Genomic DNA, 56359 nt, shown 5'->3' with positions numbered 1-56359 from the left:
TCCCCACCATTCCAAATGAATGACAAAATCAGAGAATTAAGGGTTTACTTTATTCTCTGATTTTGTCATTCATTTGGAATAGCAAACACCCACACCCCAGCAGGGATTTTCTCCAGGGGCCCAACTTTATTGTAGGTATGACACAAACTTCGATATTACTACTGGGCAGTGAATATCCATTGCACTGGAAACATTTCCACCTTGAACCTTACCATCCTATCTGGGTAACAATGGAAACGGGATCATCTAACCCTATCTCCCTTCCTGCCCTTGTAGCTGCAGCGTACCCAATTTCTTGTGCCCCAAACCATGTAGTAATGCAGTAGTTCATCACTGTATGAATATGGATTAAATTCAGGAAGCACTCTGGAATTCAAACCACCTCGCTCCTCGACCCAACTGCAACCATTTGCAGCCAGTCACCTTGTTGCTCCACTGACCCATGATAACACATTCCAGATCTGGCATAGAAAGCGCTTGGAGTGTTTTAAAGACCTTTTCATGAATGATTGCTTTGCTTCCTTCTCTCAACTATCACTTTTTCAGATTGCGCCAAGACATTATGTGCAAATGCCAAAAACCCCAATTCCCTGCATTACCTCCTAGTACACCCCATAGACATATTCCTCTCTACTAACCCTACACTTAAAGGGGCAACATCTGATTTTTATTACCTAATCTCCAAATTAGACGGGTCATCTATGGCTACAATAAGAACAGCATGAAAACAAGACCTAGACCTAACCATCTCAGGTGAGACCTGGAGGAAATACATAGACGGATACAAACCTCAACTATGTGTGCCTGCCATGCACTTGTGCAGTTCAAAGTTATCCATCGTATCCATATCCCCAAAACCAAACTAGCTAAGATGTACCCTCAGGTGTACCCTACTTGTGATAAGTGTAAGTGTGCTTATGCATCACTCCTTCACATGTAGTGGTCTTGCCCCAGCTTAGCTGAGTTTTGGACCTCTGTCTTTAGAGCATTATCAGAAATTCTCAGCTGCCACATTGAGCCCAATCCTCTATGTTCCCTCTTTGGCCTGGCATCAGATGAACTACATCTGCCGCAAGCTAAACAAGACACCCTTTCCTCTCTTTTAGCACACTGAGTTATCTTACTCAAATGGATTAGGGACATGATGTCCTGTATGAAATCTGAGAAAATCTGTTATACCAATCAAGGATCTGAAAACAAATTCTAGAAAAGATGGAGCCCCTTCCTGACGCTCTTTCACTTCTACTGAAGTTGTAGTAGTTGTAGTTGTAGTAGTGTCTGCTGCCCCCTCCACCCTTCTTTTTTTTCTCCCCCATTGGAGCTGTGCCCTTTTAGAATGTTTTGTGTGTGCATGTGTGCCTGCATGTGTGTGTGTTTTGTGCTTATGCAAATGCTTGTGTGTAAATGTACGCTTGATGCGTGTTTGTGTGTACATGAGGGGCAATGTAATTAGTCCAAGACTATGGGTTGGTTGCAAAGGCACAAACTGCTTTTGTAAATGTTGCCTGATTTGTGTGATACTGACATTGAACAAAAAGACATTTTTAAAACATTTATTGTGATACTTTGGGTATAATTATCATGAACAATTATGGTGGAGAAGATTGGTAGCCTCTGTCACTCCAGTGGTATTACTATTGCTATTGTCTCTCCAAATTAAGACCACATTTCCCATAAACCCCGTTGTTTCCTATCCCCATTCTTCCTCCTTGCCATTTTGGCTTTACTGAATAGGCTAAACACACGGGAAGTGATTTTTCCATTGGCCTTTCACTCCTTCCACCATCTGCCATTGCCAGAAACTCTGAAAGCTTTAGCTCCATTTGCACTGGAAGAACAGTGCCCTCTTCCTGATTTGCGCCATAAAGCAATCTCACCTGTTAAGCAATTTCCCACCAAATCTGACATGGTAGCACAAAATGTAAAATACAGCGTAGAGGAGGCCAGTCTTCTTGTTTGTTTATGATAATTATACTAATGTCTCAAAATGAATGTGGTAATGGTTTATTGATGGTAAAAAAAAAAATCTTACTCAGGAGCCTGCCAACAGCCTGAAAAGTGAAATATTCAAATAGGAAAGGACAATCGTGCTGCTCACTGCTTTTTATTTGTTTAAGAATATAGAATGTAATCCGAGGTTAAAATATTTGTAAATGCTATCTCAGGTTACAGGGATACCTTAACATTTTCCATTTTATTTTTATTTATTTTTTTTTTTATCTTTTATTTTTCTTCACCAGACACGTCACGAGGTGAAAAAAAGGGTAATGCATTGGCTCATCAGCTGACAGCAAGCAGTACCCAGTGGTTTAAATGAGGAATGGGAAAAAATGCTAGCAGTTTCAAGGGTAACTGAAGGACAAATGGTAAAACGTTTTTCTCATTATTTGACAAGTGATTGGTGAAGAAGAAGTAACAAACAGGGGTGGCACGGTGGCCTAGAGGTAGGCAGACAGAAGTAGAAGTGTATTGGTTTGATACCTACTACTCAGAAATTTCATATGCTCTGATAAAAGCATCTGATTTGAAGCAGGTACATGTGCAGATGCGAGAATAACACCCATGGAATATTTTTTCTTCTGTCTTCTTTGAAGTTATATTATGTGTACAAGTTATGCTTGTGTGTACTTTAGAGGGATATGTGAAAAGACAAATTCTACTTGTGTAAACCAGGCAATGAAATCCTAATCATCATCATCATCATCATCATCATCATCTAAAATTCTAAATGTCATGGTACTCCTTAAACACATCAATAACATGAAATGGGGAAGATAAAGTATTTCAGTGGAAGTTTTTGTATGACGGTGTGATAGAGAAAGATTTTTTAGGCTTGATATCACTTTTTAAACAGTGTTTGTGTGTATGACAAATATATATTTTATATCTTTTTTTTGTTGTTTAATCTGTATAGTACAGAATACATGAATAATGTAGCATGCTTTAATATTTGAAGTTTTGTCTAATTTGTTTCATTCTAGTTCTGTGTTAATTAGTTAGTTAATTAGTTCTGTGTTAATGATGAATCAATAGGGAAATTCATTTTCAACAATTGATGAACACAAAATCTGAAAGAAAAAAGAGAAACTATATAATTTTTACTGTAGTCATTTAGAAATGAAAATTTTTGATTTTCTGTTAATTTATTACTTAAGTTTGTATCTTATATTTGAAGACAGTATTCAGTACTCACTTTAAAAAAAACATTTTAAATCATATTTTCACACATCTCTATATTCCATACTCAGTGTCTGAACTTTCTTGCTCCACCATCTCTGTTTTTGTAGTTTTTGTTTTGTGTCATATAATAAATTGTTTAAAGCAGGAAAATGATTTGTTGTTCCTGTTTTAGATTTAGTGCAGGTTGCAGGTGCAGCAAGAACCTTTTTGTGGAGATTTCACTATTAAGTGCTAATTCTAAGTCCTAGTTGAAATCAGTGCTGTCAGTGGCCAGAATTCACTGGGGGTCCGGGGGCATACTCCCCTGGCAGAATTGTTTTTGCAAAATGTTTCATTTTGACTCCTTCCCAATGCAGCCAACAAGTCCTCTGTTTTTGAAATGAGGTAGTTGTCCAACTGTAACACTGGATTTACTGTAGTTTTGTAGTCTCCGCATATTCTCGCTGTTTCATCTGGTTTCAGTATGGGAAAAATGGGGGCGGCCCACTCTGAAAATTTCATATGCTCAATGATGCCTTCCTTCTCCAATCTAGTCAACTCGGTCTCAACTTTCTCTTCGAGGGCATATGGTAGGGGCCTGTCTCTGAAATACTGTGGCTTGGCATCAGGGTCAGCATACGTATATCTTTGCTACAGCTCTCGCTAAAGTGCCCAGCTCGTTTTTGAACTCATCCCCATGTCGTGAGAGCAGAGCCTCCAATTCCTGTTGCTGTTCTATTCGCAGGCTGAAAATGGCCTTCCAGTCTAGCCGAATATCCTTGAGCCACTTTCTCCCCATCAGATTTGGGCCCTCTCCTTTACTACTAGCAGTGCAAACTGCTTGGTCTGCCCCTTGTAACTGACTTGTACGTCCATCTTTCCCAACACCCCTACTCTATCTCTGGTGTAGGTATATAGCTTTATTCTTGTTCGATGGATTGCCCCCCCTCCCATCTTCCTGAATGTGTTCTCATTCAGAATTGTCATACCTGCACCAGTGTCTATTTCAAAATCGATTTAATGTCCATTCACTGACATCTGCTCTCTATGGTGGTACTCTCTCATCTTCTTCCAGATTATACAACATGAGAGCGTACTCTTCCTCGTCCTCCAGCATGTGGGTGCATATTTTTCCTTAGTCCTGCCTAGCACTGCAGCATTTTCTGGCCAAATTACCCCATTTGCGGCAGTCATGACATACTGCATCCATGAACCAGCAATCATGTGCTTCCTGCCACATCTGAAACATGATCCTCAGCAGTATAAGTAGGCTGCCGTTTTGAGGCGCCAGACTGTACTTTATGAATGGGTCCATCACCCCTGTCTGCTGCAGCTCCCTAGCTGCTGTTTCCATTGATGTTGCTAGCTCAACCGCCCTGGTCAACGTTAGTTGGTCATCCATTTCCAACAACAAATGTGTCTGAATGTGGTCATTGTTAATGCCACACACCAGTCTCTCCCTAATGATGTCATCCAGTGCTGTCCCAAATTCACAATATTCAGTGAGCCTCCTCGGTTCAGCGTCAGTTCAACGATGTAACCGACTGTCCCTGCTGCCTCACGTTTGAATGGAATTTAAAATGCTGAACAATGACACCGGGCTTTGGTGTGAAGTGGCCACTCAAAATCCTCAGTAATTCGGTTACTCCTGGTTTACCCGGTTGACACAAATCACAAGCACGTAGACTTTTCCACCGCATGCACTCAGGAAGATGGCTTTCTGTTGTCCCACATCAGTGATTTTGTTAGCCACAATGTAAAACTCCAAATGTTCCACATACTGCATCCAGTCATCAGTGTCCGGGTCAAACTCGAGACTCGTGATTTTGCCGTACATCTACATTTTAGTCGAGACTACAATACAGACTCACTAGCTAACTCCAATGTCTCTTCAACAGCTCTTATCCATCTGATTACAGTCCAATATATCCTCGTTGCCAATGTAATAATGTGTATGGTGTATGAGAGAGAGAGAGAGATCTACCAAGCTAAATGCTGATATGTTGACCATGTATGTATTGCTGCCAGGCAGCTATATTGATATATATTTAGGGGTTCGAGCACATGTTTGTAGCTAATTGTTGGGATTCTTCTTCTGCTTCTTTTTTGCCGCTAAAAGCATCTGGACCTCAGAAACCGTAAGACCCACAGCAACAAAACTTGGCAGATGTTTGTTTGAATGAATGGTCTGCCGCTACTCAGGCAAAAAAATTTCAGCCAGATGGTAGCGCTATAGCAACCCACTTTACGTTTTGGCCTATAACTTTTGAACCGTTTGACTTGGGTCAAGCCAAGTCAGGTGAACACTGTGTAGTGAATTTCCGCCATATTGCATTTTCGCTATTACTTTATCACTTTTTGCCTCCAAAATTTGTACACAGCACTACCAGACTAGGCTACACAAAGAGTGCATGTTTTCCTCAATTGGTTTAACGAAATGGCACCAATTAACAAACAAACTTGACCAGGGATGTGGCTAAGCAGAAAAATGGCCATAATTCATTGACTGTGTGTCCAATCTTCACCAAACTTGACACTTCTGTTGAATAGTGTTCAACAACTACGTGTGCAAAAGCACTTTAAAATTGTCCAATAGAAACTTGTTCTTCTTATTTCTCATAATCGGATGTACCAAATCTGATTAAATTTGATACACATACTGAGTGGAACTAACCAAAATCCAAAATTTGGTCCAAATTACTTCTGGTGGGCACGGCCTATGACATTTTAGCTTACAACTTGGCTTGTGATTGGACGATTGCTATGAAACTTGCTGAGCTCCTCAGCTCCTCGGTGAAAGTAAGGCTGAATAGCAGCGATAATAACCAAGTCATTGTATCTTTAAGTAAGCCACTGAAAACAGTAGAAACTCCATTCAACTTTCTAAATACTCATTATGGCACATTGATCAACAGCATAATATTTCAAAATGTCAATTTTCATAGTTTATGAGTTATATAATACATTGATGTCGATGAGCTATATTCACTTCCATTGCATACTTAGGCATTGTTTACAGCAGAATCTTCTTTCAAGTTTTTAAGTGCTGATTAAAAGTTCTTCTAAAAGTCATCTTCAGTCATATTGGCGTGTTGTGCTCGAACCCCTCAATAAATTACAATATATAGAACTCTACGTCACATCTGCTGACATCCCCCTCACAAGGACCAAGCACCGAACCTGGGATGACAGGGCCTTCTCCATTGCCGCCCTTTCCCTCTGGAACTCCGTCCCAAAACACATCCGATACTCTACACTACCAGTCAAGTTTGGACACACCTGATTGAATGTACTATGTTTTTCATCATCTTAAAGCCATTTTGATCTAAAGTCTTATGCTTATGCTTGAAATTTGTTTTTTAGACAAATATAAATATTGAAGTTGATGCCTTTGTATGAATTTCTTTCCAAAGCCTTTCCAAAGGGGCTACTTTAAAGAATCTTAAACATAAGATCATTTTGATTTGTTTAACAATGCATAATTCCATTTGTGTTATTTCATAGATTTGATGTCTTTGCAATTATTCTAAAATGTGAAAAATAGTACAAATAAAGAAAAATGCATGTGTCCAAACTTTTGTACTTTCACTCTCCATTTTCAAAACATCCCTCAAAACCCACCTGTTCAAAATTGCTTTTAATATCTGACTCTCTTTCTTTCTCCTGCCCCATTTTTCTGTCTTTTCCTCCTCTGTTTGACTGCTTCTTTGTTACTGACCACTACTGCTTCTGTTTGTTCCATGTATTTTTTTTGTACCTTGCTTCATTGACCTCTCCCTTGTTTTTGTTTCTTTAATTTTACATAATTGGTTTTACTATCGTTTTTTGTTGTTGTTGTTGTTGTTGTTTTTTAATAAAATGTATTTATTATTTTTTATACTAGGAAGTGAAATAACACAGTGACTATGAAAATTATGGGCCTACTTTTAAGTTATTTTGAGCCATATCATAGAACTACAGTTATTCTTGTTCATATCCCTTCATTTCTGGGTACTGAGAACTATTAGATTAATTGATATTTTCTGTATAAAGTACAAATTTTTAGTAGATGAGCAAAAAAGTTTGAGAGATAGCCAGAAAGGTAGCAGTCCCCAGGACATTATGCTGGAAGTTGACTGCTCCTGAACTTCATGATGATGTGAGGCCAGTTTGATAATCCCAAAGAGTAATGTAGTAAACCATGTACTACACTACATTGTACTGTAACGCATCCAACAAACAAGCCCATGCTGGGCCACTGTGGGGTTTTTTGTCGGCAGTGTGGGCTAGGGCAGACCCATACTAAACCCACGAGGGTCCACTGTGGCCCCACACAAGCCCAAAAAGGGCTTGTTTTCTGGGTGGTACTTTTCATTCTGGTTCCAGTAATGTCAAGTTTCGAATGGGGATGTTTCCCTTTGTCTCAACAATCTGCATTGGCCACAAATGAGACAGTGCAGTATTAAACAGTATTAAAACTGTGTTTTATGTTTTCATGTTGACAAAATGCACTAATTGTCAGTCGCTTTGGACAAAAGCGTCTGCTAAACGTAATTTAATGTAAATGTAATGTGTTTTAGTCATTTTACTGTAGCCATAATAACAATTCCATAATTATCGGATTTTTTTTTATTTTTTATAAAACTGTGTTAGGTATCTTACTCCATCCAATGTCCATGGAAACATTACCACTGGTTGTTAGACATTTTATTGTAACCAATTTTCATGATAACAGTAGGCCTACCAAAACTGTGTATTAGTCATTTTTATGTACCCAGTAGGCCTATCTATGATAATAGTATTAACACAGTATATTAGACATCTTTCGGTACCTAGTGTTCATGATTGCATTAATAGAACTGTATATTGGACATATATCTGAACTAATATAATATAATTAACTTGTGCGCACAAGATAAAAAAAATATCACCTTTCGGGACTTTAGGGGCTCCGTAGAACCCAATGTTCATGACAACATTAATAAAACGTGTTTTAGGCATCAATAAGATTAATACAACTGTTTATTCCTCATATTTCTGTACCGGGGTGAAGCTGCTGCTCTTCCGTCGCAAACTAGGTCCGTCCTCAGTCAGCTGCTGCTGGGCGGAGTTCTCTACCAGGAACTGGACCTATACGACACTCAATCCATGTTGGAAGCTAGTGAATAATATGATATTTTTATAGATGTACGGTGTATTTTCGCCTCATCCACGTGTATTACTTAAGTAGGTAAGACTGTTTGTTTCGGCTTGTACCCCAAGCTTGTTTTACAGGCGGTGAAACTGTGGTCGTCGTAGGGCCTTTTCCCCGTTCATCCTCTGTCCGACTTGTTAGCTTAGCTTGTACTGTTAATTTTGGAATTGGAGGATTCAGTTTATTATGCTGATGTCAACGTTGTACAGTTTGATTTGTTAAAATGGTTAGACTGCTGTCAAGTATTAACCTAACTGCACTGAAAAAGTATGGAAGCGAAAAGGCGTTGCTAGCCAGTTTGCTAGCTACCTTATTTACATTTGTCACCAAGTCCCGAGTGCTTGCTATTCTCTCTTGCATAGAGAGAACGTACGCCAAACTCCATTCAAAATTGGCAGTTTATTTTTTACCTTACTAATCGGAAAACGCGCATGCATCCTAGAACGTGACTTAACATATTTTTCCGAATCGTGAGGGTCTACTGGTGAATTCGGCATATATTTGCATTAAGTAGCTCTTACTTCAATAAAATGTTAACTTTTGTAATAGGTTCACACTGCTTTGGCTACCGCCCACTAATTTACCGTGTATTTTGGGGGTCAATTGTGGGAATAACATGGGAACCAATTCTAAAGGTAAAGAAGACATGCATAGTGGATTGTGTTTTGACAGATTTACCAGTGGGATCTAGCTATCTATTCTTGTGCCGATAAACAAAGCGACATTAAACAGACATAATATTGAATGGAGATCGGTGCAGTTTCTCAATACAAGAAAGTCCGGCACGTATTGACTAATGGTTAGCCAACTAACCACATTAGCTGGTTAGCTTATTTACAGCCTCAACTCACCGCTTTTGAGTAAGTGAGCATAGGTTCTGTTTTTTGATCAAACAATATCCTCCTTTTGTGTAGAGCCCAATCTTTTCCTGCTACTACTGCTACAGAAATAACCCAGCACACACTGGACACGTAGCTCTGCTCGATGTATCTGTAAAGTGTGTTGTGATACTAATTGTAAATGTAAAATGTCCTTAAAATAAATTTCGATTTTTATTTGGAATCACTGGCAGAATCATCAGTTTACTATGGATCATGACTGTGCACATGGCTTTGAAAGGAAACTGCAGTAACAAAATTCTTCTAACCAATGGCTTTACCTACCTTGACTGCTAAATGCTCTATGAATTCACTCCTAGATTGCCATAGAGGTATCTACTGTAAGTCCCATTTTGCAATAGAGATATCCACCTTTCAGTTAGGACTGGTCCCAGAGCACTGGTGCCATTGATAGGCAGAATTTGACCATTGCTCTTTTATAGTGTCAACCATGTTGTCTTAGCAATCCTGATCCATGGCCTTTTCAAGTAAATGGTTATTTTATTCCACAATGGTGGTCACCTCACTATAGCAGTATTACAGTGGACATTGTAACCCGTCTTCAGCAAACACTTCTGAGTAGTAGAGATGAGACAGAAACAAGACGTATTTAAGGGTTTATATCTGTATTTTTGTCTTCTAACCCAGAGTGTTTGTGTGCATACTTTGGTTTAGAGTGGTATTTGATACTGCCCAGCGTTGCTATGGAGGAGACCAATCGGGAGGCAGTTGCAACGGCGGTGCAGCGTGTTGCAGGAATGCTGCAGCGATCAGACCAACTGGACAAGGTAGAGCAGTACCGCAGAAGAGAGGCCCGCAAGAAGGCATCTGTGGAAGCCAGACTGAAGGTGATGTGTTTGTTGGGCTGTTAACCCACAGACAAGTTCAGTATACACAACTTAATACCTTCCTTCCTTTCTTTCTTTCCTCCTTTCCTTCCTTCTTTCCTTCATTCACTCACTATGTTCTTTCTCGCAATGCAGTCCCAGCTATATGGTCTTGGCAAAAGGCTGACCTGTTAATTAATTTATTCACTCTCCCATTTGCTCATTCATTCATTCACTCTCTCACTTAATAAGTCACTCAATCTGTATCACCCAATCAAACTCACCAACTAACAAGCTGTCCACCTGTGTCCACCAACGACCTCTTGAGCTGGTGCTAGCTCTGGCGATGAGTGCTTGGGTAGCTGCAGGTGCTGAGACAGGTGGTGAGCACTGGGAGGAGATGTGCTTCTGCTAACAAAATGGGGCAGTTTATGGTCATTAAAGTTACTTGGTGATAGTAACCTACTCACCAGAGACTCCCAGAACAAGAGATGTTTCTCCAGGCTTCCATTTTCTTAACAATGTTGTGATAGTCTGCGCTCTTCATGTCATACAGACATGGATTTTCTATTATGAGCATAACAAGTTGCTCCATCTTTGTTGTTCTGTCTGTTGTTTTGTCGTCCTTTGATCCTGATGTGATCCTGCCCACCTTTCAACCTGATTGGTTGGTAGAACTCTAAGTGACATCGATGAGCTATGCACTTCAGCTAGAAGCGAGGCGCCCATAGTGCTGGCTGCTGAAAAGAGGTCAGGTCCATGTATTGGGTCGGGAGCGTTGAAAGCGCTGTCTTTTCATAGAAAACAACAATGAAAAAATGCCAGTGCTTAAAAGACAGGTCCTCCGGTGGATGTGGCCCCTAACTGTTTGCAGATCCAGCTCACCAGCACCCAGGTGGAGACACCGCCAACTAATCTTCTTACTATCTCTTCATCCCTTCATTCATTCACACTTCTCTTTCAACTCCAGGCTGTTATCAGTACCGTCTAGATGTTCATACATTCGCTCACTCCCACAGTACATCCTTCCTTGAAAACTAGCTAAGTGCTAGTTACATGCTTGCCAGCTGTGAGTGTCTTGGCAAATTATGTAATATAATCAAATCACCAATAATACCTCTCTGCTACAACGTAACAACTTATGTTACTTCTTGCATGCACTTAGCAAGGCCTACTAGGCTAACGTTACATCCTCAACAAAGGACTCACTTAACAGCAAAGTCCAAAAACAACATGCAAAACTTAAATGAAACAACCTAATGTTGTAAAATGACACGGCTTACGTTAAAAGGAATCCAGGGAATTTGAAATGAATCGTCTACTAGCTAGCCAGACTTTTCCACAACCAATTTGAATTTTAGAGAAATGTGAAATTTTCCAATATGACTGCAGAGAAAACTAGCGTCAGCAGGAGCCGTAACTTACTAGCCATCGGCTAGCGTAGAAAGGTTACTGCATTTCAGACATGGCAGTTCAACAAGAACCTAATGAAAATACTACAGGCTTTTAAACACATTAGCGCATGGAGATGCTGGCCCTTCTGGCAAGCATACAGTAATAATGCTATTAATAATGTTTCTCAATGTCATCTAGGCAGCTATCCAGTCCCAGCTTGATGGCGTTCGCACTGGACTGACCCAGCTGCACAATGCTCTGGTGGATGTTAAAGACATCCAGAGCTCACTGGCTGATGTCAGTAAAGACTGGAGGCAGAGCATCAACACCATTGAGAATCTGAAAGACGTCAAGGACGCTGTGGTCCAACACAGTCAGCTGGCCTCCGCTGTGGAAAACCTCAAAAACATTTTCTCAGGTAAGTGAAAGCAATGTATGCATAGCTATGATGGTAAGTTTGATTCAACCTGAAAAATGTCAAGGATGCTGTGTTCAAACACAGCTAGCTGGCCCCCATGGTGGAAGACCTCTAGAACATCATCTCAAATACTGCAGATCTGAAGAGACCTGGAAAATGGCAACAAAAAATGTACTTATATTTATTGATCCTTTAGGGGAAATTGGATCATTGCAACAGCATAGAATAGGATATAGATTGCAATACAAAAATTTAAAATTTTGATCACAGTTTTGTCCTCATCATGTGAATAGATTTCCAGGCTAGAAGGAATTCCTAATATGTCCTAATATACAGGTCGTGTAATGCAATGGCAGGAAGTATTGTATCATTGTGTCCATTGTGATTGTATAGCAATTAGTTTGTACTTAAGAATACAATAGTGTTGTTCCTAACATGTATAACTCTCTGAATTACAGACTCAGAGTGACATATTTTAATAAGGGTTTATTCTGCAAATGATAAATAGTTAGAGTTATGCGTTGGCTGTGCATCTGTTGGTAATAGCTGGAAATGATGTTAATGGGTCAACTGATTCAATAATATCTAATACAATATAATCAAGATCAATAAACATACAAAATAATTCAATATCAATACATGGCTAAATCACAATAATTTATTCATTCCATCTGAAAATGTATCATAGTAATCATTCTGATAATGCAATTCTACTACACACTGTTTACAACCTAGCTTTCATCCCCATTCACAAAAAACAATTCATTCATATTTACACCAAGCATCATACGGTTGCCATGGTGACCGGTCAAAACATTTACTACTACTAACAACTGACAACTTGAAATGATTAGCTAATTAGCTAAGTGAAAATATTAGCTAATAAAAACTCAACTAAACGGTTTGATGCACATCTGGAAAAATACATTTACATTAGTTACATCGGGTACATTACTATATACATGTGAGAGTGCATTAGTCTCACCTGCAAATGATAAATAATTAGTTATGAGTCGGCTGGGCGTCAGTTGGTAATAACTGGTAATGATGTTAACAGCCAACTGAAAAAGGAACACAGCTCGAGCTCATAGAATAGCAGTGGTGCTCGTGGAACTACTGAACTACATTCTACCAACTACAACTTCATGTATCATGTCTTTTGGGTACTGCACATAGAGATACAAAATAAGAAATGGGGGGGTATCTGCTGAAGCAGAGAGAAATGCAAAGCACAGAGACTTTCAACATGCCACAAGGACCTAAGCAACCTTGCAGTTCTGTAAGTGCTCAACAGCTCAGTTATGTAAACCGGAGCCAGGCCATGCAAAGCCTTATAAGTAATCAAGAGAATCTTAAAATAAATTCTATACTTCACTGGCAGCCAGTGCAAGATGGCAAGAATATGCTTTATGTGGGACCTTCTACTACACTTAGAATAGAATAGTATAGAATAGAATAGGATAGAATAGATGTTTATTGTCCTCAGAGAGGAAATTTGTTTCCACAGCTAGTACAGGTGAAACACATAGATACACTGAAACACCAACACAAAAAACATACATTTACGGCATAACACATCAGGCATACAGTTAGAGGGAGAGCCTGGCTACAGTATTCTGTACTAGCTGTAGCAGAGCCAAGGCAGTTTGGCTGAGGCAAATGAACAGGGCATTACAGTAGTCTAGTCTTGAGAAAATAAAAGCATGGATGATGCGCGTGTTGATACGTGTTGGTTCTAACATGTATAAGTCTCCATCGTGGTTGTATGACCATTGGTTGATACAGTAGAATATCATATGTGTTGTTTCTAACATGTATAAGTCTTCATCGTGGTTGTATGACCATTGGTTGATTCAGTAGAATATCATATGTGTTGTTTCTAACATGTAGCCTATAAGTCTCCACCGTGGTTGTATGACCATTAGTTGCTACATTAGAATATCACCAAGTACATTTCTTTGTTTTTGTCTTCACATGAAAGCATGAAATATGACCAATATTATCAGACACTAACAAACAATAACAACTTGCGCTATACTAATCAGTTCCTGAAAGACTCTATTTACTTCTGTTTTTCTAGTGTCGGTCGGTCGCTCTGTTCACCACTTTTGGTCATGTGTGTGAAAGTGTGCCGCAGGGGGTTACGGCCGAAATACATGGGACACGGACGTGGTGCGACACGTCTGCCGCAGAATGCCCGCAGCTGAGTGCGTCCAGCATAATCAACTGAAGCTGCTACACGGACCACGGAAGCCGCGCGCACCCGCGCGGGCATCGCGCGGCTCATCTCTAGTTTTGCGCGTCTGGTCTATTTTTCCCCCTCTACGCGCCGGCCGTTAGATTGCTTCCACAAAATTCAGTGTCGCGGGGCTGTGAGACTCTTACGGCCGAAATACATGGGACACGGACGCGACGCGTCACGTAGGCGGGGCGGAGCGGGGTTTTTTACCTGCTACACAGACTCCGTCTTTGTAGCGTGCTGTTGCGTGCCAGCCGTGATTTTCTGAGGAGATATCAAGTTGAGTTTTGCCAAGTGATAATGCAGTTGGTTATGCAGGGTTTGGAAGTGTAGGCTATATTAACTGGTACTGAATTAATTAACTAGATCGTTTTAACTACAGGATCATGGATACACATTGATTTGATTGATTTATTTTAATGTGCAATGTAAAAACACCCACAAGGTTGCTCTGCTGCGTCACATTGCCTCTGGTACAATGAGGTATTTATTTTAATCATTTTTAAACAGATTGTACTCGTTTTTTACACAGTTCTATGGAGTTTTTACCTGTTTGAGGGCCGCGTAGCTGCGCGTAGAGGGGAAAAAATAGACCAGACGCGCAAAACTAGAGATGAGCCGCGCGATGCCCGCGCGGGTGCGCGCGGCTTCCGTGGTCCGTGTAGCAGCTTCAGTTGATTATGCTGGACGCGCTCAGCTGCGGGCATTCTGTGGCAGACGTGTCGCACCGCGTCCGTGTCCCATGTATTTCGGCCGTTAGTCTTGTTTTCCATTCAGAAAGTCACCTGTTTATTTACTTCAACCCGGCTAACGGAAGCACATCGAATTCACATTTTATTTTTTGCGACATTTCAAAAGTTTGTGTAAAATTTGCTTGACAGTCGGATGGAAACATGGCTGTAGACGGGGTGGGAAGTATTGTCCAAGATGGAGTTCAATTTGGACCTATCTCCAGGGCAGGGGTCGCGTTAACCGAATATTGTCCGTCATTGACGGAATTATTTTAACAATGACGGAAAAATCTGAAGGCCGTCCGTCATTTTGACAGATTACACTGAGGGCGATCTACCCTAACGTTAAGTAATTCACACGCAACACTGTCAATAACCACATGTAGACCACCTGTAGTAGACCCCCCTGTCCAGTTGGTGGCGAGTGTGCATATTAATTAGAAGGAGTGCATGCTGCGGGATTTCCTCCAGGTGAAGCGAGTGCTTGCAGGATCGGGAAATCCCACATTCAGAGAGTCTTGCCGACTTCTGATCACTTCCCTGGGAGAAATGTTCCCCGACTTCAAAACTCTGGCTGCAGTGGCGCTGGTAATTCCAGTCTCCAGTGTGGCAGCAGAGCGCGGGTTCAGCCTTCAGAACAAAATTAAAACGGCCATGACAAGCCGTCTGTCCGAGGCAAAGACGCAAAACCTAATGACAATCGCCTCTGCAGCAATCTCCCTTGATGCGTTTGATTACGCTCAAGCGAGCACCCAGTTTAAGTCCATGCGGACCAGGAGGAAGGTTTGAGTTCAGGCTAGGCTACAGCAGGTCAATTGAGTTCAATTTAATTTCTTGTAAATGGTTTGTTCATATTTTAATTGTAATTGTCTAATTCTGTAAAATTGCATCATTCATATTTGCCTGTTTAGGACGGTCGGTGTCTCCGTTTGTTCATCTTTTCTCTCTTACTAGTGCAGTGCCTGTTCGCGCCGCTGCTGCACAGAGTGCTGTTCACTTGTTTATTCAAAGTTTATTAATATTGAACGTGTCGCGTGTCCAAATTGCACCAAATCCGACACTGCACGTCCTTGGGTCCCCAGCAATACACCCGCCAAGTGTGAAGTAGATCGGACGAACTGCAGCCGGCGTTTTTTTCGTCAGAGCGGAGCGCTTTCAAAAGTTGAGAAATGTTCAACTTTTCAGAAAAGCGCCAGATGACGTGAACCGCTTTTTCCCAGCCGACCAATCGCGACGACAGAGACGCTGGCCGTTTCCCATAGCAACAACAAATATGGAGAAAGTGAAAGTGCCAGTGGAGAAATGGGACGTTGTAATAAATGAATTTCTGTTACCGCAACAGCGATCATAAAGGCAGTATGGATTATACTGGACATGTATTGGAAATATCTGGTAAGCCTTTGCTTGTTGCACAACACTGTTTTGTCTGCTAGAAGTGAACCAGCTGGTTAGTGAGCTAGCAGCTGCTCAGCTAACGTCAGGTGACGTTGCCGTGATCCGCTTTTTATTTCTCCTCACAAAAAGCGCTCCAGGCAGTGCTTTTTCCACAAAAAAAACGCTATGTGTGAACACAGAAATGATAATTTTACAGACGTTACAAGTAGCACTGTTGTCATCTTTCTTCGTGAAATGAAGCCACACTTTGGACCGTTTCTTCCTCTCCACCATGACTCTCATGATTCTTGTTGCAAGTTTCCAGCAGCGTAGACGCAGAGTTTGACGTCATGACGCATGAGTTTTTGCAATGCACATGCGCAACTAGGGATGCACCGATCCGACTTTTTCAGTCCAGATACCGATACCGATAACTGGGCTTTGGGTATCGGCCGATACCGAGTACCGATCCGATACCAGTGTTTAATTAATAAACTGTAGGCTATGCCTCACTGTGTGGAAGAGACTGGGATCATTCTTTTATGTGTAAGGCAACATCAGGCTTGACTTTAACATTGCTTTCCTAACTTTGTAAAACAAAATGTAACAAATAAATACATAGATATAAATGTACTCAATTGTTATTTATTATTAAAATAATAAATAATCGTGCTCCAGCAACTTGGTAAAACATCTTCAAAATTAACAGGAATTACAATTCAAGTGTAAACCTTTTAAATGCAGCAACAAATTGGTCAGGAATTAAAATTCCAGTATAAAACAATACAACTGCATCAAATGAGAACAAAATGTAAACATTAAATCACAATTAAGTCACAAACTAGTGCAAACAAACTTGATAAATTAAATCACAATTCACGCAAGTAGTATAAACAAGTAACTTGGTAAAAACAAAACATTCAAAATATGCAGAATAAGCCTAAATTACTGAAATAACTCTGGCTTAACTGGTAATCTTGCTTTATGAAACAGCCCTCAGAAAAAAAATCAAGGTATGTTAGTCTGACTATGTGTCGGCCGAATGGAGCAGCAGTACCTGACGAACACGGAAAACACTTTAAATCGTGTTGTGGCAGGAAACAACGTTGACCTACAGCCGAGTCCCCGTAAACCTTGGATTTATGAATGGAGTCTGGCTGGACGCGCCGATTGTATAATTGGTGGAAAACTACTTTACCTCGCAGGTTATATGGCAGCCTGCTCGGCCGCGCGGTGACCCGGGAGAGTTTAAACATATAACCGAGACAAAGTATTCATGCAGGTGTGTTTTTAACTACCGAGCATCAGCACCGACCCCCGGTCAGCTCACCCCGACCCCGGCTCTGTTATGAGGGTTGGGCGCCAGGTTAGCTTGTTAGCCTGGATGCTAGCTGCGGGAGGCTCGCGCCCCACGAGCGAGAATTCAGTGCGGGAGACGCTGCGCGCGGCAGGCGGGATCCTCCGGGATCCTCCGGAGCTGCTGGACCGGAGGAGCCACCGTACGGACCGAAGGCAAATGGCCGGGTCTACCGGCGCGCTGCTGACGCATGACGTAGTATGCGCACGTAGACATAAACATAGAATTGAATTGAATAGATCGGCCCCATTGTCACCGATACCCGATCCAGCTATTTGAGTCAGTATCGGACCGATATCCGATATCAGTGTCGGATCGGTGCATCCCTATGCGCAACTGTCATAAAAACATGCCGGCATCGATAAAAGGAATTGATAACCTCGGAGGCATGCGATTCCGATGGATCAGACAATTTGGAACCGGTTCTTAACTGGAACCGGTTCTCGATTCCCATCCCTACTTATTACTGACCATGTTCTCTCTCTATGTTTCCCCCTATGTTCTGTCTTTCCTTTTTACGTTGCTGTCTCTCCAACCTCCTCCCTTTAGTACCAGAGATAGTAGAAGAGACCCAGCAGCTGATAGAGCAGGCGGAGCTGCTGCAGGCCCACCGGAAGCTGATGGACCTGGAGTGCTCGCGGGATGACCTGATGTACGAGCAGTACCGTATGGACAGCAAGAACGCCAGTGACATGCACCTCATCTGCATCTACTTCGAAGACGTTAGTTCAACACGCATATTACACATACTACGGTACTAGGCTGTTGAATTGTCACTGTGAAAGACGTGAATCTCACACATATCATAAAGAGGAAAGTGCCCTGTGCACTAGGGATGCACTTATCTGGATTTTTGGAGCTCATACTGATTTCCGATATTCTGCCACCCTGCCGCTGCGATTAGGACTTAACCTTAATGGTATGTGCTCCAACGGTTGAGCCACTGGGGCGCCCCCATTCTATCCCATTCTATTAAATAGAACAGAAATGTTGATAAAGGGCCTGAGTGTTGAATATCTTTGCCTTTTTTAAATTATTTGTAGAATAAAGAAAAAGGTTCTGCACTGATTGAATAGCTTTTTCATCGACTGTCTTACACTGGTAAGTCAACAAACATTCTATTTTGTAGATTCCTAGAGACACATTTTCATCTTTAGGCTAATTGCCAAATAAATAGGATATAAAATATTTAGAAGTAGTAATAGGAGTTCTTTTATTTAAGGTTTATTTCAAATCAAGTTCAAAATCATCCCGGCTGCACCTTTCCCACCCCCGCAGGTTTGCCCTTGGTTGATATCGCAATCCCCTGATTTAGTCTAAGAGTTTATGTTATAAATTGCCTACTTTTATTGTCCAGGAAGATTTGAGACTTTTTAGTAATCAGGTAGTCCAAAGAAATATGAAGTCTAGATGCAATTGACAACTGTTTATTAACAGGCAATTAACAGGCAAACTTAATAAATTCCAAATCTTTTACGCAAAACACAACTCTGCCAGCTCAATCTAGTTGTTACTAAAACATTCGCCAGCAAAAATAACTTTTGTCAGCATAGATTTTTCATTGCGGTTAGAAACACCCATTGCTACGAACCTTGGTAGAGTGAGGTTCACTCTGTTTTAGAGATAGAGCGCCATCTGGGCAAACTTAATAAATTCCACACCTTTTACACAAAATACAGTTCTGCTAGCTCAGTCTAGTTGTTACTGAAATATTCAAGGGCAAAACATTTTTTTTGTCACACATAGACTAGCTGCCACAGTTGCAAAGCCATAGCCACCTAACACAGGTTGACTGACCTGAATGTGGCTCCTTCCTGCTGAACAGGTCTTGTGCAGTAGGGAAAATAACTGGCTTCCTTACTGGCCTCCTTCCTTACTTATTTCAGTCCCAGTATTTAGTTTTTGGAATTATGGCTGTTTCATGTCACTCTCTGCAGTTTGCAGGGCAGGCAGGACTAGTATGGCAATACACATTTTGTCCCATTTGGCTTGCCGTAGACTAGACTGAATTATGTGCGCCTGTGATTGACAGGCAGTAGGTAGGCCTCCTCACAGAGAGCTCACCTGATTGGTTGAGGCCTACCAGGAGCGGTGAGATTTTGGAGAGCCTGAAAACAGAGGCAGGGGCTATCACAGAGGCCTGATCTTCTCTCAGACCTTTTGAATTACTCATAGCTGAAAAGAGCTAGAAGATCATAGCTGATTTTCGATAAGTAATACAAAAATAAATAATAATAACAGCAATACAAAAAGACTTGCCTACCCCAGCTTTAAGGCGTCTAATAGGCTGACAATCAATTAGCCTTTATTTCAAAGAAATAGTCAGCGACCCAAAATGTATTTTAGGAACACAAAAATGTAGATTGTATCAAAATAACATGTTTTTGAGTAGGCTGATTGGATGGGCTATATTTGCTAGCATAACAGACAGTTCGTTCTTCATAGGCTATCAAATGAAAAGACTGGCCTAATTTCAATTTCCAGAACATAACAGGCCATGAACTACACATAACAAATAGGCTAAATTAACCATAAATAAATAGTAAATAAAAGGCTGACTACAGGCTACATTAAAGGGCAAGAAAAATGAATACGCTTGTCATAGGCCTGGTTGTATGCATTATAGGATAATGATTGCATCAGACCTCTTAACTGTTCTGACAGACCTGAAAATAAGAATAGGCATGCAAAAGGTGTTGCTTATTTCGTTCTTCAAAATAGACACAACGTGGCAAAAGGGCAGGCTACGAAACATATAAAGGCTAAAGCCTGTGAAAGAAAACCCTGCCGGGAAATCTGAAAGTAATATCAGGCAGTAAAGGCCAAATGAAAAGCATTTTCACATAAGCTTCAACAAAGTTGCAATAGCTTAGGCCTGGATTCTATGGCTTACTATTAAGCATCGATGGCAGATTCTTTTAACGAAGAGTAGCATCTCCGCTTTTTCGTCCAACAGTCTGTTTCTCTTCTCATCAAGGATATGCGAGGCATTGCCGAACAAGCGCTCGCTATGCACACATAGAACATTAGTGTTTTTGCGGACCAATAAGGCACAATAGGCTATTATAGGAATAATTCACCCAAAATTGAAAATGTGGTCATTATGTCAGTTGAAACACTAGTGAGTATGCTCACGTAACATATGCCTACAGTTTAGAGTTCCAAAAAGGGCAAAACATGACCATAAAATGACTATAAAATTACCCTACCCCCATTTCCACCTGATCGCTGTAGGGCGGTCTGGTGGGGATCTAGGGCGATCTGGGATCTGAGAGTCTTGCTGCCTTCATGTGCCCCCTATAAGCTCGTACTTCCAAGATTGACAGTCGTAAATAGGCTACAACTTGTAGCCAACATGTATACAAGTACTTTTTTCTGTACTTTTTTCTGGCTTGCTGCTACTGTAGTGACGGTTGGCGCAGTGCAGAACAAGTATGGAAAATCTAGGAGATAATGAGGTGAATATTGGACTTTTGGACCCACAGTGCAATCGTTTGGCTTCAGAATACTTGTATTATGCTGCACGAGCTGTTTGGAGTCATTTTGGAACTGTAACGAATAAAGCCCCAGCAGAAGGCTGACACGGAGCTGTGTTAAATAACTCGCTGTGTGTTATGTGGATATACAAACTTCACCGGTGTTAACACTGGCATGATAGTGAGTAGATAATGACCAGATGTTCATTTGGGTGGGTCTTCGATTTTCTTTCCAGAAATAGGCTTAGCGTAGGACTATTCTAAATTATATAATTGTATTATTTTGGTTGGTTCTAAAGGCCTTATCGGCTTTTAGAAAGAAATATGGAAAAATTCTTCAATCTTGTATTTAGAGTGACTAATAGCCGATTTTGTTTGCGGGCCGATCGATTGGTGCATCCCTACTGTGCACAGCTGTCACATGTTGCCAGAATGCAGCAAAACAATGACTATAACACTGTAGGATTACTTTACTTATAAAAATGCAATTAAGTGATACGTGATACGCATCAGAAGAAGAAGTCCAATCTTGAATGATATGGAAAAATGATATGGAAAACTACAGGCAGGAGAAAGGAGAAACACTCCACAACCTGTAAATATTGGACTCTGAAGTAAGTGTAGTTATTTTATCAATTGTTAAACCGGACAGGTTGATTCCTTCTTATTCTTATTCTATTCATCTTTTAGTCATTGTTTAACCGCATAAGTCTGCTAACAGGACATTTTCTACCAGCAGTGATATTTTCTAGTAATTGTTGCACATGGAAGTGCTCTCACATTCCATTGAACTTTGCATCAACTGGTTTTCTATTTCTTTCCATTCTATCCCAGGTTCAGGCATTGTCAGACGAGCTCGCCAAGCAGCTATGGATGGTGCTCCAGCGGTCCATGGTGACGGTTCGCCGTGACCCCACCATGTTGGTCTCTGTGGTTCGCATCATCGAGCGTGAGGAGAAGGTTGATCGACGAATGCTGGACCGCAAGAAGCAGACTGGTTTCATCCCACCGGGGCGACCAAAACAGTGGAAGGACAAGATGTTCATGGTAAGGGGAAAGAAAGGGAAAGTGGGAAAGACAAGATAAATGCTATTTAGATACTCAAAGTGATGTTTATCTAATTGTTGCAATTGCTAATTGCATGCTAATTGTCTTAATTTGCATGATCATGATAATGGAGTTGAATGTCTCTTAGATTTCCTTTTGTGATTGGTCAATCACAGCCATTGCTTATGTAGGTTAAGTGCAAGTGCAGATAAAGTGCAAACTTTGCCTTGGGACTGTTGCTGCAAATCAAACTAATACAAACAATTTATTAAATTGAATCAATAATCCAGTATGAGGAGTGTATGAAGCCAAGGCAGCACCTTCCTTATTCTCTCCCTCTAACGTCTCTAACACTGTACATTGCCTCTATGTACAATGTCTCTATCAGGCTGCTGTATAGGGGATAGGGGATGATTTCACAGGGGCCATCACATGACGCTACCCCGGTAAACACTGGAAGCATTGTGTTACAGTTTTGTTCATAATGTGAATTTTGTGAAAAAGGACCACCCTAACAAAAACCTCTGTTTTACCTCTTTGCTAGTAGTAACAGTCTTAATGTAGAGTCTTTCCAGTAGCTGCTGTGAAGGTGGAATTTTAGAAGAGAGAAAATGAAAATAATCAAGCATCATTTTGTGTCCAAAATTGTCAAAACTGATAAATGTTTTTGCAATATATTCTATATAATTGGACTGAGGATTGTAGCCATTATTGTGAATTAAGCCAAATTCCTCAGCTTTAAAGTGGCTTAGTGTTCAAAGCCAGAAGTATAAAGTAGTGTAATACTGGGCAAAGACCACTTGGGTAATGTAACTGTAATCTGATCTTGTAGGCTATTTAAGGATTGGTTATAATGATGATGTAGATATCAGTGATGAGATGATTTTCTTTTTTAGTTCAAATGTGCAATCCCAAACCGTAAACCTATGAACTGTTCAGCGTCTTTCACCCGTTTCTCTGGCAGGTCTTGGAGGGTACAGTCAGCACCCGCATTGAGGGCACCCAGGCAGTGACAAGGGAGGTCGACAAGATGTGGCTGGTTCGCCTCCTGGAGATAACCAGGAAGTATGTTCTGGATGACCTCATCATTGTCAAGAACCTCATGGTGCAATGCTTCCCTCCACACTACAACACCTTCCACAGGTAACAGAACATAATTATATTTCTGTGTGTAAGTGAACATATAAATGTGTTTCTGTTTTTGTGTCACCATGTGTAACTGGCCAGTCACACATGAGATTATTTAATACATTATATTCTGAACATAAAAAAGCATTTGATAAGGCTTGGCGGCTTGTGATGATGTGTCCCGGCCAACCAGCTATCCCTACACAACAGTCCAAGATGTAACCTCCATAATTCTCAGTTACATGGACGATATAGTCCATGTAAATGAGATACTGAGATACTGATTCCACTTGATCAACAAAACATGTTTTTTCATCCTTAGCTTTCTCTGCATAGTTTGTCTGGATTGTCTACTCAGGGACGGTATCATGATACCACCTAGTATTGTACATGCAGTAATATAGTATCATATCACAGTACCGTCCAAAATCAGTATGTTGGTATGTTGCACGCATTACTGGATATCCCGCCTTCACTTAGTTGCTGAATGGATTCAACCAATCAAAAGTAGGAATTGCTACATGTAAACAGAGCCCACTAGAAACACCTGCTGTGTTACTCAACTTCGACTGCCATTAAACTTTTACCATATCCTGTGGGCGGCACGCCAACATGTCTAACTTGTCTAATAAATGTTGCAAGCACAATTTCTGAAGTGGTTTGAGATTTTTGATATTGTGCAGTGATCAGCCCGATGAGTCATACCCATGGAATGCTACGCAAGCTACGCCTGCCGAAGAGTCTGACATCTACGCATTGGCTAATTATAAAATACATCTCCCAGCGAAAACGACTGCTTATAGAGTTACTTTGACTCACCAAGATGGTGTGTGTGGGTCTTGTGGCTCTCTCCCTGCAATGTATTCATGGCAATGTAAAAACAAAGTATGGAAAAGACACGTTTCTTCGTCTTGTACATGGAAGCTGAACTTCAAAATAAAAGTCCCCCTGTACGCTGTGAAATAATATAAAACTTCCATGGTCAGACTCTATGGGAGGTGTAACTTGTGTAGCACTCCATGGGTCTGACTTGTCGGACTATGGAGAGATGAAACTTGAGTGGATATATTGTTGGGCATTTCCTCCTTCTGTTGTATTTGGAACCTGCTAACAACTCTCTCAAGCGGAAGTGCTCTCCCCGGGCTCTAAACTACGGGGACAGAAAGGATATGTGTAGTTCCAGTCAAAGTTCAAGTTACGTACTCCCAAGTGAGGGTCACCCCCAGAGTCGAATCAGGATGGATTCAGCTCTGGGCTACCAAGATTGTGAAACTCATTAAGCACATAGAGCAACTTGCACATCATTTTAAGCAATGATGAACTCCCTTGAGTCCAGGTTTTTGTTTGACAGCAAATATATGTATGTATGTATGTTTCAGGTTTTTCTGTCTGTACCATAACGCTGTGTCGACTCGAGTCAAGGAACTGACCTCTGAAGACTTGGAGGCTAATGAGATCGTCTCCCTACTTACCTGGGTCCTCAACACATATAAGAGGTACACACACACACACACTCGCAAACCATGTTTATACAGATGACGCACACTACACACTATACATCATATGATAAAAGAGAATCTGAAAAACTGATGGTCTGAAAACGGTAGCTCGGTATTCTACTGTGGGTATATTAATTCTTTGCACTTTGTGTTTGCGTGTATGCACATATTGTCAGCTCTCATTTGGAAAATGGATCAATTTCATGTTATGGTAAGGATTAGGTATTTGGTAGTTTAGGTTAAGTTGGGGATGAGTTAGGGATGAGTAAACAAACTATGTAAACAGGGTGCCCTCACAAGTGTAACAATGCAAATGCATACATGCTGGCAAATTTAGTATCTACTTTCTTTTAAGTCATTCAGTCATTTCTGTCTTTGAATTGCTGCTATAAATTCATTAAGTCAGGTCAGATCCACGCACAAGACAATGGAAGGAAAGCTTGACTGTCTCTCCTTATATGGGCATGTCTCATAAAGCAATTAACTCAATATTTAAAGCTTAACCCTGCCTCCTAGACGCACACACACAAACATGCACACACACACACACACACACACACACACACACACACACACACACACACACACACGGCTGCCTGCAGCATGAAAGGTTAGGAATGGCATGCGATCTAAGCTGCTGTGGCTAATCCAGTGACTGCACATCACTACTACAGCGCACATAATGTGCTGAGACTGTGTGTGTGTGTGTATTCACACATCGCGTGCAGAAATCGCTAGGATTGAGAAGATTAAAGCACCGCTCCCTTATGGCCTTTTAAAACAAAAGCACTACTAGAAACACACACAACACACACATACACATAGCACTTGGCTAATATCAAATTCTTTGTGGCATGTGGTTCTACCATCTGAATGGCAGACCCTGAGTATATGGAGGTGATAACAGGCTGTGAATGAGAGGATATGGCTCTCTGGAAGTTTCCTGATAGGATGTGGTTTATAGTAAGGATATATGGCAAGCCGTTTTAACATAAAATGCTTGCGCTTGACTATACATAATTACATAGATATCTACAAAGGCAATTTGTAGACTGTATTACACTAGTCCGCAAACATTCTATTTTGTGGATTACTGGAAACAAAGTTTCATCTTTAGGCTAATTGCCAAATAAATATCCTACAAAATATTTAGTAGCAGGCTAAAACTTACTGGGAGTTATTATTGTATTTAAAGTTTGTTTCAAATCAAGTACAAACTCAGCCCGGCTGCACCTTTCTCACCCCCACAGGTTTGCCCTCGGTTGATATCGCAATCCCCTGATTTAGTCTAAGAGTCTATGCTATAATTTACCCACTTTTATTGTCCATGAAGATTTGAGACTTTTTAATAATCAAGGAGCCCAAAGAAATATGAAGTCCAGAAGCAAAATTGAATGGTGAATTGACAACATCGCCGCATCACATCGTTTTTTTGGCTGACAGTCTGTTTGTCTTTTCATCAAGGATATGCGAGGCATTGCTGAACAAGCGCTCACTATCCACACACAGAATGTTCATATTTTTGCTGACCAATTATTAAGGCAGGATAGGCTATTATAGGAATAATTCACCAAAAAATGAAAATTTGGTCATTATATGATCACCCTGATGTCAGTCTATTGTTTATTGTTTTATTTGGATCCCCATTAGTTGTTACCAAGGTAACAGCTACTCTTCCTGGGGTCCACATTAAGAACATAAATGTATACACATGCTTTCACATACATGCATACATTAATACAATTACAGCAATAATCTGGTCCACCCCACCCCACCCCAATTAAAACAGTATAAACATTACAAAAACCAAATACAATTTCAACAAAACCGCGTGAAACTCTCTCTCTATAGGCTACATCTCTCTCTATATGTATACATATATATATGCATTCACACACACGCATACATACACTTATATACACATACATACATACATACACACACATGCATACATACTATATAACAAGCAGTATCTATGACCATGTTTACCAAATACTTTGAGCTACCAATTTAGCAAATTTGACACATTTAACAAAACCAAAGCCAGAGAATGTTACTGATTAGTTATTTTGCAGGCCTGTACCCAAGAATAACCTCTGTAGTTGCTTTTTAAAACTTTCTTTTCTCTTGCTAGAGTAATAAAGTATGGCAAACTACTAGTCGAAACATTAGTATGTCCACATAACAGACATACAGTTTAGAGTTCCAAAAAGGGAAAAAATGACCATAAAATGACTTGTGCAGCTCCTGCAGCATAAAGCAACTCCCACACAAGAAAGTTTTGTGATAGTCTGACCTACATTTAAAGCCTATGTCAGAAAGAATATTATAACTTTATTAGTGCCCCCCATCAATCAATTTAAACATGGGTTTACAGACATCATCTTGAGAGTTTCGACATCATTGGTCTTTAGTTTGATGAAGACTGATCAGACTATCTTGACACATTGTCACATTCAAACTATTTGCAGCTGGACATTTTGATCTAGGCAAGGCAAACTTTATTTATATAGCACTTTTCAATGATCAACTCATAAAATGACATTAAAAAAGAAAGATAAAATAGATAAGTAAGGATAATAAAGCAGAAATAAATCAATAATAAAAATAGTAACACCTGTTACACTTCATGCAGATTATTTAGTAAAAGGCCACAGAGAAAAGGAGTGTTTTGAGCCGACTTTTAAAAGCTGACAGTGGGAGCACATCTCAGGGCATCTGGAAGTTTATTCCAGCAACTGGGAGAGTAACAACTAAAAGCAGCTTCCCCAGATTTTGTTTTCACCCTGGGAACAACTAACAGACCAGGTCCCAGAGGACCTCAGAGGTCTGGGTGGCTCATATCCTAAAAGCAGATCAGAAATGTATTTTGGAGCTAAGCCATTTAATGCTTTATAGACAAGCAGCAGAATTTTAAAACCGGAAGCCAATGCTAATCTAAGAAGTGGTGTAGTATGTTTTGTTTTCTTGTCTTGGTCAAAACTCTGGTAATGAAAGTGTATTAGCTTTTCTAAGTCAGGTTTTGACATAAGACCCCATATGTGGTAGACTGGGAAGGCTCTGTCTGTTGTGAATTGTTTGATTTAAGTAATTAAATAAGGCAATTAATGTTTAGTTTAAACTGTATATCAAGAAATGTAAAAGATGTACTGTTTACAGTATTTTCAGTTATAGTATTTACAGTAAATGTGACACGTCATGAGAAACCTGGTAATGGTAATTATTCAATGTTACTATGGATTTATTTACTTTGAGATACCTTGTTTCAAGCTACAGACAGGGATGCTTTTATTTTGAAGTTTCAAGGAAATAGCTCCCCTATGCGTTGTCGCTAGCTTGTTTTTTCTGTGTGTTCAAGATGTCGGATGCAAAGTCCGCTGTTTCTCCCCTTTCTACTACTGCAGTATGAAGGAGAATAAATGTTCAGTTAGAACGAAACCCGTTCTGGTCATTAAGATGAAGCTTCCACTACACAACACTGTCATTACCAAATTAGCCACAAATGAATTGATGGAATTGAAAGTGAATTAATAACACATAATCTGTGCGTGTGTGTGTGTTTTGTTTCAGTGTGGAGATGATGGGTCATCCAGAGCTTCGTTCAGAGTGTGACATCAACCAGCTGGAGCCTTTGCTGCCTCAGGATGTGGTGGACGAACTGCTTAGTAAATACGTTCAGACTTTCACAGTAAGTAGGACGCAAACCAATAATAATAATACTAATTATAATTAGTAGGTGCTTGCAAGGGCGTAAGCTTACTTTGGAAAGTGGTAGGGACACATCAGTAGGGTGTCTGAAGGTTGTCCCTCAAAAATGTTATTATTCTGTAAACACATTTACTTTTGTAACTTTGTGGCATCACAAAGGTTCGCTCATTATCATTTTTGTAAGAAATAAGAGACTAACAAAGTGTTTTTTTCAAAGCGGTTGAGCGGTTGTCATTGTTTATTAACTGGAGAGTTTTCCCTACCTGTAGCAACCGGGCTGCGGTGTCTCACGTTTCACTCTTGAAATGGTTAGCCAATCAGAACAGAGGGTCGTTAATATTAATGAGCCTTAAAGACACAGCAACAGAAACAGCCTGGTAAGGCCCGGAGAGATGCTAGAAAATGAAGGTGTAAAAATAGATTGAGAGTGTTTTTGGTACATGACACCACACACACAGCTTTGAATGGACCTCAAGACATAAAATAAAACACTGGAAAGTGTAGAATATGGGAGCTTTAAGTTTAACATAAATAAAATTCTCAGTCATTGATTAGGTCTGTGACTGAATTCTGTATTGACTTCATATCTCCCCGCTGTAATCAACTGTTGCCTGCCCCCTGTGCTGCAGCTCTCTCATCCCAGATCTGAAATTTACATTGATTTATCTGAGTGACTATAAACAATCATGCTTAGGTGAAGAGAAAATATAGCTATGCTACCTTTCTTTGCTGGATATTAGGGATGCAAATTTTTAGAAATTTCCTTAATCGATCGTCGGTCACGTTAATGACCAATTACGTGATGCGCACATTAGACGCATTACAGAGTGATTTAGATCAATTTCTATACATTGATTAACTTTTTATGTTGTGCCGGCAGTGCCGATATTGTGGCGCTGCCACAGTTTATGTATTGGAAACAATGGCACGACAATCTACTGGTTTATTTAAGAATAAGAGCGTATCTACGTGGTCAGGGATGAGTCCAGTGCGCAGCCTGGTGACAGTCAGTCCATCCGCTGGAACAGCTGTCCCGGGTTGGGAGGCACAAATAGTGTCGCGCCAACTTCGCCAGCCGGGGGAATGCATTCTCTTTCATTGTGCTTGTAGAGGTGCTGTATTTCAACTTTGTATTACCATGTTTCCAATGAACACTGTTGTCTTTTCGGGTGTAATGCTTCTGCCCGCTTGCTTGGCTTTCTTCTTCCTCTGTATAGGCGGTGAAATGAATTGAGCCCTTGTGGTGGTAAATCATTTCCGAAAAAAATGAGAAATAGCACATAACGTACATTATTGATTAATATATGCTTGATCGATCAAATTATTAACGGTGATTAATCGATCGTCGATTAATCATTAGCATCCCAACTGGATATACATCATTAGCCTACAATTAATTTCTAATATACTTCAACTATTGAAGTAAATTATAAGTAAGGAGGTATTGCTCAGTCAAAGAGAGAGGGGGAATATGCTGTTAACTGGTTTATTTGTGATAACAGTCAGACTCAATCAGAGGTAATCAAAGGTTCATCTAAGCAGATTAAGCTGAATAAGACCTTAAGTGGAGTATGGACAATAACCAGGTTACTCTGGCATGAAAATGTAGCCAGTGCTACAGACCATACCTTTCTGGATCATGAGCCAAAGTTTATCTCTTTTGCTGTTGCTCTCCTTCTCTGCAGTCTAATATAACCGGTTGGCTGCGTAAGGCCTTGGAAACAGACAAGAAGGACTGGCAGAAAGACACAGAGCCTGAGGCTGATCAGGATGGCTACTACCAGACCACACTGCCTGCTATAGTCTTCCAGGTAAGACACATGATACAACTACACAAATATGTCAGTTTCCTGAGCCTGTGAGAGTGATGCAAGACATTTATTTCAACATCATCGTTTCCTGACCACTTTCTCTCCCTTCTCCACCAGATGTTTGAGCAGAATTTGCAGGTCGCCGCCCAGATAGATGAAAGTTTCAAAGAGCAGGTTCTTAAGCTCTGCCTCAAACAGATGAACACATTCCTCATCAGGTAAATTCATACTTCTTGGCTTTCCTTGAGTGTCTCAGCCACTGAATGTGTGCAATTTCCTTTTCTGCTTCTTCGAGACGTGCGATTGTCCCACTGCTTTGAATGCATTTTTGACTCAAACTTCAAGTCACATTACATTGCTAAATCAGGAAGTGACAAATTTAAATATCTTGACCATATCCAATTATGTCCAGGGCATCAATGATTTCAGTTTTCCAGATTTAATTATCCAGTGTGAATACGTTTCACAAAACTAAACGAATCCAATAATTCTAACAAATACTGTATGAATAAATGAAGTGTTGTATACTTGTATTCTTGTTGTGTGTAGGTATAGAGAGGAGGCGATGGCCTACAAAGAGGAGCACCTGAGAGACCGACAACTGCCTCAGTGCTACGTGCAGTACATGATCGCCATCATTAACAACTGCCAGACATTCAAGTAAGAAACACACTACAACCTTAATTAATGACTTACTTAATTATGTAGGGCTGAAGTGATCATGAAATGTTCTAATGATGATTATTGTCTCACATATAATTGCAATTACCAATTTGTCCTTTTTTCCCAAGAAGAGTGAGTAATGAACTGAGGACATTATATAACAAATAAACAGGTCACAATATTAAAAATAAACTGATTGTTGAAGTTGTATGTGGCTTTGCAAGGAGATCCATGTTGCTCACTGTGCTACATTGCAATGATAACATCGGACGAATGGAAAAGAGCAGTAAACTTAAAACGGTTTGCATTAACAGCTGATGTCTGCATCCTAATAACCTAATGTACAAAGGACCTAAAACGTCATGCTGTAAAACTTTTTCTCTAGAATAAAACAATGAAATATGACAATATGTAAAGGTAAAATCTAGGCATAGCCATTACTTGATTATGTGACATATTACAGGGCCAAAAGCGCTTGAGTAAGTAAAACACCAAAAGGAACCGAGCAGTTGAAATGATAAACAGCAACAGTGTAAGGTATTTAAAAAACATGACAAATTTACGTGAATTTACTGCATGGAATTCTTTGAATGTGTTTTTACGCACTCACTCATCTTACAGTTCCTCTTACACCTTGCAGTATTATACAAAATAAAATAATAGGAAATAACCAGTATGGATAAGATTTGCTTAATGTCAAATATGGGTACATCTATAATGAGCTTAGTCCATTAAATCCTTCTTGGAAAGCATATTAACGCACACACTCATCTTTCATTTCCTCCCTTTATTCCTCTGACACACACTATCGCAGGATTTTTGGGAAAAAAAAGTCTGTTCAAACTTTTTCTGACAAGTAGCTATTGATATCCACGTTTTGACCTCATATATTGCCAAGTTGAGTTTCATTAATGTCAGTTTTGGTGGCGAGTTTTAGTGTTACACAGCCTGATGTTATTGTATTGGTTGCATTGTTTTAAGTGGAGATCCCACACTTCCCACACTTCTAGAAAACCTGGAAAAGTCACAGAATTTTAAAATTGTATTTTTCCAGGCCTTGATAAGTTATGAAAAATGCTAAAAGGGAGGAAAGTTTTGGAAAAGTCACAACATTGTATTTGTGAAATCTGTGGCTGGGTCCGAAACAATCTGACCTTCCCGAAAAACATCACGGCACGCATACACTTTTGTCACATTTTGTCTTTTTTTGTCCACATGGCTTCTGAGTAGGTTCCAGCACAATTATATTTATGTAATGCTGTGCAACTACCTGAGCCTCTCTGAAAGCTTGAAGACAAGTTTGCATTGCAGTGCATGTAACTTGGCCAGTGGACACCTTTCACATCTGTTCCCTTAGAGAGTCCATCAACAGTCTGAAGAGGAAGTACTCCCAGTCGTCAGAGCCCACTGTGAGCGATGCTGCCATAGAGAAGACGCTGATTGAGGTGGCCAAGGAGGGATGCCAGTTCCTATTAGACGAAGTCTTCCTGGACCTTGAAGTAAGAAGGGCTGTAATTGGACAAAATGGTTTTTGGCATTGGAATCTGCTGTTTTCACTAATATTCTCTGTATTGTGTGTTGCGTTGAATGACTCGAGTGCCACCTAAATTAAATTAGGAGAACCAGAATTGACCCAGTGTGTTTATCTGTGCATTTTCATTTTGTTAAATTCAATTTTGAAATTGATATTATGTCCACCACCACCATGGTAGATGGTATGTCTGTCTGTCTGTCTGTCTTTGTATAGACACATTCTTGTGAACACAATAACTAGAGAACAATAAATGATAGAACTTCACATTTATACCACAAGAACCCCCTATAGAGTAGATAATCTGATTAGATATTGCAGCACTTTGCTGCATTAATTTGCTTATTAAAACAGATTTTCTTGAAACTACTATAACTCCTCAATGCTTTAAGATGGAGTGTTAAGACAAGTATGTTCACATAGAAATATTTGATAATTAATGCATTAATTAGCTTATCTAATTACCTCATTAGCATAACTGGTTATGTTTAATATATCATGGTGATTATTGCAGGACATTAGGCAGCTCAAGTTTATTTAAGAAAACACTAAAACTTAAGAAAACACTAAAATGCATTGTGCAAATTATTATCACATTATATCATATCGTTATTATAATTATTACTATCATTATGCAAATCACGTGTCCACAGGACCATCTGAATGACATGCTGTGTATGCACTTGCATCTTTGAAACGGCTGGGACGCATTACATGTTTTTGAAGCACGATTTGGCAACGACATCGGGCAAAGTTGGCGGTAGTCCAGGGTAGTCGCGTTGTTTAGTCGCACCTGTAATCGTTATGTGAAGTGAAAGGCTCAAATCTCTCTCCTATGATCCCAGTTGGCAACATCACAAATCGATCAAACATGTTTGATTTTATCGGGGCTCGTCTTTTCATGATCATGTGGTTTGCGCTCGTCAAAGACTCAAATCTTAACGGCAATTTTTAATAGCCATTGAAAACCGTGATTGCGACAGACGAAGCAAGAGGGAAAAAATATGGAAGTGTGAACACAAGATCCAACGCGCGCGATGGCTGAGCCGGGAAAGAAAAAGAAACCTGGATGTCTTCTCAGTCTTTTTTCCATGCAAATCGCAGCACAAACCACAATTGCTGCAAGCCGCATGGGCTGCATGTTTGTTTTGGTATCAAAATATCGCAGAAAAATACATTCTCGCGAGTGCAGGTGCACCACGAAAAATCTGCTCAGTCTTTTCATTGGAAAAATCTTTTAATGTGTCCCAGGCTTTCGGGAACTGGGGGAAGAGCAGTGTCAATGCATGTTTGTCATATTTGTTTTTGAAGTTGTATTGAATTATGTATCCCAGCATCACCTGAACGAACTGCTGACCAGGAAGTGGCTGACAGGCTCTCATGCCGTGGACACCATCTGCGTCACTGTAGAGGACTACTTCAACGACTTCAACAAGATCAAGAAACCCTTCAACCAGGTAGGAGGGTATTTGAAGCCATGCACTTCTGAGCTATGACCAGGACATTCTCACATGTACCTGTACATGCCTAGTTAAACAGGAGGTTCAACCTACTTTCCAAATCTGATACACAATGAAGAAGTCACCAGCACTCAAAAATAATAATCTGTCTTCAGTTGTCATGATGAACATGTTTCGGCTATGCATACCAAACAAGCCAGCATTTCTACCTTTGTTTCAAACACAGTGATTACTGGGTAAACCAGAGTTACTTCAGTAAGCCAGGCTTATATTCAGGAAATTCGGTTCAGCAAAGCAGGTTAAAATAAGATTAAGCTAAGTTACCATGGATACTTATGCTTCAAGACTACCCTGGTCCCGGTCAGGCTAATTGTCAGGCTCAGCTTCAACTCCAGGTTAACTGATGTTACAATCCTTCACCCTGAAATAAATGTGCCATTTTCTCCAAAGTTCCGCCCTGGTGGTCCTTCTGTACAGTTACACTATGCCCATAAGTCAGACAAAAATATGAAAGACCTTTTAAACCTGCAATAAGCGATTTCAGACCCTATAACCAATCCTGAAACTAACTTTGCTGCGTGGAGATTTTCATGACACCTAATGATATTAAAGCTTGTTGTCAAACTCGGACCAAGTCTCCTCCCTCGCTGTTTGGAAGCGGCGCTCTCCCCCTCCCATCCCTGAAAAAAATTAACGTAATGACGGAATCGATGAACCAAGTGAGTAAACCAGTTCACCTAGTACACTTGCTACCTACCTCTTCATCATTGTGGGACATGTAACCTTCAGCGGGAGAAATATCTGGCAAAGCGAGACTGGTACCCAGCGATATTTCTCCGTAGGTACGTTTATTTTAGCCATTAGCCTTTATGCACGGTTTGTCCTTAAGGGCTTCCGTCGCCCAGTAGTTTTGCTGTGTGTGTTTACAAATGTGTTACGGTTTCTGTCACCCTCTAGTGGTCGGAAAATTGCTTAGTGTAGTGTATAGTGTAGCTTTAACTAGGGCGTGGCCTAACACATAAATGGCCATTATTCATCGACCCTTTTTCCAGTCATCACAAAACTTGGTACATAAGTTCAGTAGAAGTACTGAGTCATGTCTGCAAAAGTATTTTTGGACCATAGGGGCCGCCACAAAGGCCTCCGAACAAATAGTATCTGTAGTATCTAAAATCTGTCTGATTGGAAATTAGACAGACTTTACCAGTTCAATGCCCTGAAGTCTTAACATGTATACAGTGTGTTTAACCAAACTGAAGTGTCTAGCAACCAGAGATATTTCATCTTTGCATTTTGGCACTTTTGTCTCCTCCGGGATCCTGGTTTTACCAACATAAACTAACCCACAGGTGCATTTCAACTGGTATATAACAACCTTGGTGTTACAGGTCGTTCTGCCCTTTACCTTTATGCTACAGCCTGTCTGAGGATAGTTAAAAGTATCTCCTGGTGTCATAGCATGACAGTGTCTGCAGTTCTGACCTGGGCAGCTGCCTGATGGAGCAATCGAGAGGAAATGTTAGGATGGGCGACCCTCCAGTAGCTGACTGTAAAGAAGACTGTCTAAATGCAGGGTGATGGTAGCTTGTGAACTTAATGATTTCCATTTGAATGTTCTCTCTGAAGCCTAATAATCTGCACTACCTCTGAAAATAAAAAAAACAACCATCATCATATCTACAGTGATGCTCAACTAAATGGGAAAAAGGATTATTTCTGTGCACAAAAACATGAATAGTGCCAAGGAAATCACTTTGCTCCATCTAAAAGGAACCACACCTCTTAAGAAAATCGGTGGTATATGTTTTTTTCTGATATTTTCACCTTTTTTAGACAGTTCAAAGTAGAGAGAGACAGGAAAGAAAGAAAGACATATTGGTTTACTGATATATTGGGCCGATAATCAGCTTTTATTAAAAATTATTATTTAGGGTTTTCAACACTGACAAGAGTAAACTTCCGAGGCAAACACTGAATACTACTGAATACTTGTGGCATGAAAATGGTCAAATTTAAAGATACTGAATATCGGCACAAAATACCTGCTATTAGCAGCCTCAGTCAAAAACTATCAATATCCACCATCAAAAAAACAGCAGTCGAACCTCATTGATTGATTGATTGATTCATTGATCACCTAAATCCATTTCAGTTATGAAGGGGAGAAGTAGAGAAAGTATGTATTTTTAATGTTGAAGACAACTGAGACTTACATTGTGCATAAGGGTTCCATTTCAATAATATCCCTAATGTGATGATGTGTTGCCATTTCTGCAGGAGATGACGAGCGAGGCCCATCGCAGGGTAGTAGTGGAGTACATCAAGGCAGTGATGCAGAAGAGGATCACTTTCAAGAACGCAGACGAGAGGAGGGAAGGAGCCGACAGGATGATCAAAGAGGCAGAACAGTTCAAGTTCCTCTTCAGAAAACTGGCTGCCGTGAGTCGACGTAGTGACATTTCCCATTTTCCCACATTTTTAATTTCAACACTAGCTGATCAATGGTTACAAACTGTATTTCACAGCTTTCAATACAAAAAAACTCTTTTCAAAGTCTTAACATATACACTTGTCATCCAGCCAAAGTTGCACCATAGTGTTAAGTACAAAAGTAATGCAAATTGTCCATGTGGATGTTTAATATCAGTATCAATAAGTCAATGTACATAATTAGATAAAAATAGGGAGGATGGATGAATAAATAGATAAATAAATATGTGGATTATAAATAAATATTTACTCTTATTTTCATATACAGGTTTGCTTTGAGTGGGCGCACTGTAACCAATACACCACTCTCAAGATCTGACAAACTCCTCATTGGGAGATTTTTTTTTTTTTTAAATCAAGTTAAATGTAGTTAAACCTGTTTTTAATGGCTGCAGAATATTGCAGAAATTGCCGATTCACAACCGCAGAATTCCAAAAATCCACCGCAGAATTCTTACATTTTTACCATGGATTCTTGGGGGTGGTGCTTAAAAGAGATGGATGAGGGGCAAGTCCCTATGATGGACAGGAGTCCTAGAGAGAAGCTGCTTCACACCACAGAAACAGACTATTTAGGTAGTAGATGACCTCAAGTCATCCTATGGAAAACCTGTTTCATAAAAGTTGAAATATTTTTAATGTCTAACTCTGAGTGCCAAAAAAAATATGGTGAGATCTCAGTGTTGCGGGGAAAAGGCAACTGTATGTCCTCTCACTTTACTTCCTGTTTGTGTGTTGTTTTTCAGGGAGAAGACACCGACCGGCTGTGCGATGCCATCGCTGCCATCGCCGAAGTCTTCAAACTGACCGACCCGACACTGCTTTATCTGGAGGTCTCCACCCTGGTGTCCAAATATCCCGATATCAGGTGCACACGCACAAACACACACACACACACTTAGGCCGCCGTTACACCTGGCATAAAGATTAGTCTTGTATCTGGATTGTGTTAAGATCTGATGTAGTCTGAATTATATTCACACCTGGCATTTACCAGTACATAGGATTTGAGGTTGGAATCCTTTGTGTCATAATCCAAAGTGAGCATTCATACAGAAGCCATATTCAGATGTCAAAAGAATGATGTACTAACCTTGCCTGGTGTCCAGCCCCCCTGAATCACAGTCTTTAGCACTTTTTGAATTTGCATGGCGATTCATAGGGTCTAGATGCAAGCCCGTCCACGACTGATTCACTGACGTAATTTCTTGCCCCAAGCAATTGGTTGGTGTTAGTTTGTAGTTCTGAAAATCTTTGACCAATCACAGTAGCAAAGCAGATTCACATAATCTGGAAACACCTCAGAGCTAACAAAAATCACGGCGTCATGGAGTTCACTTCTGAGCTTTTAAAGGATAAGGCTGGTGTTTTTTAATGCATTTCTTACCGTCAACAAATCCTATGAAAATAACAAAATCAACAATGCGTTTGTTCTACTCCCGTTACTTTCCAACTTCCCACATTCCCTTTTTAGCCTTCAAACCGGAAGACATTGGCTCCAATTGTAAGCTATAAACCTTGAAATACAGCTCACAAAGACATAGTTTCAATTTTAAAAATCGCTATCTGTTATCACGAAAAGTCAGACTGTTGTAGTTATTACCAAATCAAATTCAAATGGAAACAAATTCTTCATTACATCGGGGACTATTTTCGGTGCTACGGAACTACTTTCCTGAGATGGAAAACGTGTTTACTGTCGGCTTATTAAGTTGTTTGAGGAAAAAGTCGGCTGGCCCGGTGCATCGTGATGATGAAATATGCTGCCCAGAACAACAGCATGGCTCTTTGATGTGTTTTTAATCGTTTTTTTAATACAATGGAGTTCTATGGCTGCTGGGACATGGCTTCATTGGACACCGGCTACATGGACGAGATTTGTTGGTAAATTTTCATAGGATTTGTTGATGGTAAGAAATGCATTAAAAAACACCAGCTCTCCAATTCACAACATTACTCAATCATTTCTAAACTGATTTTGACAGCAACAACAACAACAACAACAACAACAGGTTAATGGGATGGATGACACTGCCAGCTCACTCAGCAGTTCATAAACCAAATTGGCGGCACTTCAGAAACCAGATCCACAAGCCAAAATATATTATATACTATATTTACATTTTGTTGTTAATATGGTCAAATGCATCTCTGACCACCTCTGGAGGTGGTGTGGGTTTGTTTTTCTCTAAGTGATTACTATGTGATCACCCAGGAAGCATGTTATTGCCAGTTGTAAAGGGGGTCTTGTGGATATTCAATGCTTAAATGTTGCTCTCTCTGTCTTCTTGTCCCTGCTGCTCTCCACAGGGAGGAGCACATCCTTGCTCTGTTGGCAGTGCGTGGTGATGCCAGCAGGGAAATGCGTCAAATGATCATTGAGACTCTAAGCCAGAACAAGCCATCCTATGCTGGTGTCACACAGCCCATCTTCAAAGACATCTCCGTTCCGACCATATCCATGACATCCATGACCTCTATGGCAACTGCGAAGCTGCTCAAATAGACCGTGACATCACCACATGTAACAGCCATCCATGGGTCGGTTTCTTTTGCGCCATTCGGTGTTCCCAATGTAATTCCCCAGGAGGAACCTGCCAAAGGACTCGAAAGACCTTCAGCAAGGATGGGATTTGCCATTTCTTTTTCAAGACACTCAGCTGTCATTTTATAATGCAGATTCCTGTTTTCTTGTCCCCATTATTTGTTGTTTTTTGTGTCATTCTGATCACATCTCTGCTTCAGAAATGATAATAAAATTACAATTCTGAACAAGCATCTCAGCAGGTCCACTAATTGTACTTGGAGTTGGATAGACAACCTAAGAATCATACAAGTCAAACTCTTAATGTTAAAGGACAAATATATTAAAAAAGGAAAGTCCTGCCTCAAGAAAAAATGACAAATCCCACGGATAGGCGCCCCAGTGGCTCACCAAGTAGAGCGCGTACCATATAAGGCTCAGTCCTTCCCACAGCTACCCGGGTTCGAATCCAGCCCATGCAGCATTTGCTGCATGCCTCCCCTCTCTCTCTCCTGTCTCTCACACTATCACTGTCAATTAAGTGTAAGCATAAAAAATGCCTAAAATAAATCTTAAAAAAAAGAAATCCCACGGATGATTTCTGATCCCACTTTGAGATCCACCATATGTTTGAATGGGATGTCTGCATCTCACCTCTACTTTCTGTCCTTTGGATGGAAAAGCAAAGTCAATGATTTTTGTAACCATTATTTATTCAGGGAATGACCTGCTTCACACAGTTAAAATACAGTGTCAGATGGGGAATGAGATTTCCTGCCCAATCCAACCCAGTGGCACACAATGTAAAATGCAGTGTAGAGGCTGGTAGAGGCTGCCAGTCTTCTCAGCCAATATGCTTATAATTTATTGATATTAAAATGATACCTGTAGCTTAAGGTCATTTACTACGATGAAATTTAAAAAAATAAATAATAAACATAAGCAAAATGACTGAAAAATTAACAAGAACGTAAATAATTGACTGAATACATTTGAAATGTATGATTTTTAACAACTTCAGTGCCATCAGCCAATCCAATGGGATCATATCAGGTCATTGTGTTTTACACAGGAGCACAGGAAGCAATATTTAATCTCTTTGCCATACATTATCTTTTGATGGTTGTGTAAACAACATGTAGCTATGAGAAGATAAGGTCTTTAACAGAGGTAAACATCATGTTTGTACCTGGAAATCCAGCCAAAGGCAAGATTTTATAGTTTCATAGGTTTGTTATTCTGTTTGACAGTGCACATGTACACACAAACACACACACATACTCCCAATGCTGTCTTCCACAAATGAATTCAATGACATAAATGAGAACCTAATCATTGTTGGTAATGATGAATAGCTGAGATAAAGCTTTTTTCAGTGTCTTCATTATAGTAGGGATTAGCCTAGCATCTTAACATATGGACAAGGATCTACAATCTGACAATCAATTGGAGACTAATTGACTTTGGCTTCCAAATGAGTACACATCCTCATGGGAATACTATAAAGCACATACTGAGTCATAGAGGCCAACTGATTGTTGATGAAGGCCAATATCATTCCAATTTTTAGGAAAAAAAGCTGATCAATTAAGCCATTTTAATACAATCACAGGTGTTGCCATAAATACTGAATGAAATGTAAAATATACTAATTTGGAAGTTATTTCAATAAAATCTCACTGCAGACATCCACCTCCACCCTGTTTCATTTATTAACACATCAATGTTTTAAACAAATTAAATGAAAAAAAAAAAATTAGGTTGACTTTATAGTATGGTGTGACTGACTGATAAAGTTGGTGAATAGTGATAGAGCTTATTATAATGAACCTAATTGTCATTATTTATCCAGAAGACCACATCTAACCCATGAAGAGTTGAAAATCAACTTGTGTGTGTGCGTGTGTGTGTCACATACTGTGCCTTGAGGGTGCTGTGTTTTCCTTCTCCCAGTCAATTTGCTGCTAAATGTTTGATCAGGCCGTTGTGTGACTGCTGCTGTACTCAGCAAGCACGCATGCACACTGCAGGGAGTGGGGGGCCTGCATGAACAGCACAGCATTGGCAGTCACTCCCACACACACACAGACAAAAATTACCTCGCAAGTTGTTTTCTGACAATCGTACTCAACGTGACCTCGCATGTTGAGTTGAGTTGAACCTGGTATTCTCACACACACAGAGTGGGGAACCACTGATGCAGTGTGACAGCTGGGAGCCATGGGTGGTGGATGGTGGGGGGTGGGCTCTTATAGCGGCATTGCGTGACCATTCATAATTACCCCAGAGCCTCTCCCATTGGCTCCCATGTCTCCCATAGCCACCATTGTGAAAGCTTGGGAGGAAGCAGTCCATTTTAGCTCATCATATCCATTCTGTGATCTGATGATAGTGATGTGGTGAGGCTGGATTCACGCAGGCACATGCTGGAAGGTCTGATTTTTAACTCTACACAGCCCAGTGCTAATCTCCTTGTTGCTTATTAAAGCATAGAACTGTATTTTTCACTCTTTCTGTTAGAGATCTGTCCTTCACACATGGCGTTCAGTCTGGAATTTCAACTGATCTGTGCCGCAAATACTTAAAAATCAGGTTTTTTCTTCTTAGCTGAATTCTTCATTAGCAGTGTTAGGTGTATTTAGTGCAAAACATTTTTGGGGGGTTTGAATCAAAGGTTTGATAGTATATGGCCTCTTAACATGGCTCATGACCTCAAGGCCCATGAAACCATTCAAACCATTCAAAATGTCATTGGAAAATGGGGATCAGTTGGGCATCAGTCTGAAAATAATAATGTTTTGAGCCCTATTTCTAAAAAGCTGACTTGTTGGAGATGCTAGGCAGGCAGTGTGTGTAAATGGCTGAACAATCGTCGGCCATGCTGTGAATCCGAATGAGGCCATGCAGGGCTGCAGATGACTACAACACGCAAACTTCATCTTCTCGCCTGACAAAACCTCACAGTCCTGCAGTTAGCTTGCCTCCACACACGTAAACCATCCTGAACCCTGGGATTATCCTCACGCCAAGGGCCCTGGTTTCAAATCCAAACCTACCCCTCTTCCCTCTGACTCATCAGCTAAAAATCTGATTCAGCCAAAGATTTATTTTTACCCTTTCATGGCACAGATCTGATCAAAACAGAGGGAAATCGCATCACATTTTGAGTGTTGTCGCCGTGTTATTAGGAGATAAGATCTGTGTCACTGGACATAAATAAACTTGATTGATTACATTCCATTATATTCCACTGACCATAGCAAAGTAACTGGTGAGGACAATTTGGATCCTTTCTTTCTAAAGCTCTCCACCCCACTTATTGCTAAGCAAATAACGCATATTTTTAATCTTTCCATCTCTGGTATTGTTCCCAGTGTCTGGAAATTAGCCCGTGTAACTCCCCTCTTTAAGGGCGGTGAAAGAAGTGATCTCAATAACTATTGACCAATCTCCAAATTGTCCTGCCTTGCTAAAATCCTGGAATCTTTAGTGAATAATCAGCTTAAATCATTTCTTTCATGGCATTCCATGCTAAGCCCCCATCAATCTGGTTTTAGGACTAATCATAGTACCACTTCTGCTGTTACTTTGGTTGTACATGATATTCTTTCTGCTATAGAAGCATGGTGCTGCCCTTTTCATTGACCTATCAAAAGCATTTGATACTGTTGATCATTCTTTGCTCCTTCAGCGCTTAATTAATATTGGTTTGATTTTAAAGCAACTCAATGGTTTCAGGACTACCTTTCTTGTAGGCAACAATTTGTTTCTCTGGGCAACGCTCAGTCTGAAGCGCTTCCTAACTCAAAAGGTGTTCCACAAGGTTCAATATTGGGTCCTGTTCTGTTCACAATTTATACCAATAACATTGCGTCCTGTCTAACTGATTACTATGTTCACCTATATGTGGACGACACAGTTCTGTATTGTTTTGGTGACTCTGTTCAACTAGCTACACAAAACCTGCAACACTCTTTTGATACTCTGCAACATGAGCTTATCAATCTTAAATTAATCTTGAATTCTGATAAGACTAAATTCATGCTGTTCTCTAGAGCCAGAAATGTTGATTACAGTAAGTCTCTGATCTACACAAAAATGTCTCTACTATAGAGAAAGTCTCTGAGTACAAATACCTTGGCATCTGGCTAGCCGAGAAATTTATATTCAAATATCACATAGACAATCTCGTCAGTAAACTGCACCAAAAACTCGGTTACCTATACAGAAACAGAACTTCCTTTCCTGTGCTTTGCAGGAAGAGGATTATTGAGGCAGTTTTCCTGTCCACCTTGGATTATGGTGATGTGATTCATAGACATGCCTCTGCATCCACCCTAAAACCCTTAGATTCTGTATATCACTCCGCCCTTAGATTTATCACTGGTGACAACTATAGGACCCATCATTGCATTTTGTATGACAAGGTTGGGTGGTCATCTCTTACGGAGAGGCGTGATAAACACTGGTATCTGTTTATTTATAGAGCCCTTGTTGGAAATCAGTCATTTTATTTAACATCTTTGTTGAGGTGTTCTCATGGTCCATATCAGACAAGATCTAGAGACTGGATTACCCTGGAAGTCCAGTCTGTGTCCAGACTAATTGGGGAAAGTCTGCTTTTAATTTTTCTGGGCCAGATACATGGAACACTGCAACATACCCTAAAGCTAGATACCTTCATACCCATTGGTCATTTCCAATCCTTGATCACAAACCTTCCAACGTTTGTCTGTAATTGTTTCAAATGATTGTCCTATTATCTTGCATTTAATTATTTTTAATTTATTTATCTATTTATCTACCTGTTTGTAAAAGTCTTAATCACTTTTAAATCGCTTTTAGCTCGTATTTTTAACTATTTATGTACATTGCTTTTTTTTCTCTGTCTCTCTTTGTTCTCTCTTTGTTTTTTATGTACATTGCTTTGTCTCGATATCATTGTAAATCAGGGCCAGCCCTCAATGATTCTCGAGTATAAATAAAGGTTGAATGAATGAATGAATGATTGTTTCTACACATCATTGATGATTTACTTTCCATATAATGGACCCTGACATACAGTCATGCACTACTGAACTACAAACAGGCATTTAACCATATGCAAGGCTCATATTCATGTGGACTCTCATCTTTATGTACAGGTTACTACCAAAATGAAGGGAAATGTCTCAATAGGTCATTGGACCACCACAAGCTGCCAGGACAGCTTCAGTGTACCTTGGTATACTTCTATTACATGAATGCAACACCATTTTGTACATATTAAAGTGTTCAAGATCACATGGCTAGGAGGACCATGGTGTATTGTTTACATTGTTGTACTGGAGGGACCATGGTGTATTGTTTACATTGTTGTACTGGGAGGACCAAGGTGTAAGGTTTACATTGTTTCCATGTTCATCAAACCAGTGACCTCTGGTGCCCCATTGACTGGGGCATTGTCATCCTGGAGGACTCCCCTCCCATCAGGATAGAGATTCTTCACCATAGGATGAATGAGATCACTCTGAATAGCTTTGATTTGTTGGCATTTAAGGAGGAGCCCTCGCTCTCTAAGGAGTCAAGAAAACGTACCTGACACTATAACAGAGCCACCAGAAACATTTACAAGCTCTAAGGCTTGTAGCAATCATTCACTGACCATATGACTTGTACCCCTTCACTCACTAAAGCGCATGGCATGTGTATGCGCTACCCCTTTCTGTCTAGTTTTAACAGACTATTTGTAATTAATCTCCTGTTCACACCTTTGATTCAGATTTACAGTCAATTGATTCAGAGTTGTTTGTTTCATCTTGAAGCAATGCATGGAAATCATGCATGGATGCACTTCCATCCACATTTGTCCCTAATTTATGTAGTCTTTCCCTCAGATGTCCATGTCATGTCATATCATCTTAGCCACTGCTCCTGAGAATTTAAAAAAAAAATTATTTCTCCTTTATTTAACCAGGTGAGTCCCATTGAGTCCCCATCTCTTTTGTAAAGGAGCCCTGGCCAAGAGAGCAACAAGCAGATATTACAATATAAAATACATAAAATAAAATACAAAACCACACACAATGACAAGGTATACATACAAATAAAAACCAAAAAAGTAAAACAGCTGCAAACCTCAGTTTTTAATGACTGAAATAGACTTTTAAAATCACCCAGAGGGATGAAGTGATCCAGATTTGCATCTTTCTGGAGCTGATTCCAGGACCATGGAGCATAAAACTGGCCATTGACTACAGGAGACCACCTGGGACCCCCTCCCACATTGTGATTAAAAATCAGGAGATAGAGATTGTCAGCAGCTATAAGTACCTTGGAACAGTGGTGGACAATAAACTTAAATTTGAGGAAAACACAGATCTTATCTGTAAAAAGGGGCCGCAATGACTCTTCTATCTGAGGAAGATGAACTCTCTCAATGTGAACAAGTCAATGATGTCACTATTTTATAAAAGTTTTATTGAGTCTGTAATTCTGTTTTCATTTTTAGCCTGGTTTGGTAACCTAAACGTGACCAGCAAAGCCAGACTTAACAGGCTGGTACTCATAATTCGATAAAATGTAGCTCTTTTGCACTTTACTCACTCACTGGACTGTTTCATGAATGATAAATGATCTTATTTTAGGGATTCTAATGCTTATATGTTTTTATGTGTTTTTTATGTGTTGGCTTGTTATGTACAGTGTTCGTTCCATGTGGTTCTTATCCTGGCATGTACCTGACTGCATAACCAATTTCCCTTTGGGACAATAAAGATGTTGAACTTGAATTTGTTGAACTTGCTGAACTAAAAGCCATCTTCCCAAATTCCGTGGAAGGGCGAGGGACAGTGAAAAGTGGTACATTCTGAGAACGCAAGTTGTAAGAACTTGTGATACAAATGAAAAGGCGATTTAAATAGCCAGGGAGTTGCCCCTCAACCTCAACAACTCTGAGATCTCTACAGCAAGCCATGGTAGCCAACATAATGGCAAACTTAATCTGCCCAGCATTTTTATACAACCCTAAGCATGACAACATTTAATACCTTAATTATCTCAGGAATCACCTGTGTGTGGTACTTGCTTTCAATATACTTTGTATACTCATTTACTCAAGTGTTTCCTTTATTTTGACAGTTACCTGTACTCTTTTTGGTAGAGCTTTAAGGCTGACATGCATGCCAATATCTAATAAACAGCACCATCTGCTGCGCAAAGACAGAAATACAGGTGGAAATGCACTACAAAGAAATGGGTGAGAGAATGTTCTAACTCCAGTCACTCCAGTAACTCCAGGAATCTAGTCACTTGAAGTCTCCAAAACAGGAAACCAAAGCGTTTGGTTGAAACTTTATTAGTAGAATACAAAATCTGGGCATCTTACGGTAGATCAATATATTGTGTACATGTACACAAATTTGTGCAAATTTGCCTTTTGTTAACTGAACATCACCAAGACAAAGGACATGATTGTGGTCTTCTCCAGACAACACACAGAGAGGATCGCGACCATGATTCCTGGGGAACCAGTGGACACTATACACCAGTATAAATACCTGGGCACTGTCTTTGAAGACTCTGATTTGAGTCCAACACCGAGGTAATCATCAAGAACTGCCAGCAGCATCTGTACCTCCTGAGGAAGCTCAACTCCTTTGGGGTGTGCAGGAACATCCTCACCACATTCTATAACTCCTTTTTGAAAGTATAATAACCATTCATCTGCTGATTTCATTCTCTCACAAGCCAAAACAAGAAGAGCCTTCAGAGTACAGTAAATACCTAATACAAAATAGAAACATGATAAGATAATGATAAGAGTTCAAGTTGAAAGAAAGCAGCACACCAATATAATAGTAAAAAGAATATAATTTCTGTGTATTATACACTTTTTTTGTAAGTGGCTTCAATTTAGGGCACTGCCCCCGGCTGGTGCAGCTTGTTACACTGATTTGTGCAGTATATATAGAAAGCGTTGTGACTTATTGTCTTGATGCTCTGATGAAGGTGTAATACCGAAACGCGTTATCAGTCATGGCCAAAAAATAAATTGGTGAAAATGAGGTGACGTCTTCTTTGTTATATTCTTTTTACTATTATATTGGTGTGCTGCTTTCTTACAGTAAATACCTGTTCTAAAATCATAGGCTGCCCCCTGACCTCACTTCAAGACCAGCAAATACTATACACTGGCAGTACCAATTTCAATATTATTTTTGTAAGATTATTTTTATGGCATTTCTGCTTTATTAGACAGTACAGTTGAGAGAGACAGTAAAGAGAGAGGGGGATGACATGTGACAAAGGTCCTGGGCCAGATTTTAACCCAGGATGTCACGGTTATATGATACGTGCCTTTGACCACTGAGCCAGCAGGATGCCCCAGTTTCAATATTATTTAAAGCTTAAGTAGCCTATGCAAATTTTTAGGCCTACCAGATTCCATAGATGGCTTATTTTTCTTCTTAAGACAAAAAAAACTTAATGTAGACCTACGAAAAAGCCTTCACTAAGCAGCAGGCTTAGCATTGTACTGTCTCTATTTTCATTATATTACTGGAATCTTTTATTCTTCTAAATGTGTCAGTAGCCCATAATTAATTGCCTCCCATGATGTAATGCCGCTGGGCAGTTTGGACGCATCTTGGAGAAAAACATATGATGCTGATATGAGCTGGCATTTTCAAAATCACATTGATTGGTTTCTAATACAGTAATGAGTTAATTAAAACTTATGCATGTTGTTTCAATTTTAACCACTAGGGGCCAATCATGGGACAATACAAACGTAGGCCTATACAGTCTGTCCACTTTTCATTTTGTTGTCTTTAGTCTTAGACCGCTTTAGTTGAAATTCCTAAATCAAAGCATCATCTGCTTCCATTCCCAGATGTGTGTGAGTGTGACAGAGTTAAGCTCCAAAGCCAAGTTGGAGTTTGGTCTGAGTGAGTGACTACCTCAAACAAGAAGAGACCAAAGAGGCAATAGACCCTTTTCACAGCAGCCATTTTGATGTGTCATAGCAGGGTAAACACAGGTGTAACTAATAACATTAATGATGGCTCCATTCCATTTAGGTGTTCCACAGCCATTCCAATGAGCCAGCCCGCACAATACCAGGGCCTTGGCACTGGAACACCTAAGTGGAATGGAGCCTTCATTATTGTTATTAGTTACACCTGTGTTCACCCTGCTATGACACATCAAAATGGCTGCTGTGAAAAGGGTCCATTAAGAGTATTTATTTCAGGTTAGGACACCTTTTACCAGCTTCAATACATCGCTGTTACCTGATATAGTTATAATTCAAAATGTATGTATTGAAATGTCTCCATTACAGTGATTTGATATGCATTATAGGCATGGGATTGTGAACAATATCAACAGGTAGCAAAATGAAGGGTTAAGGTTCTGTGTACCACCAGCCTAGCTGATGGAAACCATTAAGACAAAAATAAATAAAAGGTGTTTAAAAAAAATGTGTCAAGACAATTCCCTGCCTGACTTAAGAAATCGTTTGCCAAAGCCATCGTTTCCCTTGACTGCAAGCGTAATGTTCTGCCCCTACAAATGTAGTTTAGTGTGTTTAAATTGTTTATCCTGTGTAATAGCACGCCCTGTACTAGGGCTGCACGATATTGGAAAAAACTGACATTGCAATATTTTTTTTTTCTGCGATATATATTGCGATATGAAAAAATACAGGAATTTTCACCAAATGACTTGAATAGCTCTATCAAGCCTTGCCCCTTTAAGAAGGTGGCCTTGTGGGTAACATAGTAGGAAGTGAGTGTGTTTTGTTTTTAGCCGCAGCCAGAGTGAGTTGCAGGATGCTAAGTGAGTAAAGTTAGCATAGTTAGCGGGAAAAGAGCTTAGAACGTCACCGAGAGGCCGTGCATTATGTTCGCTGCTGTACCGAAATAAAGTGCCAGTTCTCCACTGCAGAGTTGGTCCGGACTCTTAGTAAAAAGCTTGTTACCAGCTACGAGCCAGGCTAAGCTAAAATAGGCTAGCACAACACCAGAGGCTTCCCAACTACGGTTCGGAGCCGCGAAAGCTGGAAAGGTAACATACGCTACTCTTATAACAAACCCTTAAATCGGAGTAAATTATGTTATATCAGACAGACTTCTCTTGTAGATTAGTCATGGAAAATGAGAACCGTGCGAGTTTTCCTTTTGTATCAAGCAGCAAAAAAGTTGTAGCATGACGTGTTAATTTGCCTTACTTGACATCGCACATCCTGCGATGTGACTATTGCGCATGCGCACATCGCGATGACGATGCTGAAACGATATATCGTGCAGCCCTACCCTGTACCTTTAAGTAACAGTGGCCGTGTTCGGAACCGCATACTAACGGCATACTAACGTACTATTCCTACTAAATATGACGTGAAATTGAGTATGTAGTGCGTTCCAACTGCATAGTATGTGAATTTTGTGTACGCGAGAAATGCCCGGATGTATACTAGATTAGCAAGAATTCCTGAGTATGCGGCGTGAGCTTACTGGACATACTTAACCGCCCCAAAATGCATTGCGTCTCTTCAGACTGCGGAATGGCGGACTGCGAGGCAGACGGTCCTGGCACCAGCCAGCGACAGAGCGCGTACAAATGTGAGTAACCAAACTGTAATACGGCTTGTATGTGGTCAAATAATATTCGAATGACGGGGTTTATATTCACAATAATAATATTTAATAATATAGCATAACATTAGAGGTTAGCGAGTTGGCTAATAACACCGTAGTTAACTACAACTGAGCTGTAAATGTGGACGTGTGTTTAGTTAGATCTAGCTAGACACATTCTCTGTAAAGTCCTCTGAGACATGCTTGTGATAAAGGACTATATAAATATACTTGACTTGACGTGTGATGGGTAACGTTAACCGTGATTAATAACGCCGTATCGTTGTTCCTTTCTTCAAGGGACTGATGAAGACACCGAGCGCGGCAGGCGCAATGCTGCCATGAAAGGCTTTGAGTAAGAAAATTAAGTGTTGTAATTTTCATGTCATGGCTCATTATAAGTTACTGTTCTGCTCTCCTGAGATGTATAATTGTACATATTGCTGGTGACCAGTTAGTTTTGTCGTTAAGGGATCATTGCAATGAGCATAAGGGTGGGAAATTAGCACCAGCCACCAGCCAAATGCTGGTAAAATATGAAAGTGGCTGGTAGATTTGAGACACAATATAATGATTTACTATTTAGTGGCTGGTGAATTTGAATATTTATCTGTCAAAAAGATGGAGCGCCACCTGGTCTTCTGCACCCCAAATGCCCTCTCCACCACACACCTTGCCCTGGACAGCCTTGTGTTGTACCTGCCCTCAACAGCATTCCGGACAGGCTCACGGAATGGGGTCATCAGGCAAATGGGTTGAGCCAAGCAGGGATCCGTCACCTATGAGGCACCATCCTGGAGGTGGGTACAGCTGGTGCACATACAAGGGGCTGCACCTGAGGACCCTGGCATCGTGCACACCGCCAGGGAAGCCCACGTGGACATCCAGAAAGCCACCCTTGTGGTCACAGACGGTTTGAAACTGGATGGAGTGGAACACCCATCTATGCTCCCTGCCACATTGCTGAAAGCTGGGGAACCAGACAGCTGCTGGAACCCAGCCCCGATTTCCTCCAGCTCATCCCTGTTGGGGAAGCGGATCAGCCTCCTAAACCTGCCTTGGATGCCCTTGCTGACCCGGTGCACCATGTCGTGACACGTGGTGCGGGGAATGTCAAAGGCCTCTGACACAACCCTGTAGGATGTGGCACTAGCCAACCAGTACACAAATACAAGAACCTCAAATGCCTTCCCCCATCCATGGTCGGTGATATTTATGAAATTATTTAGATTGACTATTTATTCTTATAATTTATTTGTCTATTAAATGATTTATGATTACTATTTATTTTGCTTATTAGTTACTTATTTGTTTATATATCTATTGATGATCAAACATACTGTATGTATCAATTTCTATGATCATGTAATGAGGCCTTTTTCACTTTTAGAAATGTGTTTGATGCATGAAGATTAAATGATCACTTTAAAGATTAATTTATTCATGAGTCTGTCAGTGTTCTGATGCTATAAGAGATTGTAATTTAAGAAGATTCTCACTTTTTCTCTCATCTCAACTGTTCACATCACATTAATATACTGGGAGCTAGTGAGCTGACTGAAACTATCACTATCAACTATTATCAGCTCACTAGCTGACTGATAGTTTAACTAACAATCAGTTTTTAATTCGGCTAATCATCTTTCTCAGGAGGTTCTTGTTTCTCAATCAATGTTTAGATCCGAAGCTTTCAGAGGTAAGTTGCCATGAGCAAAAGAATAGAAAAGTTTTGTAACATGTTCACATCAATATTAACATTAACAAATAATATAGATACTAACCAGAGAACATTTCTCTGAAAAGTGATAAATAAATATGATCATTATATACATTGATGCAAGTCAATTCACCAGTTACCAGGCCATTTTAATACATTTATATTTATTGAAATGTGGTGATATCTGTACATATAGAGCCCCAGAGGCAGCGCTGTTGTTCTGTCCAGTAAAAACATGAAGCTTCACTTTACATTCAAACTAATGTGGCAGCTACAATTGTTAGATTTCTTCTGTGAGACCAACATTTATCTTCCAAAAGGAATTATATCATATATCAAAATGCTACGGAGACATTAGAGCCAGAGGTCTAATCACCAAAGAGCCGCACAGACCAGTTCATCGGATCGTGTTCTCCCCGGTATGACGACGGACGTTGACCGGCCGATCAGCTCAGGAGTCGGGCTGCTAGCAGCTGAGATGACCGGCTGGTCCCGGCCAGCGGCTCCCATGGGCGGCTCCTCAGATCTCCGAAAACGTCGGTGCAGATTTCCAAACAGGCGTTATTTGGATAAACTGACCACATATTGAGAATCTACATGGTTACTTTCTCGCCTGAAAAAATATTAAAACTTAATAAAGTGACATATTAACAGTCGTAGAGCCAAAATTACAACAGCTTTTAGCCTGCTTTAAAATCCCCGCTATCGCTGCCGGCTGGTGCGAAATGCATTCTGGGATACTTGGCTGTATAGAGAGCCTAAGTCCCTCCCCTTCCGGTGGACCACCATGGGACCTTATTTCGGAAAAAATATGTACGGTAGTCAACGGCGAGAGACAAATAATTGTTTGATCCCGTTTGAATTGTGCCATGAATTACACATATGATGTTTTGTCAATTTAAATGATAATTTTGCAAGTCAAGAAAGTCGCAGTTTGTGGTAAAACTGTTGAACTATAAGACTGTAAAAATACGTAATTAGAAAGACTACACACCCAAAAGTCGCGCAAGTGACGTAACTTCCTCTCTCCACAAGCTACCCAGAGCCGCTGAAGCTAAGTCCCTCTCAGATAGCAGGAGTATTATACACAACCTGGAAGGTAGACAGTAAGAATGGATTTAAACTGGTTTAGGATAGTTTTAGTACAGTGGGGGCTAACGTTAACGCGATGCCTGTGTGTGTTTCCTATGTTTCGTTCCATGTTGGTGTTGGTGACGTATATTGTGCGAGACGAGAGATGTAGTTCACTGAGCGGTTTCACACAAAACTAAACGTTACTGTACTGTTTTACAACAAACTGCGACTTTCTTGACTTGCAAAATTATCTTTTAAATTGACAAAACATCATATGTGTAAGTCATGGCACAATTCAAACGGGATCAAACAATTATTTGTCTCTCGCCGTTGACTACCGTACATATTTTTTCCGAAATAAGGTCCCATGGGGGACAGCGGAAGGGGAGGGACTTAGGCTCTCTATTGACACGCAAGTAACCAGGTGACAGGAAGTAAACTCATGGTCTGTGATACGCACTGTTAGCAGTCGTCAGCTCCTCAGTTTAGACGCTGTTCTTCATTTTCCTGTTTGCTAAAGCAACGTCTGTAAGTATAGTTAATTTGGTAACATATATTAATATAACCGTCAGGTTATTTTGTGTTTGTATGAATATCGAAGCTTATATTTTATAGTAGCCGAATCGCTATGTGGCTAGGCTAGGCTAGCTCCGTATCCCTATGCTATTTGCCTAGATACTTTCCGTAACCTGTTCTATGCCTATCGCTTAGTACTGTTTAGTAATGCGGATACTGTGTCTGTATTGTGCTTACAGTTTCACAAGATTCTCAGTAAACTTCATGAAAATCAACACCTTTGCCGTGGAGTTTTTTGGGAGTGTTTATCTGGTTGGATAGCTAGCGTCATCAGCAGCGAGGCCAATACACGTAATGAGGTCATTGAAGTCACCTTCATCATCAACCCCCCTTGGCAAGTGCAACTTCAGGTCACAAGTTGAGGCAAAGGGAAGACGCCTGCTTCCATCTTCCTGATCATAGAACCCAATCTTTGGTGACTTTGGGAATCCAAGAGTAGGGACTGAGTCTGCTACAGTGACAAATACCAAATATAAATTGGTAGCTTCCCATTGTTCTCTGTAGAGACAAAGAAAGTAGATTAACAATTTTGCCATGGATGGATGGATGTCCTTTTTGACCAAAGAGAGGCCATAATAGCAGACAAATAATTCATACAACATGTAGCGATACCAGGGAGACATTTGCAGAAAGCCCACAACCTTTCTGTTGTCTTCTTGAATCAACACCAAATGGCCTATCACAACAAGTGGCCATAAAGGTGTCGAATGGACATAGTCCATGGCTCAAGGAGTTGAGTCTATGCCAGCCAGAGATGTCTCCACAGGACAGCTCAGGAAATTAACGACAGGATACCAACCCGGCGAAGAGCTTTGAAACTCACACATTCCACAATTAACGACCTTTATCTTTCAGCCATCAGGAGGAGAAGGACTCAAGAACTCAGGAATACTAATGAACTATACAATCACACATCCATACTTCTCACACATCTGAATATAGGGAATCACCCTCCTTTCTTCATTTGGAGTACCAGACTGTTCTGGTCAGAAGGGACAGTCACCATTGGGTGAGAACGGGAATACACACCGTGTCAATACGAAGGAGTCGATGACTGCTGTTGACACTTTCCAGAGTCTCATCACTACCCCCTCTTTAAATCAGGACAGTCATAAATCTCTTCCCTTTTCACATTCCTTTAAAACCTACTTTCAACTATATTTTCCCAATGTCTTTAATGGATCTATTTTGTAGTTTGAAGTATACTAGATGTGTTGACTATAGGCCCATATATATGTTGAAGATGTTCAATAGCTAAAGTTATATGCACAGACCATGATGCGTTAAATGATTGAAGTGTATCAGATATTCATCCAGAGACACTCTCCTATTTTCATGGTCCTACACTGCCACCTTGTGGTCATTTATAGCAACGACATGTCCGTATAAAATGTCAGTGCATCCAAATGTCTTAAATGTTTAAATTGTTTTTCTCATATTGATCACGCAGTTAGAGACACAAGTCACATATACGAGTTAACTTGATAAAGACTTTATAGCCACAGATTGTACCAGGAAGGTTTATTTGATGTCCTTATATTGATGTGCTAGCTATATAAGTTTGAATGTAAGTTGACAGGTTTTTATTATTTCGATCAATTGTAATTGGTGGAGATGTAAAATACCGACATATTATTTTTAAAAGGAATCTTTATTAAGATCACTTAGTAAGAGATCCCAAAATAAAATAGACTAGAGGAATGATTCCTCTTGCATTCCTTTCCCCCCTCCCTCTCGGTTCGGGGTGAAATCTTCTCAAACAAAGAAATTAATTAGTAAACAGAAAAAGAGCGCGAAGCGTGATTTGCATGGCAAACCACGCCTGAGAATTCAAAGAGCTATAAAATGTTCTTATCTGGGTTTTCAGACAGTTCAACATTCCGCCCTCGCCAAGAAACCTACTGAAGCCAAGACCAACAATTTAGCTACAATTCGACCTTCGCTGAAACTTAGAGTTTGAACCTGGAGTTAGAGACGTCTTCTCCAGATGAACTTAAGAATCTCTTACAAGAAGTTTGAACCTCGCGTCTAATAGTTAAGAAGTTATCAACGCTCGGCCAAGCGAGATCATTTTCGAAGCTATTTAGGAACGAGATAATTTAGTTTTATAACAGTTAGAAGAGCTAGAAACGTCAACTCTTCCAAGACCAGCAGTCAAACACTGGTGCAGCATCGCCGCAGTGTTCCACATCCATAGAGGCCTGTTGTCTACAGCTGTGAAAAGCCGGTAGCGCTGCTTGCCTCGACGTGACGATAACACATTAGAGACCAGCTGTTCCAGCGTTTGCCGTTGCCAGGTAACCGGCCAAGCCGAGTCCGTCTCTCCGAGCTCAGCGGGACCAGACAACCCAACCGGCAGGACTTCTCAACTGAACAAAGTAGGCTCTGATTATCCACGTCTTTACTGCTGAGAGTTGATGCAAAAGTTTAGATTCAAATTACTTAAATAGATCAGGAAAAGTTAGGCTTTTATAGTTTAGTTGCCCCGTAGCTTTCCGCCTCGTTTCTCTGGTTTATTGATCCATACATACCTCCATTTACTGCTGCCAATTCTTATTCCCATATTTCATTATCATTTTCCTTTCATTCTTAATTTGTTTCATTGCATTTCATGTCTATTTTTAGTCTATAGTTTCCGTGCTTCATTCTGGTGATCAATATACGTGCATTATATTGCGTATCTCATTGAATATGTTATGCTTGTATAGTTAAATAAATATTCCCATTTATTACAGAGAAGTTGTTATGTGTTTCCTTACTTGCAGAGTAAAGTAATCCCTGTATTGAAAAGATTTCACGATCTTTAGACTGATGACTGATTAGTATAAGTAAAGGTCCTTCATCTACGAAGGTGGTGCCCCTTACGAGTGTAAATTGATATCTTTATCAAAGTTTCATATTTTCATACCTTTACTAAATCCTAGATTTGATAATTGCGACTCTACACGCTACAAACATGTTATTGTAAAAATATATAAACACAGTACATATTCATGGTGTTGTGATCTTCTATGGAGAAATATTAATGTAATGAGGCTACACTCCAAGATTACCTTCAGTTGAGACCAGCATCAGCAATAGTACATTGTGTCCTCCTCCCTCTATAATAATAATAATAATAATAATGAATTTTACTTGTACTGGACTTTTCATTTGCAGTGAATCTCAAAGTGTTACAGAGTTAAAAAAAATAAAAACTAAGAAAATAATCTCTCTGTTGTTGGAGCCTGGCTCCTTCATGTTTGTGTGGACAGGAAGGAAAGCAATCCAGTTATCCTCCACCGTTGACCAGAAATTTCACCAGCCACAAACTGTGCAGCCATCTCTGCAGCCCTAATAAAGAAAAATACTATGAAAATATTAGTTACACTGTATATAAGTTCCTGTGACATGTAAATGTTCCACTTGTGGCTGCAAATATACTGTAAAGTCTGTCTACATGGAGCAGTCAATATTACAATAGCACAATAATTACCAACATTTTAAAA

At 40.2% G+C, this 56359-nt stretch overlaps 1 protein-coding gene across 2 annotated transcripts; it reads left to right on the top strand.

Annotated features, from left to right (window-relative positions):
* The first annotated feature begins 8240 nt into the window (after positions 1 to 8240).
* Positions 8241 to 40574, top strand: exoc3 (exocyst complex component 3). Of its 2 annotated transcripts, none has more exons than XM_071907983.2 (16): positions 8241 to 8364; positions 9886 to 10058; positions 11631 to 11850; positions 18101 to 18273; positions 21862 to 22074; positions 23039 to 23217; positions 24582 to 24698; positions 28272 to 28389; positions 30095 to 30220; positions 30338 to 30438; positions 30770 to 30880; positions 32241 to 32382; positions 33749 to 33871; positions 36152 to 36313; positions 37111 to 37232; positions 38675 to 40574. In XM_071907983.2, exons 2-16 carry the CDS (start codon positions 9915 to 9917, stop codon positions 38868 to 38870), a joined length of 2247 nt encoding a protein of 748 aa, XP_071764084.1. In that variant the 5' UTR covers positions 8241 to 8364; positions 9886 to 9914; the 3' UTR covers positions 38871 to 40574. The 2 variants fall into 2 exon arrangements, with proteins under 2 accessions (XP_071764084.1, XP_071764091.1); XM_071907990.2 differs by having other exon boundaries at positions 8253 to 8368.
* Positions 40575 to 56359: the final 15785 nt, after the last annotated feature.

Source organism: Centroberyx gerrardi, chromosome 13, assembly GCF_048128805.1.
Source record: "Centroberyx gerrardi isolate f3 chromosome 13, fCenGer3.hap1.cur.20231027, whole genome shotgun sequence".
Lineage (NCBI taxonomy): Eukaryota > Metazoa > Chordata > Actinopteri > Beryciformes > Berycidae > Centroberyx > Centroberyx gerrardi.
Note: the sequence above shows the minus strand (reverse complement) of the source record. Positions and strands in the feature narration are given on the sequence as shown.

What these genes read in the sequence shown, in the direction of transcription:
- exoc3 (XM_071907983.2), top strand. Translation starts at nt 9,915, where the DNA reads ATGGAGGAGACCAATCGGGAGGCAGTTGCAACGGCGGTGCAGCGTGTT. An exon ending in CTGTGGAAGCCAGACTGAAG is followed by an intron (nt 10,059 to 11,630) that starts GTGATGTGTTTG and finishes AATGTCATCTAG; the next exon opens with GCAGCTATCCAGTCCCAGCT. An exon ending in GGAAGGACAAGATGTTCATG is followed by an intron (nt 22,075 to 23,038) that starts GTAAGGGGAAAG and finishes TTTCTCTGGCAG; the next exon opens with GTCTTGGAGGGTACAGTCAG.